Here is a 72,089-nt window from a genome sequence, read left to right as displayed (position 1 = left end):
AATTTTCTTTGTATTACTGGTGTGCTTACCCCCACATTTCACCTTCCCCATCCTTAATGCTTTTTTCGTTGTCCTCTCCAGGTTTTTAAAGACTACCTAACCTTCTGGCTTCCCACTATTCTCCACCATATTGTATACCTTTTCTTTTGCTTTTATGCTGTCCTTGACCTCCCCCATCAGCCATGGTTGCCTTGTTCTCCCTTTCGTATGTTTTTTTTTTCTTTTTTGGGATGAGTTCCTGCTCTGCTTCCTGAATTACCCCCAGAAACTCTGCTGTTTGCTGCCCCACCATCTTACCTGTTCGGCTCCCCTTCCAATCAACTCTGGCCAGCTCCTTCCTCATGCCTTTGCAGTTACCTTGACTCAACTGAAATACTTATCCATCTGATAGCAGCTTCTCCCTTTCAAACTATAGGGGGAATTCTATCATATTATGGTCCCTTATCCACAGGGATACTTTCACCTTAAACTCACTAATCAAGTTTGCCTCATTACACATCACTGAATTAAGACCTGCCTGTTCCATAGTGCCTCAACAACAAGCTGCTCCAAAAACCATCTCACAGACATTCCATGAAATTCTTTCCTTGTGATGTGCTACCCAGTCCACCTATCCACTGAAGGCTGCCATAACATTTTAGATATGGCTTTTCTGTCTCCTGATTGATTTCCTTCCCCACACCCTTGGAGATCTGGACATAACTTGCATCAGATTCTTTATTTCTTGCGGTTCCTCAACTCTACCCACCCAGATTATACACCTACTGACTCTCTATCACTTCTTGCTATTGATTGAATTTTATTTCTTACTAACAAGGCAACTCTTGCCCCTCTGCCAATCTGCCAGTCCTTTTGATAGGACATGTATCCTTGGATATTTAGCTCCCAGCCGGGATAATCTTACAGCCATGTCTCTGTGATACCCACAACATCGTATCTGCCAGTTTTAATCTGCACTACAAGCCCATTGTGTATCCTGTGTGTATTTAAGTACAACACCCTCAGTCCTGCATTGACTGCCCTCCTTCTCATCATTGTTCTCTTATCTGCTGTGCTTTACGTTCGACTCCAGATCCTTTCCAAACTCTCTGTCTTTTGACATCTTCTAGAAACTTAAATAATCTCCCCTGAGCCCTCCTCCACTTTAACTCGTTTAAATTCCTTGGAAACTCAATTTACCTGGATTTGTGGCAACACTTTGTCTATCTTACTCGGAAATGCTTCGTGCATTTCGTTACAAACTCTTTAATTTTGATCTATTATTGATTTTCCCGGCACTTTGGTTCCTTTGATTTTGAAATTTCCATCCCTACCTTTTATTTTCTGGTAACAATCAATCCCATCACTAACCAGCAATCGTACCTTCTTCTTCACCTTCGTTTTCTCATTTTCCATCAAACTGAACCAAATTACTTTCTCTTTGGGTTACCTTCAGGCATGATGGCTCAGTGGTGAGCACTGTTACCTTACAGCATCAAAGACCTGGGTTCAAGTCCTGTCCTTGGGAAACTGTCTGTGTGGTGTTTGCACATTCTCCCTGTGTCTGTGTGGGTTTCCCCCAGGTGCTCTGGTTTACTCCCACTGACCAAAGATGTGCAGGTCAGGTGAATTGGCCGTTCTAAATTGCCTATAGTGTGAGGTGAAATAGTCAGGAGTAAATGTAGGGAATGTTTCTGGGTCGGCTGCTGTTCGGAGGGTTGGTGTGGACTTGTCAGTCTGAACTGCCTGTTTCCACACTGTATGAACCGAATCAGGCCCATATTTATCATTAATCCATCATCATTAATGCTCTTTGATCTCAGTGCTTCTTCTTGGATCTTGCTGTGTAGAAACTGGCTGCCACGTTCCTGACATTGCAACAGTGACTGCTTGTCAAACAAAACTGTCTGGAAATGTCTTTGGAAGAGCCTGAAATGTTAAGGGCTGTATTGATGCCCATATCCCTCTGAACACTTCCTATTTACATATGCATGCCTTTTAAATGTTGTAATTGTACCAGCCTTCACCACCTCCTCTGGCAGCTCATTCTATACATTTAACACCCTCTGAATGAAAACGTTGCCCCTTTGGTCCCTTTTAAATCTTTCCCCTGTCACCTTCAACCTATGCCCTCCAGTTCTGGACTCCCCCACTCTGGAAAAAATATCGTCGCTATTCACCCTATCTATGCTGCTCATGATTTTATAAACCTCTATACGGTCAGCCATCAACCTGCAATGATCCAGGGAAAATAGCCTCAGCATATTCAGCCTCACCCTTTTGTGCAAACCCTCCAACCTTGGCAACATCCTTGTAAATCTTTTCTGAACCATTTTAAGATTTACAACTTTTTTCCTACAGCAGGGAGACCAGAATTGCACACAGTATTCCAAAAGTGCCCTAACCAACGTCCTGGACAGCTGCAACAGCTTCCAACTCCAATATACAATGCACTGACCAATAAAGAAAAGCATACCAAATGACTTCGTCACCTACCTACCTACCTGCAACTCCACGTTCAGGGAACTTTTCTTCGTATTTTCGAATGAACTGGGAGTCTTTCAGTTGTGAAAAATGCCATTCCATGGCAGTATTGGATGAAGTGCTGGCAGTTCCCCCTGGTGTCCCTGGTCAATATTTATCCCCCAATCAAAATCACTAAAAATCTATTTCACTGCTAATTATCACACTGTGTTTGGGATCTCACTGTGAACAGTCTCCTGGAAAGAGCCATTGGGACATCCTGAGTTGGGGACAGGTGCTACACAAATGCAAGTTTTTCTTTAAGGTTGACGTCTCGTGATCCGGGTCCTCATCCATTGACTGCGCACTCTCACCTACCAGGGGTCAAGGGGTCGTTAGGAGCAGTGACCCTGTCTGACCCCAGGACATTGAGACTCTTTGCAGTCTCCCCCTTGACCCTCAGCCCAGCAGTGTGCAGTTAGGTTTGAAATGTATTCTGGAACCTTCTAAACAGACACCCCAATGTGACTCCTTCCTGAAATGTTTGGATCCAAATCTGCTCCAATGATCTTGGATAAAGTTCTCCTGATCTGTGGGTGATCAGAGGTTTGTTAAAGAGGTATCGAGCTCCATCCCACTTTCCAGCTCTTGCTCCATATCTCTGGAGGTTTCACTGTTTCAAATGAATATCCAAGTGTTTTTTTTTTCAATATGATGAGGGTTTCTGCCTCTTCCACCCTTTCAGACAGTGAGTCCCACATCGCACCAGCCTCTGGGTGAAAACAAATACCCTCAACTCCCCTCTAATCCTGCCCCCAACTGATTTCAATCTCTCCCCATGGTCATTGCCCTCTGTGCTGGTGCAAATCAGACCTTCCTACCCACTCTGTCCAGGTCCCTCATCAGTTTACACACCACAATCAAATCTCCCCTCAGCCACCTCTGTTCCAAAGAAAACTCTCCCAGTCAAATCAATCATTCCTCAAAGTTAAAACTCCCCATTCCTGACAAACTCCTCCTCTGTCCCCGTCTCTAATGGGATCACATCCCTCCAGTAATGTGGTGACGAGAACCGTACACAGTTCCCTCACTGTGCTCTAACTGGGGTTTTATACAGTTTCAGAATAAACAAACTCCTTTCTTTCACGGTCAACCAATAATGAGATAAGGGAGGTGATGGTCTAATGGTGTTATTGCTGAACTGTTAACCCAGAAATCCAGATAATGTTCTCAGGACCAGGGTTAGAATCCAGCAGATGGTGGCATTCAAATTCAATCAAAAAGATCTGCAATTTACTGTCTAATGATGACCATGAAACCATTGTTGATTGTCACGGAAAAGCCATCTGATTCCCTAATGTCCTTTCGGTAAAGAAACTGCCATCCGTATCATGTGACCTCAAACCCACAGCAATGTGGTTGACTCTAAACTTACCACTTTACTGACCTGCATTAATCACCATGGCCACATCTTCCACCTCCACACACATTTGACTTCCAGCTTCAAACTGATGAGAGACATTTCTTCTTATCTGAGAAACAGATAGAAACATCCAAACCTACAGCAGCAGTAAGCCATTCGGCCCGTCAAGCATGTTCCACCATTCAATATGATCATGGCTGATCATCCAACACAGTCCCCTGTTCCTGCTTTCTCCCCACATTCTTTGATCCCTTTAACCCGAACAACTATATCTAATTCTTTATTGAACACATTCTGCATCTAATTCCCTGATGCTGGTAAAATAGATGAGAATTATTGAGTTGTGGTTTTTTGACCAGTATGGACACAATCGGCCTTTGGGTCTCTCTGACTCTATGACTCTATTATATTATATTATGAATAACTGAGTACCAAGGACTGACACATGTGGTACCCTAAGTTGTAATTATCTGTCATTCAGAAAAAAACTCACTCTTTCTGTCCTGTCTGCCAACCAGTTCCCAATCCATGTCAGTACATGACCCCCAATCCTCTTGTTCATTTGGTCTAGATCTGGAAGTCCCACCCTTACTCATTGTGGGAACAGATTCTGAACGATCTCTGTCTCGTCCTTCGAGGGCTCCCACTGCCTTGACACTGATTTCTGATCGTGTCGTTGGTTCCAATCCACTTTTACCAAAGCACCGCACAGTTTAGTAAAATGAAAACTTTTACACTTGCTCCATGGTTCTCCATTTTCATCCCTACTCTCAACCTCACTGAGTTCTGATCACTGTCATTGAAATTCTCCCCCATTGATATCCTTTCCAGCTGCCCACATTTATTCTATAAACAATGGTCCAAAACTGTCCCCTCTCTCTCTGCTGTTTCACCATCACCTTGTCAGGGGCAATTCTGGATGGGTCATAAGTGCTGGCCCTGCCAATCACACTCACATCCCAAGGAGCAATTTGAACAATGCCTGGTTTTTTGTTGGGTTTATTCTGTATTGACTACAAATGTTCAAAAAGATTGAATGGCCAGTGAATATTGGGAGGTTTGAATTCCCTTCCAGTGGTAGGAATTAAAATTGTTTCTTGTCTTTCAGGTGGTCAAAACTCTCAGCCCAAGCTGACCCTGCTGCCCCCCTCCCCGGAGCAGGTCAATGCCAAGGGCACTGCCACCCTGGTGTGCCTTGCCAATCACTTCTATCCCGATGAGCTGGAGGTGCAGTGGAAGAAGGATGGTGCAGTCATTTCGGACGGGGTTCAGACCAGCAACGACCTGCGAGCTTCGGACAGCACCTGCAGTGTCAGCAGCCTGCCGACCCTCTCTGAGTCTGACTGGGAGTCCAACGCTCGCTTCTCCTGTGCCCTCACCACGTGACCCTCCCCTCTCCCCTCAGCAAGAGCATCAGGAGATCAGAATGTGTGTAGAGTGTTTGAGACAGTCCACAGAGGAGACACAACTTTAAACAGAACAGGGCTGAGCTGGCAGGACAAAGGTCATTGTCAGCACTGAATTTCAACTCTCTTCCTTCTCAGGATTGCTCAGAGAAACATCTGAGGTTTGGATGTTAAAGCTTGTCATTGGGATAGTGGTGATAGAGCTTTACACTGTGTTAAACCTCGTCCTATCCTGGGAGTGTTTGATGGGGACAGGATTGCTTTTTGATGTCAGCTGCACAAAACAATGTAAACCTCAGAAGTCTCTGCTTCAGTGAACGAGATCTTCTTCCTGCTAAGCAACCAGTTGCAATTTCAGGTTTTGTTACTGTTTAAAGGGACAGGATTCTCATGTTATTGAGAAAATCTCTCCACGTGTTTTCCTCAAGCTCCATTGTGGCTGTGAATTTGAGCAGCTTCCTCTGTCTGTGCTGTTAATTCCAGTTGTTTCTTTTTGGAATGTGGAAAAGGGAATAAAGGTGAAGATTCAGTCTCTGTCTCAGTGTGCTTTGGAAATAACTGACCTCCACCCAACCCCTCAGTTGATTGGTTGCATTTCAGCAGATCATTGTCACAATTGGTTACTTGCCCTGTCAATCAATTTCAATCATCAATCATTTTCAAATTATCCCTTTGATCAGGAATTTATGTAGGTTACAAGATTCCAAAAAGAACAGAAACTAAAAGCTGTTAGGACTCAATAAGTACAATCTAATGCATTCCCTCTTCACACTTTCGGTCCAGGCCCAGCTGATGGGATCGAACTGTGCAATCTCTGCTCTATGTCAGACAGCCCCTGAAACAATCATTAGCCATTCACAGACATTGCCGGCTGTGCCTCTCTCAGTGTGTGTTCAATTTTGAAATATTAAAAAAAGTGTGTTCAACTTCATGCTGCCTGTCGGTGTCTCTCTGAATGTGGGCATGTTACTCAGAGAGACACTCACAGGCAGCGCTCAGTAACGCACCCACATTAAGAGACACCTGCAGGCAGCATGGAGTGTGAGTGTGTTACTCACCGCGGCCTGTGTCTCAGAGTGCATGTGTTACTTAGTGCTGCCTGGAGGTGTCTCTCTCAGTGCGAGTGTGTTACTCTGCGCTGTCTGCACGGTTCTCCCTGAGGTATGTGTCTCCGAGCGATGGTTTGAGAATGGGCTTTGTGCTGGGGATTGAAGATTGAAGATTAATCTTCTCAAATCATGAATGAAAAACAGTTCAGCTGATTCAGTCTGAGATGGCAGCTCATTCAGATGGCCAAAGTAAAAAGAACACACAACACAAGGTTGTAGTCAACAGGTTTATTTGGAGGTAAAAGCATTCGGAGCACTGTTCCTTCATCAGGTCGTTGGAATGGCAGGATCTTTGGACACAGAGTTTATAGTAAATTCAGATGGCAGCTGAAAAAGGTGAATACTGAGAGTATATTCTCAGTAAGGGAGGGATTTAAGAGGTAATGGGCACTGTGCTCCCAAATGTGTTGCCGAATTCCGAGAGGATTTTATGGATCCAGGGTCAGAGCAGTCGTGGTTGCCTGCCCAGCCAATGCAGGCTCCCCATAGTCATATTTCAGTGGTTAATTAACCCAAAACTAGGTACAGCAATATTAACTTCCAGGGAAGGGAGATGTCTGAGTGGGGGAGGGAGGGAGGTTGAATTCTTGCAGCCCCAAGAGAGGTTGCGGTGGATTAATGACCGGTATGACCACCATGAAGGTGCCACCTTCTCTCCCCCTGCCTCAGCTGTAATGACCCTCAAGTTAAAAGTGTGACTGCTCTGGGATGATGACCATGTTCCTGGGTGATGGAGGGAAGGCCAACCTCTCCCAAAGGCAGCACAGGCTGGATCGAATGGGCATCAAGAGTAAGCATGGGGAGATTGAGGGTGACAGAAGGAGGGAGGTTGGTTGGGAGGTTGTTATTCAGAGTCAGGTCCCAGAGTATTAGTCCTTCTGACACTCCCCTTTTTATCTGTCAGCCAGGATTCCCTGACTGGACAAAGTTAACTGTTCCTGTCAGGGAACTCATATTTTATCAAAAAGAATAAAACATTTATTGAACAAGGAGCTCAAGAGCTAAACGACACTAGACAAAATGAATGGTTTGAAAGGTTTCCTCATGGACACCGCAAATCAGATTTGGGGAAGACTGTTTTCACTCAGCGGGTGGTGGGAATCTGGAATGGACTGTCATAGAATCCCTACTGTGAGGAAACAGGCCATTTGGCCCAACAAGTCCACACTGATCCTTGGAAGAGTAACCCACGCAAGACCCAATCCCCTATCCCATTACCTCTACTTTTGCCCTGACTAATGAACCTAACCTACACATCCCTGATCACTATGGGCAACTTAGCACAGTCAATTCGCATAAGCCGCACGACTTTAGACTGTGGATGGAAACCCAGAGCACCCAGAGGAAACCTACGCAGACACTTGGAGAATGTGCAAACTCCACACAGACAGTTGCCTGAGGCTGGAATTGAACCTGGGTCAAAACTCTCGGACTGGTCTTGACTTCGCGCTAGCCTCTGCCTGCACTTCTGGCCCCACCCACTATGCAACCAAGACTCCGACTACATTTCCCAGAGTCACCCTGAGTCCAACTGCCTATCTGCCCCCAGCCAGCACACCCGCCCTCCCTCCTCACACATCCACCCCCACATTGCACCTTATCCCTCCACTTTTCCCTCTTCACCTCATCCCCATCTTCCCACTCCCCACCTCACTCCACAACCCACATCTGTCCCAGTCTCCTTTCTCTCCCACACCCATTCCCCCGTGCTACATCTCAACCAACCCTCACTCACCACATGCCATCAACCTTCCCCCTCCCCTCCTTCAGCCAACTTGCTCCCCCCCGAAAACCTCACCCCTGAGCCTTGCCCCGTATTTACTATCCTCCCTGACGTCGAACTTACTGAGGCCAAAAGGTCTATCCTCAGGAAAGGGCTCACAGTCATTCCCGCCCGACCCCACCTCAACGAAACCTGCACCTGTCACGACACGGAGCTCTTCTTCCGCTGCCTCTACCTCCGTGTCTTCTTCTTTAATAAAAACTCCCAAACTCCCTCTGAGGACCCCTACTCCCACCTCCAACCTTCATCCTCCATTTGGTCACCGCACCCCCACCCCCCACCAGCAGCTGTGCATACACCTGAGACCTCTTCATTGCTGATTGTTGATGTGCCATCAGCCGCCTCCATTTCTCCCCTCACCTACTCCAACCACACCCCCTCTGATCGAGCACTCCACTCTCTCTGCGCCAAAACCTTGTTCACCATCAAACCCACTGACAAAGGTGGGGTGCTGTTAGTCTGGAGAACAGACCTAAATGTCACAGAGGCCGAACCCCAACTCTCAGACACCACGATCTACTCCCACTTGCTCATAACCCCGCGGTGACGCATCAGGCTAAAATCACTCGCACTGTCAGTGCCCCCATTGCCTCCAGTGATCTCCCCTCCACTGTCTTCAATCTCATAGTCCCCCAGCCCTGCATTGCCCAATTCTACTTGCTCCCCAAGATTCACAAGCCCAACTATCCGACTGACCCATCATCTCAGCATGCCCCTGCCCCACCGAACTCATCTCGGGCTACCTCAACTCTCCTCCTTTGTTCAGGCACTGCCCACCTACATCCATGACACCAACCATGCCCTCCATCTCTTCAGTAACGTCCAGTTCTTCAGCTCTAAGTGCCTTATCTCCACTATGGATGTGCAGTCCTTATATATGTCCAGAGCCCACAAGGATGGCCTCCATGCCCGACACCTTTTCCTCTGCAACAGACCCATCCAGTCCCCCTCCACCAATACGTTCCTCCGCCTTGCCAAACTGGTCCAGGGGGTGGCCATGGGCACCCGGTTGAGCTATGTCCGACAGTCCCTCTTCAGCGACTATACAGTCACTGTGCCCCAACTCTTCTGCCATTCCAAACTAGTTCACTGCATCAGGTGCCTGCGATGTGGTCTTCTCTACATTGGAAAGTGCAAACATAAACTTGGGGAACGTTTCACCGAGCATCTCAGCCAGGCCTGCAGGGGCCGACCAGACCTCTCAGTCCCCGCCCATTTCAATTCCCCTTCCCATTCCCTTTCCGACATGACCATCATCAGCCTCCTCCATTGTCACAATGAACCAAACCACAAATTGGAGGAACAATATCTCATCTTCAGTCTGGGCAGCCTACAGCTCAGATGACTCAACATTAAGTTCTCCAATTTCAAATAACCACTCTTCCCTTCCCTCGACTCCTTTCCCAACCCTATCCCTCCCTTCCACTCCTCCCTGTCACCTACCAGATTCATTCTTCCCATTGACCAACCAAGTTGTACCATCTACCTGTCATCACCAATCCCCACTTCATCATCCTGTCCCCACTACCCCCTTTATCTGCAGCTTCCTCTACATCCCACCCCATTCCTGAAGAAGGGCTACACCTGAAACATCAACTTCTTCACCTCCTGATGCTGCCTGGTTTGCTGTGTTCTTCCAACCTCCTGCCTGTCACTGAATGGAACCAGTAGGAAAGGGTTAGATCATCAAGTTTCAGGGCCATCAACAAATGGGAATGGGGCATGCTCCAGACAGATGCATTGAGACAGTCAATCACAAAGAGAAGAGCAAACTGGAAATGAAACACGAATCCACAGTGGACGGAATTTAATGTCAGAAAGTGTGAGACCACGCACTTGGGTCAGAATAATCTAAAGGCCGACTACTATTTAATTTGTGAGAGATTCCAACAAAGTGCAGTACAGAGTGATCCAGGTCGTATTGTGCATGAAACACAGAAAGTTAGTGCAGGTACAGCAAGTAATTGAGAAGGCGAAATAATTTTTCATCTTTATTGTTGGGGGTTGGATTTAAAAGTAGAGAAGTCCTGTTAAAACTATAGAGGGTGTTACTGAGCCTGCATTTGGCGTATTGTGTGCAATTTTGGTCCCTGTATTTAAGAAAGGATGGACAGCAGTTGGAGGCTTCCTCCTGCTCCTATTTCCCATGTGCTTGTGTGCTCCAATTTCCTTCTCTCACATCAGAGCTGGTTGGAGCATGCCTGCAGTAGCAGCCTCCAGTCTCTGGGGGGTGCTGCCAAAAGGTCTGCCTTGATCAGGCTGTCACAGCTCTCACATTACAATAATGTCTGGACTTTGGAAGTATTCCATTGGCTGTAAAACATTTCCAAACATCCTAAGTTCAAGGAATGTATAACACATATATAATTCTCTCTCATTTTATCTTTTATCTCCATGTCTTCCCCGCTGTCACCTGACAACATCACACACTTATGAAAAATCTAGAATGAATTATGAATCTCTGGGAGAACTTAATCTAAGACAACACTGGGACTATTGACCACCTCCCCAGTGGGCTTTGAGGGTGAATGTCAATAGCAGCCTCATTGGGACTTGATCTGGGTTATCTTGATTGTGATCCAGTCAGTCAGTGTTTTTTTCTGTGTCCAGATATTACGGACCAACCGCAGACCTTGTGATCTGATTGAAGTGAAGGGTTAGCTGTGCTGGGCTTTCACACATGGTTCACACACATAGTGAAGCAGGGATTACACATTTCATGAGAGTAAATGGAACTATCAAACTGGATGGATGTGACACCCCCACCCTGCTCCCAAAAGAGAGTGGGGACAGGAACAGTAATATTCGCAGACAGAAAGGATGGTTATAATGATATCCCACAAAGAAAGAGGAGACAGGTAAAGCGACGCTCCCCAGAGACAGACGAACAGGAACTGTCTGCTCCCGACTTTCCTGTTGTGACATATGTCCTTGGGAAATACGTTTGGTTTATATATTCTCAATTGTATTTAGATTTGATGAGGTGATTTGTGAACAAGGATTCCAATTAAATTAATTAAATTAAAGTGACTCAGGTTAAATACATCTGCGTTGAATGTATAAATCGACAACAAATCCCATACAGGGTGTTTGGATTGGAGGCTAAGTTGAAATAATTGGTGGTCACATCAGGGAGGTGTTCCAGAAGGAAATTATAAGCCTCAGGACGGGGCAGTTCAATTCCATGTGTAGTAAGGGGCAGGGGCATGACAATGAGGAGGGCAGGTAAGGATTTGGAGAGCACTGTAGGACAGGAAAACCCCTCACTCTTGCTGTAGTCTTGGGTATGCTCACCAAATTGGGAAGTTGATATGCAGACATTTTGTCCCTTGTCTAAGTGACATCTTCAGTGCACTGGGCCTCCTGTGAAGTGCTGATGTGCTGTGTCTTCTGGAATGTATTTTCTTCCATTCCTGCTGTTTCCAGTTACTGGTTCCTGATGGTCTTTGCAGTGGTCGGTATATTGGGTCTCAGTCAATGTGTTTATTGATGGAGCCCATGGATGAGTGTCATGCCTCTAGAAATTCTCTGGCTGCCCTCTGTTGAGCTTGTCCTATGATCATAGTATTGGCCCAATCGAATTTGTGGTCCTTGTCTTCTGTGTGTATAGAAAATCGGGACAGCTGCTCATGGGGTTTAGTGGCTCGTTGGTGCTCATGGATGTGGATGGCTAGTTATCTGCCTGTTTGTCCGAGGTGTTTCGTGCAAACATTGCATGGAATCTTGTAAACTACATTTGTCTTTCAGACGGTGGGTTTGGAACTTTTGATCTCTTGAGTCGTTGTTGGAGCGTGGCTGTCAGTTTCTGGGCAGTTTATGAGTGGTTGGAGGAGTCTAGCTGCCAGTTCTGTGATGTTTTTATATAAGGTAGCATGGCTAGTGAGTTAGGTCGTGGCTTGTCCTCATCACGTTGTTTGTCTGTTAGGCATCTGTGGATGAAGTTGTGGGATTATCCATTCTTGGCAAAGTCTTTGTAGAAGTGTTCTTCTCTTCGCAGGTCGGGAGTGCTGCAGTGTGTTGTAGCCTTTAGGAAAAGGGGCCTAATGCAGCTTCTCCTGTGTGTGTTTGCGTGGTTGCTGTTGTAGTTCAGGATCTGGCTTTTCTGTCCACTTTTTTGTTGTGCATTCACCATTCTGTGCTCTTTCTACCATCACTTCCATAAGTGGGATTTTGTTGTTATTTCTTCCTCTTTCGTAAATTTGACCCCTGAGAACATGGTGTTGATAATCCCGTGTGTGTTATCCATCTCTGTTCTCTTTATTATCATAAAAGTGTCGTCCAAGAATCTTATCCAGAATTTGGGTTGGATTTGTGGGATGGCTGTTTCTTCTAGTCTTTGCAACAGCGCTTCACAGGAGGCTCCAAAGCCCTAAACAGGGGATGAAACGTCTGCAAATCAACTTCGCAGCTCGGCGAACACACCAACAACCATGGCAACCAGCACCTGATGTACCAACCTTGAACCCCTCTCTCTTCTCTACTTCAGTGAGGACAAGGCCAGCCTTTCCAATCTTTCCTCATCACACAGCCCACTCATTCCAGGCATCGATTGGGTAAAACTCCTCTGAAGCACCTCCAATACATTTATATTCTCCTTTCAGGAAGGAGACCATAACTGCATACAGTGTTTGAGATTTGGTCTCACCAAGGTCCAGTAATTACTCATACATCACTATGTGTGTAACTCCTCAGTCATTCTCCACTGCAATAATACACAACATTTTGATTCTTCCTGTCAAAGTGAACAACTTCACATTTTCCCAAATTATACACCATCTGCTTGATTTCTGTCTCCCCAGTGAACCGAGCTCTATTGGTCTGTCTCCTGTCATGTCATCTTAACAACATGCTTTCCTCCTTTTCTCTGAACACTCTGTAAGTATTGCCCCCATGCCATTTATTCCCTCACTGAAGCCAGTGAGAGACATTGACAGCTGTGGACCCAGTATTGAGCGCTATGGGATACACTAAGCACATGCAGGCAACCTGAAAGGGCTTCTCTCAGGATCCTGTTTCCTGCTGGGCTGCCAGTCTTTCTAAAGGATATTTCCTTCAGAGAACACTGTTTCAAAAGTTCAACAATTTGAATATTTTAAAAGTGGAGGTAGCAGACTTTTATTGCACAAAATTTCAAGAGTTAAAGATCAGCAAGGCAGCCTTTTTGTGGAGCCACAGAAAATGCTGGAGATACTAAATGAATATGTTGCATCAGTATTTACTGTGGGAAAGGATATGGAAGATACAGACTATAAGGAAATAGATGGTGACATCTTGTAAAATGTCCAGATTACAGAGGAGGGAGTGCTGGATGTCTTGAAACGGTTAAAGGTGGATAAATCCCCAGGATCTGATCAGGTGTACCCGAAAACTCTGCGGCAAGCTAGAGAAGTGTTTGCTGGACCTCTTGCTGAGATATTTGTATCATCTATTCTCACAGTTCAGGTGCCAGAAAACTGGAGGTTGGCTAATGTGGTGCCACTGTTTAAGAAGGGCCATAAAGTCAAGCCAGGGAACTGTAGACTGGTGAGCCTGATCTCAGTGGTGGGCAAGTTGTTGGACGGAATCCTGAGGGACAGGATGTCTATGTATTTGGAAAGTCAAGGACTGACTAGGGTCCTCGACTTTTTGTCATTTACATAAATGATTTGGATGCGAGCATAAGAGGTATAGTTAGTAAGTTTGCAATTGACACCAAAATTGGAGGTGTAGTGGACAGTGAAGAGGGTTACCTCAGATTACAACAGGAGCTGGACCAGATGGGCCAATGGGCTGAGATGTGGCACATGGAGTTAAATTCAGATAAATGCGAGGTGCTGCATTTTGGGAAATGAAATCTTCGTAGGCCTTATACACTTAATGGTAAGGTCCGAGGGAGTGTTACTGAACAAAGAGACGTTGGGGTGCAGGTTCATACCTCCTTGAACGTGGAGTCGCTGATAGATAAGATAGTGAAGAAGGCATTTGGGATGCTTTTCTTTATTGGTCAAAGTATCGAGTACAGGAGTTGGGAGGTCATGTTGCAGCTGTACAGGACATTGGTTAGACCACTGTCGGAATATTGCATGCAATTCTGGTCTCCTTCCCATCAGAAAGATGTTGTAAAACTTGAAAGGGTTCAGAAAAGATTTACAAGGATGTTGCCAGGGTTGGAGGATTTGAGCGAGAGGGAGAGACTGAACAGGCTGGGGCTGTTTTTCCTGGAGTTTCGGAGGCTGAGGGGTGACCTTACAGAGGTGTACAAAATTATGAGGGGCATGGATAGGATAAATAGACAAAGTTTTTTCCTTGGGGTCGGGGAGTCCATACTGAAGGGCATAGGTTTAGTGTGAGATGGTAATAATATAAAAGAGACCTAAGGGGCAACCTTTTCATGCAAAGGGTGGTATGTGTATGGAATGAGCTGCCAGAGGAAGTGGTGGAGGATGGTACAATTACAATATTTAGGAGGCATTTGGATGGGTATATGAATAGCAAGGGTTTGGAGGGATATGTACCAATTGTTGGCAGGTGGGAGTAGATTGGGTTGGGATATCTGCTCAGCGTGGACAGGTTGGACCAAAGGGTCTGTTTCCATCCTGTACATCTCTATGACTCTATGACTCTATGGATGGGAATGTGGAATTGGAGACACAAACACATCAGCCATGCTCATACTGAAAGGTAGAGAAGTCTTGAATGATGGAAATGCCTAATTCAGTCTCTAATTTGTAAGTTCAAACCAATTGAATGTTCTTTCTTTTGTACCCAATCATGCACACTGTCTGTGAGAAAAACATTCTTCAACTCTCCACCCTTCCTCCTTCATGTCTTAACCCTGAGCTCTCAATTTTGCTGGGAAGATTGAGAAGTAGATTTATTCACTTGCTCATTCATTCCCTTCTCAGTCTCTCTTTATCTCCTGAAACTCCATTCAACACCAATCTGCTGGGTGAGGAGCAAGGCTCTTAGCTCAATGGATCAAGGAACCTTTACCAGCACCAAGCTGGTGAGTGTCAGCTGGAGAAAAATTCTCCATTGCACATGCCTTCTTCAAAAACCAAGGTCTCCAGCCATTCTGTGCATCCACGTTCACTCCTGAAGGGAATCATGCAGAGAGGAAGAAGCAGTGCAGCCATTGTGCAGCATCCAGTGTCGAGTTGTCCCATTTCCAATCCCACTGCAATGTCATTGTCTGTCCTGACACCAAGCAGATGCTCCCATCACAAGAGGCTCCATGGCCCTGAGGACTGTGAGAGTGAGCCCTGTACATTCAGCTCGATCATCAAGCTCCAGCCTTCCTGATGTGGTGGCAGCCAGGAGAACCCTGCCCATGGGAGATTCCACACACACTCCCTCACTCCCTGCAGGGAAAGATGATTCCATGGCCCTGCTTTCTCTCCAAACTGATCTGAATTTGAGTGTTGCTAAAAAAAGGGACATTTTGTCAAAAATTCTGTCTTGCACACATCAGCACAATCTGCAAGAAATAGCACAGCAAAGGTAAATACCATGTAGACTGGAGATCCCAGCGGGTCAGGCAGCATCCATTGAGAGAAAGCAAGCCAAAATGAAACGTTTTCACAGGAAGGGTTTTGTCTTACTCAAATTCTGTCTTCTGAACTGACTATTTGATCCTGATTTGCTCTTTTGCTTCAGACCTGTTGAACTTCTAAAAAGTAATTTTGTCCTTTTTTGAACAATGCACTCAGTCTATAATCATTAAATTCCAATAACTGCATCAAAATATTTTTCCTGATCTCCTTTCTGTACCTGGTATATGACTGGATAATGTGTCAATTTGCCTTTCAGTTTGTCAGCGTTGCTGGTAAATCTACATTTACTGTGTTTCTTTGTTTAGGAATTTTTGAACATCAGAATTCCCACCCTCCACTGTCGTGGTCCTGTTCTGGCCTTCATAGAATCATAGAATCGAGGGTTTTCCTCAGTGTGGAAGGAGGCCATTCAGCAAATCAAGTCCACATCGACACTTTGAAGACCATTCCACCCAGACCCACACCTCCCCTACCCTATCCCTGTAACTGTGCATTTTCCATTTGCTAGCCTGCATATCCTATGGACATAATGAGTAATTTAGCACAGCCAACCACCTCACCTGCACATCTTCTCTCAGTTTTGCAAATGAAATATCAGGTTTGATGCTTACGCTTTGAGCGAGATTTAATACAGTTGGAAACATGACTCCAGGCACATTTAATCGCTCAAGTAGCCCATTTCAATATCCCCAATGCAGCTTAAAGTTCTCCCAATGAACATTAGGACAGAAGTAGTGAACTGGAATTCCCAGCCACCATCAGACGATATCAACTAGACTGATCAGTAAATTGACCCCTAAATTCCTGAATCTATCCTGATTTAATGGCAGCTCAGGGATTAAATCAGCTTGGCTTTCCCACAATGTGTCCAATCAAGGGACCTTGCTTCAGATGGTGTCCTCATGTTAAACTGCCACCTCTCCCATGACCCACACCTGCCTTTAGTTGCATTTGGTCTGGGATTCCATAATAAGCCAAGGTCTCCAGTGAGAGCCCTGTCTCCAACAAGCATTGCTCTGCTCGTTTCGAACTGGGGCCCTCCCCATGAACCAGAAGGAGCTCCCCAGCAGTTCTGTCACTGATGGGTGAGATCGTTGTTGACCCACCTTAGAGTGGACTGAACCCAAACCTTTCTGATTCCATGGAAGGAGTTCTACCAACTTAGCCAAGGCTGAAACTTTTTAAAAAGTCGTAATACCTGTCAATAATTAACACTGTCTTTGTTTCAGGTCAGAGCTTTGAATTTTAAACGTATTCTTTTGGAACACAATGAAGCGTTACCATGGAGAATGTTGCTGCTGGACAAGAACAGCCAACTCTGCCCAAAAGGTCACCCCAATAATTAATCCATCAACATCCAGTTGAATGCTTTCTAGCATTACTTTCCCTTTATTATTCCTCTTTTTCAGGTTATTAAACCCCTTTTAAAATAGTACACACATGGGAACACTTCCATCTGCAAGATTTCTCACAAACCATTCATCATCCTGACTTAGAAATAAATCCCTGTTCCTTCACTGTCACTGTGTTAAAATCAGGAATTCTCTCCCTCAGGGCACACTGGATCTACCTACAGCACATGGTTGCAGCGGGTTCAGGAAGGCAGCAGTTCACCGCGCTGCAATGTTGTCTATAATATAAACGGCCCTTCAAGCTTTCTCGTTCTCAGAGGCGTTACAACCGAGAAAACCCCTTCTATCTCTCAGCAGAGATTTCAATTATTCCCGTTTCCCTGCTCTATCCCAATAGTTTCTCCTAATGTGTGACTGTGTTTCTGGTGTATTCAACAATATCTGACACTTGCCTGCCTAATGTTCTTACACCCACTGATGCCTGTTGAGTTCCCCTGGATAAATTAGTGTTCTCTGCAGTTTGATAACCGTTTGTTCGGTCTTTGAGTGGAATTCATTTTGTACCCGATCCCAGTGTTAATCCGAAGGACACTCCACCTTTCAGTCTGACAAACCAGGTTCACCCATGTCATGGCTCTACTTCTAGCCAAGCCTCCAGTCTTTCAAAGAGATGAATTCAAGCTTCTCCCGTTTGATCATTTGAAGTGTATCTCAATTATTTTGATTTCTCCTGGGATGGACGGGCACAAAAGTGGCTGTTATTTGTTGCCCATCCGTAATTGTCCTGGAGAGGGCGGTGGTGAGCCATGTAATATCTGGGAAGGAAGGCGCTGGGATCTGAACAAAAAAAACCCCATGAAACTCAATGTCATGTTCATGAATGTAGTTTGGACAAGGGAACCCAGTCATCACCCGGTCTGTGACTCCAGTCCCACAGTGACATGATACATTCTTCAGGGCCCCATCATCTGGCTCAGAACTCAGCCCGAGCAACTAGAGTTGGGCAATAAATTTTAGGCTTGATTTAAAATAATTTATAAAATTGTTTATTTTTGAAAAATACCTAAAATAGTTAAATCTATGTTAACCTGAGTGCACGAGGCATAATTTCAAAATTTGCTGATGGTATGAAGCTTGGATGTATTATGGCTCATGAAGAAGATCGTGTCGAACTTCAAAAAGCATGTCGATAAGTTAATGGAATGAGCAGATGTTTGCAGATACAATTTAATGGAAAGAGATGTCACTGAATCATTTTGGAAGGAAAACGTGGAGAGACAAAGCAAGCTAAAGGGTACAAGTATGGGTGGGTGTAGGGGCAGTAGGACCTGGATGTTTATGAGCATCAGTCACTGAAGTTGGCAGAATAGGCAGCTGTTCTCATGAGAGAGCAGCTGATTAAAGAAGATGCCATATCAACATGAACATAGAATACAGCGTGGATGTGAAAAGAATGCTTCCTTTTCAGGGAGAATATAAAACTAAAACAAGTTCACTCATTTAAGACCAAGATAAGCAGGGTTGTTTTCTTCTTGCATAAAGTCATAGATCTTTGGAACTCTTCGTCAAACATAGAAATGAAACCACTGAATGTTTGTAGTGAAGAAGTAGATAGCCATTGCTGATCAAACATCTATCAGAGTGAGGCAAGAATGTGGAATAATCAGGTCAGTCATGGGTAACAGGCTCAAGAGGCTGAATCTCCTTCATCTGTCCCTAATTCGTTTGATTGTGTGTCCAATTCTTCCATTGTAAGATCAGCGCATTAAAAGCTTGTGATATTCAATAAAGCAGCTGAAGTGGCTGCTGGTTTGTGTGGTCGCGAATGGGAGGGGAATTTACCCACAATCCTCAGCAGCAGGGCAAGAGGATTGCCACTAGAGGGCAGCTGCTTCACTGTCCCTGATCAGTAAAAAATAAACTGGGCCTCTGCTTGGAGCGAACAGGCTCGATCTGTACAGACCCATAGAGAGAGAGCACAGCTTCAGAAGCACCACAATGAAAATGTCCCGTGTGATAAGAAATGTATTTTGGTGTGACTTTTGTTTGTTTTCACAGTGTTCATTCTGTGATTCACGTAGGCATGTCAGTACTGAGTGGGACAAAGTATATTTTCTTCTCTAACCCCTTTCCAAACACCCTCTCCATCTTGTTTTACTCCTTATTGACTGTTCTACAATTGTCCCTGTTCCCTCACTCCATCCCGGTCCCAGAGGGATTGATGGCCTGAGTTCATGACCCCACACTGTGTGAAGGTTGGTGTGAAGTGAGGCCAGTGTGTTGGAGCTTGGGCTCCTGCCTCAGGCCCAGGTGTAGGGGCCTGTTCAACAATCTGCACACTGTCCTTTTTCTCTTTCTGAATGATCTGGATCAAGTTGCAGTTACGATCTGGCAATAAGTTGTCTTGTCTGCAATGATCCCAGCATTGGGCACAGAACTAGGTTAGTCACAGGAGACAAAGGGTAGCGATGGAAGAACAGTTTTGAGAATGGAGGCCTGTGACTAGTGATGTTCCACAGGGATCAGTGGTGTTCATGATCTCCATAAATGACTTGGAGCAAAGCGTTGCTAATCCAATGAGTAAGTTTACGGTTGATACAAAGATTGGTAGGTTTGCAGATAATGAGAAGGATCGTCAGAGGATACAGCAGGATATTATATCAGTTGGATGCATGGAGAGAAAAATGGCAGATGTAGTTTAATCCAGCCAAATGTGAGGTGATGCATTTTGAAAGGTGATGGACAGGTGGGAATTTTACAGTGAATGGCAGAATCCTTTGGAGTATTGATATGCAGAGGGATCTGGGTGTGTATGTTCACAGATCACTGAAGGTGGCAGCACAGGGAGGTAAGGCAGTAAAAAAGGCTTATGGCCTGCTTGCCTTCATTGGAAGGTGCATTGAGTGTAAGGATAGACAAGTTATGCTGCAGCTTTATCGAACATTAGTTTGGCCACACTTGGAATATTGTACACAGTTCTGGTCACCACACTATCAGAAGGATATGGAGGTTTTGAAGATGGTGCAGAAAATGTTTATCAGGATATTGTCTGGTCTGGCGGATAGTAGTCCTGAAGAAAGGTTGGATAGACTGAGTTTGTTTTCACCGGAATGCGGAAAAATGAGGCGTGTCCTGGTAGAAGTTTATAAAGTTGTGAATGGGATATGTAGAGTGGAGAATATGAGGCTTTTTATCCCCAGGGTGGAGGGGACAGTTATTGGGGAACAGATGTTCAAGGGGCAGGGGACTTTAAAAGAGATGTGCCAGGCAAGTATTTCACACAAAGGGAGTTGATTACCTGGAACACACTGCCAGAGGAGGGGGTGGAAGCAGACACAATAGAGCCATTCAAGAAATACCTGCACTAATGCATGAATAGGAAGGGAATAGAGGGATATGAATCCTGTAGGTGAAGATAGTTTCAGTGAGGAAGGGCAAAATGTGTCAGCACAGACTTGGAGGGCCGAAGGGCCCGATCCTGTGGTGTATTGTTCCTTGTTCTTTAATCCCTGCTGTTGAATTGGATACTCGGGAGTCAGCTCCGTATGAAGAGCCTGTTCTCATTCTTTTGTTGGAGTTCATGGGGCAGCTGCTGCTTCCTTGCAACGTCACTGATCAAACAAACAATGCGGAAAGTCTCTTGATATATTAAAACATCTGCAGGAAAATGCTTGGCAGAGGTTTTAATATTGTTTAATAAGATAATGACGTCAATACATGGTTAAAGATGCCATCCAACGCATCTCGTCCACATTCCGCACCTCCGCCCTCAGACTCCACCCCTCCAACTGTAACAAGGACAGAACACCCCTGGTACTCACCTTCCACCCACCAACCTTCGTATAAACCAAGTCATCCACCGACATTTCCGCCACTTCCAAAAAGACCCCACCACCAGGGATATATTTCCTTCCCCAACCCTTTCCGTCTTCTGCAAAGACCGTTCCCTCCGTGACTACCTGGTCAGGTTCACGACCCCCTTCAGCTACCCTCAGTCCTGGCACCACAAAAACTGTAAAACCTGTGCCCACACCTCCTCCCTCACCTCTATCCAAGGCCCTAAAGGAGCCTTCCACATCCATCAAAGTTTTACCTGCACATCCACTAATATCATTTATTGTATCAGTTGCTCCCGATGCGGTCTCCTCTACATTGGGGAGACTGGACGCCTCCTAGCAGAGCGCTGTTGGAACATCTCCGGAACACCCGCACCAATCAACCCCACCGCCCTGTGGCCCAACATTTCAACTCCCCCTCCCACTCAGCTGAGGGCATGGAGGTCCTGGGCCTCCGTCACCGCCGCTCCCTCACCACCTGGAGGACGAACGCCTCATCTTCCACCAAGTAACACTTCAACCCCAGGTTATCAATGTGGACTTGAACAGTTTCTTCATTTGCCCTTCCCCCACCACATTCTCGTTCCAAACTTCCAGCTCAGCACTGTCCCCATGACTTGTCCTGACTTGTCCTACCTGCCTATCATATTTTCCACCTATCCACTCCACCCTCCCCTGCCCCCGACCTATCACCTTTATTCCACCCCCACTCACCCATTGTACTCTATACTACTTTCTCCCACCCCCATCCTCCTCTAGCTTATCTCTCGACGCTTCAGGTTCTCTGCCTTTATTCCTGATGAAGGGCTTTTGCCCGAACATCGATTTTATTGCTCATCGGATGCTGCCTGAGCTGCTGTGCACTTCCAGCACCACTAATCCAGAATAATGACGTCAATACACCAGTGTTGTTTACACCTCGGAACATTTCACATTATTGTCCAAGATTTAAATGGACCCTAACTCGTGATAATACAGTTTTCAATGTTTCTCTCACCTGACGTGTTATGAATAGGTTTGCAAACGCGTTTTGATGAGGAAAGTGCATCTTCAACACCGTGTGACGGAGTAGGTGGTTGTTTGAATTCTCACTTGTGATAATACAGTTTTTAATGTGTCAGTGTTACTTTCCAGGTAGGAATAGGGGTGAGGATGTTAGACAGGCTTTCAGGGAGCTAGATTGGAAGCTCAGATCTAGAACGAACAGAGTTGTTGTCTCTGGTTTGTTACCCGTGCCACGTGATAGAGAGTCGAGCAAAAGGGAGATAGAAGAGTTAAATGCGTGGCCATAGGGATTGTGCAGGAGGAAGGGATTCCGGTTTCTGGACAACTGGGGTTCTTTCTGAGGAAGGTGGGACCTCTATAAACAGGATGGTCTCCACCTGAACCTGAGGGGCACCAGTATCCGTGGGGGGAGGTTTGCTACTGCTCTTTGGGAGGGTTTAAACTGACTCTGCAGGGGCATGGGAACCTAGACTGTAGATTTAGGGTACAGGACGTTGAGTGTAGGGAGGTTAGGAACATGGCATCGATCTCGAAGGAGGGTGCCTGTAAACAGGAAGGTGGCTTGAAGTGTGTATACGTCAATGCCAGAAGTATGAGAAATAAGGTAGGTGAGCTTGCAGCATGGATTGGTCCCTGGGACTTCGATGTTGTGGCCATTACAGAGTCGTGGGTAGAACAGGGACAGGACTGGCTGTTGCAGGTTCCAGGGATTAAATATTTTAGTAGGGTCAGAGATGGGGGTAAAAGAGGGTGAGGTGTGGCATTGCTTGTCAAGGATAGTAATGCAGCAGTAGAAAGGGTGATGGACGAAGACTTGCCATCTGAGGTAGTTTGGGCGGAGGTTGGAAATAGGAAAGGTGAGGTCACACTGTTAGGAGTTTTCTACAGGCCTCCTGTTCGAGAGAAGTAGAGGAAAGTATTGTGAGGATGATTCAGGAGAAGAGTGAAAGTAGCAGGGTGGTTGTTATGGGGGATTTTAACTTCCCAGATATTGACTGGGAAAGCTATGGATCGAGTTCGTTAGATGGGTCGGTGTTTTTCCAATGTGTGCAGGAGGGTTTCCTGACACAACATGTAGACAGGCCAATAAGAGGTGAGGCCATACTGGATTTGGTTCTAGGTAATGAACCAGGCCAGGTGTTAGACTTGGATGAAGGTGAGTACTTCGGGGGCAGGGACCACAACTCGGTGACTTTTACTCTAGTGATGGAGAGGGATAAGTGTGCACTGCAGGGCAACAGTTATAGCTGGGGGCAGGGAAATTATGATGCGGTCAGGCATGACTTAGGATGCGTGGCTTGGAAAAGTAGTGTTCAAGGGAAGAACACAAATGATATGTGGAGATTGTTCAAGGAACAGCTAATGGGTGTCCTTGATAAGTATGTACCAGTCATGCAGGGAGGAAAGGGTCTTGTGAGGGAGCCGTGGTTTAATAAGGAATTGGAATCCTTTGTGAAAGGGAAGAGGGCGGCCTATGTAAAGATGAGGCGTGAAGGTTCAGTTGGGGTGATTGAGAGTTATAAGGTAGCCAGGAAGGATCTAAAGAGAGAGCTAAGAGCAGCGAGAAGGGGACATGAGAAGTCCTTAGTTGGCAGGATTAGGGAAAAACCAAAGGCTTTCTATAGGTATGCCAGGAATAAAAGGATGACGAGGGTAGGTATTGGTCCAGTCAAGGATAGTAATGGGAAGTTGTGCGTGGAGACGGAGGAGATTGGAGAGACACTAAATCAATACTATTCGTCAGTATTCACTCAGGAACAGGACACTGTTGCTGATGTGAACATTGAGTCACAAGTGTTTAGAATGGATGGCCTTGTGGTACGTAGGGAAGAGGTCTGGGGAATACTGGAAAGGATGAAAATAGATAAGTCCGCTGGGCCTGATGGCATTTATCCTAGGATCCTCTGAGAAGCTAAGGAGGAGATAGCGGAGCCATTAGCCTTGATTTGTATGTCGTCGTTGTCTACAGGAATAGTGCCAGCAGACTAGAGGATAGCGAATGTGGTCCTCTTGTTCAAGAAGGGGAGCAGGGATAGCCCGAGTAACTATAGGCCAGTGAGTCTCACTTCTATTGTGGGCAAAGTCGTAGAGAGAATTGGAAGGGATAGGATTTATGAACATCTGGATAGGAATAATGTGATCAAGGATAGTCAGCATGGTTTTGTGACGGGCAGGTCGTGCCTCTCAAACCTTATTGAGTTCTTTGAGAAGGAGACCAAGGAAGTGGATGAGGGTAAAGCAGTAGATGTGGAGTATATGGATTTTAGCAAGGCGTTCGATAAGGTACCCATGGCAGGCTAATGCAAAAACTACGGAGGTATGGCATTGAGGGTGCATTAGAGGTTTGGATTAGGAATTGGCTGGCTGGAAGGAGACAGAGGGTAGTACTTGATGGTATGGGATCATCTTGGAGTGCAGTTCCTAGTGGTGTTCCACAAGGATCTGTTTTGGGACCATTGCTGTTTGTCCTTTTTGTAAATGACCTGGAGGAGGGGCTTGAAGGCTGGGTGAGCAAGTTTGCGGATGACACGAAAGTCGGTGGAGTTGTGGACAGCGAAGAAGGATGTGGCAGGTTACAGCGGGATATCGATAAGTTGCAGAGCTGGGCAGAAAGGTGGCAAATGGAATTCAATGTAGCTAAGTGTGAAGTCATTCACTTTGGTAGGAGTAACAAGAAGATGGATTACTGGGCTAATGGTAGACTACTTGGTAGTGTGGATGAGCAGAGGGATCTTGGTGTCCATGTACACAGATCTTTGAAAGTTGCCACCCAGGTAAATAGTGCTGTGAAGAAGGCATATGGTGTATTGGGTTTTATTGGTAGAGGAATTGAGTTCCGGAGTGCTGAGGTCATGTTGCAGTTATATAAGACTCTGGTGCGGCCTCATCTGGAGTATTGTGTGCACTTTTGGTCGCCATACTATAGGAAGGATGTGGAGGCATTGGAACGGGTGCAGAGGAGGTTTACCAGGATGTTGCCTGGCATGGTTGGAAGATCGTATGAGGAAAGGCTGAGGCACTTGGGGCTTTTCTCATTGGAGAAAAGAAGGTTTAGGGGAGATTTGATAGAGGTGTACAAGATGATTAGGGGTTTAGATAGGGTTGACAGTGAGAACCTTTTTCCGCGTATGGAGTCAGCTGTTACTAGGGGACACAGCTTTAAATTAAGGGGTGGTAGGTATAGGACAGATGTTAGGGGTAGATTCTTTACTCAGCGGGTTGTGAGTTCATGGAATGCCCTGTCAGTAGCAGTGGTGGACCCTCCCACTTTATGGTCATTTAAGCGGGCATTGGACAAGCATATGGAGGTTATTGGGCTAGTGTAGGTTAGGTAGGCTTTGGTCGGCGCAACATCGAGGGCCGAAGGGCCTGTACTGCGCTGTGTTTTTCTATGTTCTATGTTCTATGTTCCCCATTCTCTGGGGGGTGTCGCTGTCACTATCCCCACCCCACCCTTCACTCTCGGGGTGATAACATTTTTGGTATCCTTTCTGTCTGAAAATGTCCCTGTTCTTGTCTCCCCCTCTCTCAGGGACGGGGTGGATGTTTCACATGCACCTGGTTGTTAGTTCCATTTACTCTCTTGTGAAATGGATAATCCCTGTTTCACTCTGGTAACAGTGAGTTAAAGCCCGGCACAGTTCACCCTTCATCTCCATCATATCTCAGGGCCTAAGGTTGGTCAGTACTGTCTGGGCCCAGAACAATCCAACCACTTCTCGCAGTTTTCCCTCTTTCCTATCTTAACTGAACACCTTGGATCCAGGAATCCCCAGTCCTGCCCAATCTCTGTTAGAGCCACAGCATCAGTTTTCCACTTGGCAATCTGTGTCTGTAACTCCCCAATACTGTATTATTTACCCATTTCAGTCTGTTTCCCATCAGTCAGGGTCCTTGATTGGCAAAGGCTGCATTTAACGAATCTCAATGATTGTGGAGACCTGGTGAGGTTGGGAAAAAATCAGAAGGATCAGTTGCAAGATTTGCATTATGTGCAGGGTCTGGGACGCAACAAGCGGTACCTGGGATGCCAGGGGGCCCGTTGTGCTCGAGTCTGGGACTGAGGAGCCTGTAATCTCTGATTCCTGTCTCTGATTTGTGGGTCCTCTCTGATGGAGACCATTGTGAAATCCATTGTCAAGATCGCCACCTCCTGGCCTGGAGAAGCAAGAACATGCAGTGCCCGGAGGAATAACCTGAATGTGATGAGAGGACAAGGTCAAAAATCATAGACAACAGATTATAGTCCGAAACATAATCTTTCAGAGCCGCGCCCTTTCTTCAGGTGCTCAGAGGAGCAAGCAAGGTGAATTTAATCAACAGAAAAAAAAAACTCTGCTGTTCATTTCCTTCTCGGTTGACTCCATTCTCCTCAATGACATGAACAAGGGACGAGGCAAGAATAAAGAATATAAGGACATCACCTGTGACCTCCTGAAATTCATAAGAAACCTCACCCAGCACTTTGATGAAAAGTAAGAGTATGTGAACAATACTTAGTGACAATATTTTCCTGCTTTTTCAGTTTTTAGCATCGATTCAAAGCAGAAAGAAACTTTCTTTCTCCTTACCCCCCCACCCCCCCGAAACTCTTCCTGAGATGATCAAACCCAGCCATAGTTCATGTGACTGGCTGAGGGATTGTCTAATGATTGCGAGAGGGGACTGGGTCAGGATTCCCGAGAATTCAGAAGGCTGGGATGAGATTTCATTGAAACATTTCAAATTCTCCAGGGCCCTGACAGGGTACATTTTGGAAGGATGAAGCCCTACCTGGGAATTCTAAAGCAGAGTCCCAGTCTGGAAATAAGGGGTTAGACATTTAGATCAGAGATGAGGAATGGTTGGCACAGTGGCTGGCGCCATTTCCTTACAACGCCAGGGACCTGGGTTTGATTCCACCTTCAGGCAACTGTCTGTGTTGAATTTGTATGTTCTCCCTGTGTCTGGATGGGTTTCCTCTGGGTGCCTCAGTTTCCTCTCTCAGTCCAGAGATGTGCAGGTTAGGTGGATTGGCCATGGAAGTAAGGGTTAGGAGAGGGGGCTGGTTCTGGGTGAGATGCTGCTTGTACTTGATGGGCTGAATGGCCTTCTTCCACACAGTAGGGATTTTATGATTCTATGTTGCTGTTGGTCTGGAGTCATATGTCAGTCAGTATGGGCAAGGACAACAATCTGATGGACATTAGTGGGCCCGACAGGGTTCTCCCCCAACAATGGTCGTCATTAGACTCTAAACTCCAGAGTCTTTTTGAATTTAAAATTCCACTCCATGCATTGCCAGGATTTAGATTAGATTCACTACAGTATGTAAACAGGCCCTTTGGCTCAACAAGTCCACACCGACCCTCCGAAGAGTAACCCACCCAGACTCATTCCCCATATTCACCTCTGACAATGGGCAATTTAGCGTGACCAATTCACCTAGCCAGTACATATTTGGATTATGGGAGGAGACCGGAGCACCCGGAGGAAACCCATGCAGACACAGGGAGAATGTGCAAACTCCATAAAAGGCAGTCACCTGGGATTCTGGTGCTGTGAGGCAGCAGTGCTAACCACTGTACCACCGTGCTGCCCCACGATGATCCCAGATGCCCCAGAACATTACTTGGCTCTTTGGATTAAGAATCTAGTAATGACACCATTAACTCATTGCCTCCCCACATGTGTATTATCTCCATCTTGCATGTATTCAAATGCCGAAGTATCGATGAGTATCCCAAAGATTCAAAACCCTCTGAGTGAAGAAATTCATCGCATCCCTACAATGTGGAAACAGGACATTCAGCTGAAACCGCCTCTCCAAAGATCATCTCACCCAGACCCACTCCCCTATAACCTTGCATTTCCCATGGCCATTCCACCTAACCTGCACTTTTGTGGACTGTGGAAGGAAACCAGATCACCTGGAGGGAACCCAGGCAGACACAGGGAGAATGTGCAAACTCCACACAGTCAGATGCCCGAGGGTGAAATTAAACCTTGCTCCCAGTGCTGTGCCAGCCCACTTGATTCTGGGCAATAAATGCTGACATAGCAAGTGATGCCCAATCCAGTAAATGAATAAGAAAAGATCAGTCAAGTTTTGGATAGGACTGTGATGGGTTACATCCCACTTGCCTGGATGGGTGCAGCTCCAAAAACAATCAAGAAGCTTGATATCATCCAGTATAAAGCAGCCTGCTTGATTGGCACCACATCGATAATCATCCACTCCCTCCTCCACTGATGCTCAGTAACAGCCGTGTGCACCATCTACAAGATGCACTGCAGGAATTCATACCAAGTCTCTTGAGACAGCACCTTCCAAATCCACAATCATTTCCATGTAGAAGGACACAGAATACTACCAAAAACAAGTTCCCCTCCAATCCACACAGAATCTTGATTTGAAAATATATTACTGTTCCTCTCGTGTCGCTGGATTAAAATCCTGAAATTTTCTCCCTTAGGGCATTGTGGGTTTATCTACAGCACATGGACTGCGGTGGTTCAAGAAGGCAGCTCACCATCACCTTGCAAAAGGCAGAATTGTGGCTCAGTGGTTAGTGCTGCTACCTCACAGCACTAGGGACCTGGGTTCAATTTCACCGTGGAACAATTGTCTGTGTGGAGGTTGCACATTTTCCCCATGTCTGTGTGGGTTTCCTCCACACAGTCCATAGATGTGTTGGTTCGGTGGATTCGCCATGCCAAATTGCAAATAGTGTCGAGGGATGTGTTGGCTGGGTGGGTTGACCATAGGAAATGCTGCAGTACAGGAATGGGGTCAGTCCAGATGGGATGTTGTTCGGTGGGTTGGTGTGGATTTGATCGGTTGAATGGCCTGCTTTTACACTGTATGATGATTCCATGAGTCACAAGGGCATCATAGAATGTGTAGTAAATACTGGCCTAGTCAGCAACACCCATGTGCTTCGAGTGAGTTTTAAACAAAAAGACCATCTGCACTGCTTACTATTCCATCAGTCTTTGTGTCAATTTGGAACTATGATTCTCATTAAGACATACAGTAAGTAGTTAAGGCCTCACCACAGAATCCTTGTGGCACACCACTCGTATCTTTCTTTCTCTGTCGTACATCACAAAACCAGCCTCATAACCAAGTCAAACATTCATTTTCAATCCCATGGGTTTTAACTTTGATCAGCAGACTGTATTGTGGGAAATTATCGAGTACTTCTGAAAGTTGATGAGACTTTTTGCCAATCGACTATTTTGGTCAATGCATTTGGTTTGTTCGTCAGATTCTACCCGTCACAAATCTATGTGAGCTATTTCCAATTCTCCACATGTTCATTCTTTCTGCTGCTAATGATAGATTCCAATGAAACCCTCAAAAGAGGTGTTAGATTGACCAGTATATAATTTGCTCGGTTCCCTCTCTCTTCTTTCTTGAACCCGTGGAGTTACAGCAAGACACTTTCCAAACTAAAGGAATGGTTGCTGCTTTGGAACCTGATGGGAAAAGCTTCTGAAATTTCTCCCCCCTCCCTCTCCCCTTTAAACCCCTGAGGTACTGGAGATCTGTCAGCCTTTAGAGCTGCTCACTCTCCAATGCTGTTTTCTGGCATGTATCAAGTTTTGTGAATTCCAATCTTCCATTCATTCCTAACCTCCCTGGAATGGAAGCTGCATTATCCCGTTCCTTGACTGTGAAGACTGACGCAACTAATTATTGTACATATCGGCCATTCCCTTAGTCTCGTTCATGGAATTCCCAGTTTGTTTTTAAAGGGCTCACATTGCACAGGCACCCCCTTGAATTTCTAATTTTCATATAAAACATTTGTGTTATTCTTGTGACCCCTTGCAGGTCTCTTTCTCCATCACTTTCTGTCGCTCTTGCTTCCTTTTTGTCTTCCTTTGCAGTTCTTCATATCTTCCTTCAGTTGCCTGAATTTTCACTGATATTCCCACATTTGAGTGTTCTCACCTTTAGTTTTCTGTTTTCTCTCACTTATTTTGTCAGTGACAATGTGTTAACAAGTGGGGACCTGTTCCGTACTGAGCGGAATTCATTTTTAACCATCTCCCCATCTCATTGAGAGTCTGATCTGACAATTTTGGCTGACACCAATCTCTGTTGCATTCTGTTTTCTGGGAGGTGGGTGTCACTGGCATAGATCAGTATTTGTTACCCAAGACTAATTGCCCTTGAACTGCTGGCCTTGCTGTGGCCTCTCGGGGAGCACCCAAGGGTTAACCAGATTGCTGTGGGGCTGGAGTCACATGAAGTCCAGACTGGGTAAGGCTGAGGCTGGACAGCAATCAGGGATCATTATCGTGGTCACCATTAATGAGGCTTGCTTTGTGATTTGAATTTAAATTACAGCACTTGTCACTGGGGGAGATAGTACAGTTCGATATATTGTGGCAGGACCCTTGTTTTGTATCTCACTGAACGACAACACCTCCCTCAGTTTTGCAGTTTCAGCCTTGACTGTGTGTTCAACATAAGAATTAGGAGCAGGAGGAGGCAATTCAGCCCTTTGAGCCCGCTCTGCCATTTAACAGGACCGTGGCTGATCTTATCCTGCTCTCAACTCCACTCTCCTGCCTGCTCTCCATCGCTCTTTGTCTCACTTTTCATCAGAAACACATCTTTCTTGAACCTGTGGATTGATTCTGCCTCTTCTGCACTCTGGGGCATTGACTCACAGATTCACAACCCTCTGGGAGATGCAGTTTCTCCTCAGCTCAGTTTTGAACCGACCTCCTCTCACTCGATATCGATGACCTCTTGTTCCAGACTGCCCCACAAGGGGGAGCATCTATTCAACATCCACCTTCTCATTCTCCTTTCACATTTTCTATCCCTCAATAAGAGCCCTCCTCATTCTTTTAAACTCGCGTGAGTACAAGCCCAAGCTCTTTAACTGCTCCTCGTGGGACAGACCTTTCATTCCTGGGATCAGTCAGGGGAACATCCGCTGAACAGCCTCCAGTGCTGAAGGACTCCATGATCAAAATAGACTCCCCAAAACTTCTGAGACAGAGGTGACAGTGCTCCCACTGACCAGGTTCCAGTTTGCACAGGGCACTGCTCTCAGCTGGATGGTTGGGAGTTGGAGCTGATTTTAAGCTGTATTTTGGAGAGGAGTAAGCAGCCTTTTTGATCAAAGCCTCCAGAAATGTGAAGGTGACATTTATGAGTAATTCAGAGCAATGATCTCCTCGGTTATTTTGACTCCTGGGGCCTGCTGAGTACGAAAACTCAGCATTTAGTGATTGCTGAGAAATATCTTCATTGACTTGGACATTAATTGTACTTTTCAGGTTCCACAGTTTAATGAAGAGTCCAGAAGATTATAGCTTTAGGTTATTTCCTGATCTCATTGTTGCTGTCTACAAGGTTATGAAGGACACAGAGTGGAAGAAGTACTTTCCTAAAGAATAGAGACTGCTCCTGTCTTCAAAGGGTTACCATCTCTTGAGTGGCTATGAGACAGAACCACATGCTTCAGGGCAAGAATGGAAAGAAGGAACTTGCATTTGTAACACAGAATCCCTATAGTGTGGCGGTGGGCCATTCAGCCCATTGACTCCATACCGCCCCTCCGAAGGTCATTCTATCTCGACCCCTATCCTATCTCTGTTTGTTCCAATGGCTACTCCGAGCCTGCGCATCCCTGCACACTCTGGGCAATTTAACATGGCCAATTTGTCGAGCCTGCAGATCTTTAGCCTGTGGGAGGAAGCCAGGGCACCTGGGGACAGCCCACGCAGACACAGAGAGAATGTGCATACTCCACACAGACCCACCTGAGGCGGTTCCCTGACATGGTGAGGCAGCAGTGCTAACCACTGAGCCATCGTGCTGCCTATTATTGCTTACTGTAATGTCTGTTTCATGACTTGCGATTTATTTTATTGTTTTAAATAAACGAACTCATAGAGTTAATGGATTGATTATGGGACCATTATCTTTAACCTCACAGTGAAAGGCTGGAGAAAACACTGTGCAGATGAGGCCTATTGCACAAGCAGCTTAATCTGCAGGTAGAAAATACGAGTGGCAGTCTTTGCTTGTGCGAAGGTGTGTGAGGCAACATATGGGTAAGGAACAAAAGTAGGCCACTCGGCCCTTTGAACCTCCTCCCCCATTCAATACGATTGTGGTTGATCTGATTTTAACATCAACTCTACATTCTCTGATAATGTTCCATCCCTTCAGTCATCAAGAATCTATCTACCTCTTCCTAGGGTATTTATAGGGTCGGGAAATGGGTCTGGATTAGTTACTCTTCGGAGGGTTTGTGTGGCCTTGTTGGGCTGAAGGGTCTGTTTCCACACTGGATGGATTCTAAATTCTGCATCCACTGCCTTTTAAGGAGGGGAATTCCAAAGACTGACAATCTCTGAGAGAAAAACATGTTTCTGAATCTCTGTTTTGAATGGATTCTCCCTTAATTTTAAACAGTGATCCCTGGTTCTGGATTCTCCCACAAGAGGAAACATCCTTTCCACATCCACCTGGTCAAGGACCCTCAGGATCTTGCTTGTTTCAATGAAGTCTTGCATTCAGTTTCCCCTCACACTACACCATAATATTCAATGTGCTTTCCTGATGACTTGCTGTACCTACATACTAACCTTCTGAGATTAATGCAGAGAGACCCAGATAAGGGTCTGGGGACACAGGCTCAAATCCCACCGTGGCAGATGGGGGAATTTAAATTCAATTAAAAAGTCTGCAATTAAGAGTCTAACAATGACCATTAATCTATGTGGATTGTCAGGAAAACCCATCTGGTTTATAAACGTCCTTTAGGGAAGGGAACTGCTATCCTTACCTGGTCTGGCCTACATGGAAATCCAATCCCACAGCAATGTGGATGACTGTAAACTGCCCTCTGGGGCAATTAGGGGTGGGTAGTAAATGCTGTCCTAGGCAGTGACACCCTCATCCTGTCAATGAATGAAAAAGAAAAATTTGAATATAAATAATCAACAAGGATAATAGTCGTTTGTAATGAATGAGCAGCCTTTGTTACAGGCCCTAATTATCTCCTGATTTATTCTCTTTCCCACCATAAAGCTACTGTTAGGAAGCATGGAGACTATTCCTATAAGCTCTTGGATCTCTCCCCTATTTGTGCTGCTTTCCAGAACACAAGTGTCTTCCTGCTCCAGCCTCCACTCCTCACCCTCACACTGTTCTCCCTCTCTCCACTCCTGACCTCTCACACTGAAATGCAGACTCCGCTCCTCACCCAGACCTATTTAAGACCAGAGGTTATAAGAGTAAGGTGGAAGTATTTTTTGACCCTGTGTGTGGTAGATATATGGAATATGCTGCCTGAGAGGGTGGTGCAGGCTGAAAATTACACAACCTTTAAAAACATTTGAATGAGCACTTATAATACCAGGGCATGGTAGGCTCCAGACGACTGCAGGTAAATGGGATTAGTGTAGTTGAGTGTGTGTTGGTCAGCATTGACATGGTGGGCCGAAGGGCCTATCTCTATGCTGTGTGACTCTCGAACCTGGGTCCCTAACTCTGTGAGACAGCAGTGGTGTGTCACCGATATTGAGGGAGGCACACAAAAAGTCAGCACAAAAGTTGATAAGAATTCAGCTCTTCCTGTTTTTGAAAACCCCACCATCACATCACTCAGTTAGCAAATTAAAACAAACGATGGGTTATTAGCACAGCTTCCTGCCGAGGTGGTGAAGGGGAGGTGTGGTCACTGGTTAGATAACAAAGACATAGGAAGAGAGGGAGTGGACCCAATTAAAATGGAAGGGGAGTGGTGTGGGTGGAATCTGTGAATGGATACTTACCCATCTGACAGAGTGCCCTCCACCTGGCAATCTTTTTTACATGATGTGGAAACATAGAAGATAGGAGCAGGAGAAGGTCATTTGGCCCCTCCAGCCTGCTATGCCATTCGATATGATTGAAGCTGGTCATGGAGCACAATACTATAGACCATCCCTACCCCATATCCCTTGATTCTTTAACCACAAGACCTTTCTTGATAACATAATGTTTTGGCCTCAACCACTTTCTGTGAAAACCATTCTCTGGGTGAAAACATTTTTCCTCATCTCTGTCCTATAGAATTTACCCCTTAATTTTAAACCATGTGCCCTGGTTCTGGACTTCCCCACCATTGGGAACAGCCTTTCTCCATCTAACTTGTCTCGTCCTGTTCCAATTTTATAGCTTTCTCCAAGATTCCCTTCCTTCATTCTTCTAAACTCCAGTGAACACAATCCTCACAAACTCAACCTCTCCTTATCCATCAGTCCTGTCATCACAGAAATCAAATACCATTCAGTAATTAATATTAATCAGCCCAATGTAGAACACAGACTTTGTAGGTCAGGGTTAGAAGACAATCATTGCCGGTTCTAAAATTCAGGCTTCGGGTGCAGTTATCTCAATGGAATCATTGGATACAATCGTACAACAGCAGAAAGATGGGAGGTGTAGATGGAGGGTGCAGACAGCGGTGTAGATGGAGGGTGCAGACAGAGGGACTAGACAGTGGCTGTGGATGCTGGGTTCAGACAGTGGGTACAGACGGTGGTGCAGACGGTGGTGTAAATAGTAGTGTAGACACAAGCAAGACCTTGCGTGGTGATCACATGGGTGGCTATGTGGAATCACACAGAGAGCAGCCAGTGAGCCTGACACAGTCAGGGACACCCCCTGGTGCTGAAGGTCATGCTGCTGCTGACAAAGATTACATTTTAACTGAAACTGCACGACCTCCCTACACGATCCCCTCTTGTCCCCACATGTCTCACTGCAACACAATGAGATGCCAGCCAGCACCCTGTGCCCTCGTTCAGTCTCCATTGACATTGTCTCCATTAGCCTTGACCCTCCTCCCAAGCACTTACTTGGGCCTTCACTGAAGCTTGAGCAATTTCCTCTGACACTTGATCATGTGTTTGCCATCTTAGAACTGCCTCACCTAGTCACCATTAACCTGCACTGCCCTCTCAACATGGAGCACAGATTGATACAGAGCAGAAAAGGTCCTTTATCCCATTGAGTCTGTACCAACATAACTACCACTAAAGGCACTCTCATCCCAATTTCCTGCGCTTATCCCAGATCCTTGAATGTTATGATATTTAAAGGTTGTAAGGTTTCCACCCTGCACTACCTTCCCTGACAGAGGATTGCATGTTTATAGTTTATATCACGTCAGGCTCACGGAGCTTAACAAAAGCTCAACTCTTTGGGCATTTTTTTAAATTTGTGGCATGGTGGCTCAGTGGTTAGCATGGCTAACTCACAGCACCAGTGACCCAGGTTCGATTCCAGCCCCAGGTCTTTGTGGAATTTGCACGCTCCCCCTGTGTCTGTGTGGATTTCCTCCTTGTGCTCCAAGTTTCCTCCCACAATCCAAATATGTGCAGGTTAGGTGCATTGGCGATGTTACAATTGTCACAGTGTTCAGGAATGTGTCGGTCAGGGGAAATGTCGAGTGATAGGGCAGGTGAATGAGTCTTAGGGAGTTTCTCTTCAGTGGGTCGGTGTGGACTTGTTGGGCCAAATTGGTGATGTCTGTAATGAAATCTTTCAAACCACTCATTTTGTCTAGTGTCGTTTAGTTCTTGCACTCCTTGTTTGATAAATGTTTCATTTTTTCCTGATAATATGAGTTCCCTGATGAGCTGTTAACCGTGTCCAATCAGGGAGTCCTGGCTGACAGATAAAAAGGGAAGTGTCAGAAGGACTGATACTCTAGTGCCTGACTCTGAATAACACCCTGCCAACCAACCCCCTCCTTCTGTCACCCTCAATCTCCCCAATCTTACTCTTGTGGCCCCGTCGATTCAGCGTGTGCTGCCTTTGGGAGAGGTTGACGTTCCCTCCATTCCTGATAAAGAGCTTATGCCCAAAATATTGATTATCCTGCTCCTCGATGCTGCCTCACCTGTTGTGTTTTCCCAGCAACACACTCTCAACTCTGATCTCCAGCATCTTCAGTCCTCACTTTCCCCTTCCCCCCACTCGCTTATTACAAACAGAAATGACTGGTGGTGAGTTTAACCCTGAGGGTCATCACAGCTGAGGCAGAGGGAGAGAAGGTCACACCTTCATGGTGGTAGCACCCTTAATTAATCCACTGCAATCACTCTCAGGGCTGCAATAATTCAACCTCCCTCACTCAGACAGCTCCCTCCCTGGAAGGTAATATTGCTGCACCTGGTTTAGGGCTAATTGAGCTTGAAATACGACTATGGCAAGCCAGCACTGGCTAAGCTGACAACCACAACTGCAATGAACCCGGCTCCTTGTAATTGGGGAACACATTAGGGAGCACAGTGTGCACTGCCTCTGAAATCCCTCCCTTACTGAGAACTCACTCTCAGTATTCACCTTTTTCAGCTGCCATGTCAATTTCATGACAAATTCTCTCTCCTATGATCCTGCCCCACTCGCCACCTGATGAAAGAGCAGCACTCCGAAAGCTTGTACTTCCAAAGAAACCTGTTGGACTCTAATCTGGTGTTGTGTGATTTTTAACTTTGTCCACCTCAATGAGCTGTCATCTCAGGCTAAATTGTTCTTCATCTGAAATTTGAGAAGATTAAGGCCTAATCTTCATTGCCCATCACAAAGCCTATTCTCTATCCATCACTCAGACACACCTGCAGGCAACACTGAGTTAACACACACACAAACATACACACAGAATCAGGCAGCACTGAGTAACATGCACACAACCCTAGCTGCCTGTAGGTGTCTCTTTGAATAACACACCCACACTCAGAGTGAAACCTACAGGCAGCATTACGTAGTACACTCACTCAGAGAGACACCCAGCCTGCAGTGTCAGTGATTGGCCTCAGATCATTTCAGGTACAACACAGCATGCAGCAGAGAGTGCACAGTGCGATCCCATCACCTGGTTCACTCACTGGTTTAGACCAGTGAGTGAACACGGAATGCCTCAGATTGTAATTATTGAATCCCAACAGCTTTCAGTTTCTATTCTGTTTGGAATCTTGTAACCTCCACAGATTCCAGACCAACTGGATTATTTGAAACTGATTGCTGATTTGCTGTCAGTATCATCTACCATGGATTGACAGACCATGTAGCCAATTGTGACAATGTCATGCTGACTTGCAGCTAATCCGCTGAATGGAGTGGTCCATTTCCAAAGCACACAGAGACAGAGACTGAATCTTCATCAACTTTATTCCCTTTTCCAGACTGACATTGACAGAAAACAGACTGCAATTAACAGCGCAGACAGAGGAAGCTGCACAAATTCACAGCTACAATGGCTTTTGAGGAAAACACTTGTGGAGATTTTCTCAATAACATGAGAATCCTGCCCTTCAAATAGTGACAAAAACCTTAAAATGGAACTGGCTGCTGAGCAGGAAGGAGATCTGATTTATTGAAGCAGACATTTCGAAGGTTCACATTGTGTTGTACAGCTGACAGCCTTCAGCAACTGCAAGAGATTTTACTTGGTATCACAAATCAACCCTGTCCCAATCAAACAGTCCCAGAACAGGGAGAGCATGGGGTTTGACACAGCGTAAAGCTCGATCTACACTGTCCCAATGAACGACCTTTACTCCTGAACCTCAGAAGTGTCTCTGAGCCAGTCCTGAGAAGGAAGAGAGTTGAAATTCAGTGCTGAAAATGATCTTTGTCCTGCCAGCTCAGCCCTGTTCTGTTTAAAGTTGTGTCTCCTCTGTGGACTGTCTCCAACACTCTACACACATTCTGATCTCCTGATGCTCTTGCTGAGGGGAGAGGGGAGGGTCACGTGGGTGAGGGCACAGGAGAAGTGAGCGTTGGACTCCCAGTCTGACCCCGAGAGGGTCAGCAGGCTGCTGACACTGTAGGTGCTGTCCGAAGCTCGCAGGTAGTTGCTGGTCTGAACCCCGTCCGAAATGACTGCACCATCCTTCTTCCACTGCACCTCTAGCTCATCGGGATAGAAGTGATTGGCAAGGCACACCAGGGTGGCAGTGCCCTTGGCATCTACCTGCTCCGGGGAGGGGGGCAGCAGGGTCAGCTTGGGCTGAGAGTTGTCACGGCCTGAAAAACAATTTTAAGAGAGAAACAATTTTAATCCCTGCTATTCAAAGGGATTTTAATTCTCAGAATATTCACTGATAAAATGTTTGAATATTTGTCTCCAATACCTAATAAACCAGACAAAAGAATTTACATTTTTTTAATTGATTCTTGGGATATGAGTGTCACTGGCAGGAGCAGAATTTATTGCTCATCCCTAATTGCCCCTGAGAAGGTGGTGGTGAAAGAGAAGGGACAGTTTTGGACCATCGTTTGGGGAATGAATGTGGGCAGCTGGGAGAACTAAAAAATGGCGATCATTTCAGTAACAGTGATCAGAACTCAGTGAGATTGAAATTAGGGATGGAAATGGAGAACCATGGAGCAAGTGTGAAAGGTTTTATTTTACTGAATGTTTCGGTAATTTAGTAAAAGTGGACTGGAACCAGTGACTTGATGGGAAATCAGTGTCAGGGCAGTGGGAGCCCTCAAGTTACAAGACAGAGATCATTCAGAATCTGTTCCCACAAAGAGTAAGGGTGAGAAACCCAAATCTAAACTCTTAGCCTGGGATGTCAAAAGGCAACCAGTGTAGGGAAGACCAAACAGGGAAGGTAATATTGGTTATCTGGAGATCAAACCTGCAGAAAGCTGAGAGGAGGATAGAAAATGCAGGATTAAAATTGAACAGGACCTGAGGAAGGCAAAGAGCTGTAAGGATGAAATATGTCCAAGTGAATCAGGGAAATCCTACCGAACAAGAGGATTGGGGTAGTTACCAGTTGGGGTACCACAGGGGCCAGTTCTTGGTACCAAGTTATTCATAATATAATCGAGTCATAGAGTCAGAGAGACCCAAAAGGCCCATCAGCCCATTGTGTTCACATTTGTCAAAAAACAACAACCCAATAATTCTCATCCATTTTTCCAGCATGAGGGAATTAGATGCAGTATGTGTTCAAGAAGGAGTTAGATATATTTCAACGATCAAAGAATGTGGGGAGAAAGCAGGAACGGAGACTATGTTGGATGATTGGCCATGATCATATTGAATGGTGGAGCAGGCTTGAGGGGCTGAATGGCCTCCTATGTTGATGTTTCTATCTATTTCTCAGATATCGAAGGAATGTCTCTGTCAATTTGAACCTGGAAGTCACATGTGAGTGGAGGTGGAAGATGTGGCCATGGTGATTAATGAATGCGGGTCAGTAAGGTGGTTAAGAAGACACATGGGAGAAACTGTTTTTCTTTTTCCCTTGATGGAATGAGGGCATTGCTGGATCGGCAGCATTTATTGCCCATCGCTAATCACCCAGAGGGCAGTTTAGAGTCAACCACATTGCTGTGGGTCTGGGGTCACATGGTAACGATGACCGTTTCGTTCCCTAAAGGTCATTAGTAAATCAGATGGCTTTTTCCTGACAATCAACGATGGTCATCATTGGACTCCTAATTCCAGATTTTTTTATTGAATTCACATTCCACCATCAGCTGTGGCAGGATTCTAAGCCTGGTTCACAGAACATTATCTAGATCTCTGGATTAAGAGTTCAGTAATTATATGATTAGACCATTTCCCCCCTTATCTCATTATTGGTTGACAGTGAAAGCAAGGAGTTTGTTTATTCTGGAACTGTATAAAACCCCAGTTAGAGCACAGTGAGAGAACAGTGTACGGTTCTGGTCACCACATTACAGGAAGGATGTGATCCCACTTGTGATGGGGACAGAGGAGGATTTTGTCAAAAATGGGGAGTTTTAGCTTTGAGGAATGATTGGTTTGGCTGGGATTGTATTCTTTGGAACAAGGAGGCTGATGGGAGATTTGATCGAGGTGTAGAAAATGATGAGGGGCCTGGATAGAGTGGGTAGGAAGGACTGATTTCCATCAGCACAAAGGATGATAACCATGGGGAGAGATTGAAATTAATTGGACACAGAGTTCGAGAGGAATTGTGGAGTTATTGTTTTCAGCCAGAGGCTCGTGTGATCTGGGACCCACTGTCTGAAAGGGTTGGAGAGGCAGAAACCCTCATCATATTGAAAAAAAACACTTGGATATTCATTTGAAACAGTGAAGCCGCAGGCTTATGGAGCAAGAGCTGGAAAGTGGGATGGAGCTCGATATCTCTTTAACAAACCTCCAATTAAGCTAGTCCCATTTTCCAGCATTTTGTGCATATCCCTCTAAACCCTCCCTATTCATGTACCCATCCTCTTAAATGTTGTAATCATACCCTCCTCCACCTCTTCCTCTGGCAGCTCATTCTATACACACGCCACCCACCACGTGAAAACGTTGCCCCTTCAGCCCCTTTCAAATCTTTCCCCCGTCGCCTTCAACCTATGCCTCCAGAACTGGACTCCCCAACTCTGAAAATAATACCTTCTCTACTCACCCTTTCAATGCCCCTCATGATACTATAAACCACAAAATGGTCTCCGCTCAGCCTCCAACAATCCAGGGAAATTAGATCCTATTCAACCTCTCCCAGTAACTGAAAACCTCCAACCTTGGCAAAATTCTTGTAAATCTTTTCTGAAGCATTTTAAGGTTCACAACATTTTTACTACAGCAGGGCAACCAGAACTACACACAGTTTTCCAAAAGTGGCCGAACCAATGTCCTATACAGCCGCAACAGCTCCCAGCCAGTCAGACAAAGGAGAGTCTGAAGATGTAATCTATTTGGATTTCCAGAAGGCCTTTGACATAAGGTACGAGCCCATAGAGTTAGGGGCAAGGTACTGGCATGGACTGAGGACTGGAAGGATGATATAAAGCAGAGGGTGAGGAAAAATGGCAGCTGATGACTAATAGAGTTCTGCAGGTGTTAACGTTGGAAACATAACTATTCATGTCATGCGTTAACAATCTGAATGAAGGAAGTGAAGGCATTGTTGCAAAGTTTGCAGACGACATGAGATAGGTGGAGGGACAGGTAGTGATGAGGAAGTGGGAAGGCTATAAAATGTCCTGGATAGGCTCAGAGAGTGGGCAAAGAAGTGGCAGATAGAATACAGTGTGTTACAGTGTGAGGTTATGCACGTTGGTAGGAAGAAGAGATGCAAAGGCTGTTTTATAAATGAGGAAAGCCTTTGGAAATCTAAAGCACAAACCTCATTCACGTTTCTCTGAAGGTGAACAGGCAGGTCCAGTTTGTGCTTGGGAAGGTAAATGAAATGATAGCATTCATTTCAGTAGGGCCGGAATACAAGGACAGAGATGTACTGCTGAGGCTGTGTAAGGTTCTGGTCAGACTGAATTTGGAATATCGTGAACAGATTTGGGACCCATATTCTAAGAAACAATGTGCTGGCATTGGAGGGATTTACAAGAATGATCCTGGGGATGAAGGGCTTGTCATATGAGGCGTGGTTGAGGACTCTGGGTCTGTACTCAATGGAGTTTAGAAGGATGAGGATGGACCTTATTGAAATTTACGGAATAATGATCAGCCTGGTAAGAGTGTATGCGGAGATGTTTCCGAAAACAGGAGAGACTAGGTAACCAAGGCACAGCCTCAGAATGAAGGGCCGACCCTTTAGAGCTGAGATGAGGAGGAATTTCTTCAGCCAGAGGGTGGTGAATATGTGGAACTTATTGCTACAGAGGACAGTGGAGGACAAGTCACTGAGTGTTTTTAATACAGAGATAGACAGGTTTGTGATTATTAAGGGGATTGAACGTTCCTGTGGAGTAGGAAGGAGAATGGGGGTAAGAGGCATATCTGCCAAGATCAAATGGCAGAGCAGATTCAATGGGCTGAATGGCTGATTTCTGCTCCTATTTCTTAAAGTCTTCTGGAGAGTTTCCCCAAAACCCTGGAACACTGAACCCACTGGACTGTGAGTCCAGCTGGACCTGTTTATCATCAGAACTTTGCCAAGAGATGACCAAAGAGTGGAGAGAATTTGCACCTATGTGGGAATTTTAGGATACTTCCCAGCTCCTGGAATACCATGAGTGTAGGAAGTGTGGTCAGTGACAGCAGTTGGAGCTCCGGGTTTCGGAGTTTGAGCAGCTGCTGGTGTCAGTGTGGAGAGTCCGTAAGGCTGTGAGCTCCGTGGAGAGCACGTTTCTAGATGTGGTCACTCTGCAGCTTCAGAGTATGCAGGGAGAGAGGGAATGGGGGAGTAACAGACAGTCCAAAAGGACCAGGCAGCTAGTACACAAATCCCCGAGTGCATCCCACGTGACAACCAGGATTCAGTTCAGAATCCTGATGAGAATGATGGTTCATCTGGGGAGGGCAGCCAGATCCAAGTCCATGGCATCATGGGGTGGGCTCAGCTGTACAGGGGGGCACAAGGAAGACCGGAAGAGCGATCGTGAGAGGAGATTCGAGAGTGAGTGCAATCGATATGTGTTTCTGCAGCTGCAGATGGGAATCCAGGATGGTGTGTTGTCTCCCTGGTGCCAGGGTCAAGGATGTCACTGAGCGGCTGCAGAGCACCCTGAGGGGAGACGGGCAACAGGCAGCAGTCGGGGTCCACATCGGTCCCAGTGACAGAGGGAGAAAAGGGATGTGGTCCTGCAGTCAGAATTTAGTGACTTCGGGAGGGAGTTCAGATCAGGAGCTGAAAAGTAGGCATGTGCACATTACTCCCAGTGTCCTAAATAAGTGAGAATAAAAACAGGAAGATAAGACGGATGAATAAGAGGCTGGAAAGAGAGTCTAGCAGGGAGGGCTTTAGATTCTTAGGGCATTGGGACTGGCTGTGGGCGAGATGTTACCTGTACAGACTGAATGGGATGCTCCTGAACAGAGCTGGGACTGAGTTCCTTATGGGGTGATTTGTTGCAGCTGTTGGAGAGAGTTTAAACTGACTTGGTAGGGCTGTGGGAGCCAGGGGGGAATATCAGAGAGAAACACCAAGGTTCACAGAATCCTCAGTGTAGTCCAAAGATCACCATCAAGTGGAAAGTAGAAGAACAAATCTGCAAGGAATTTACAGGGTCTGTCAAATCACGACAGAGAGTTGTTATAAATGGGGTGGCTGGGGAGGGGGGAGCGGTTGGGAGGTGGGGAGGGGAAGAGCTTTAATTATCCTCACAAACTGGGATAGCAGCATTGTGAAGGGCAGAGAGTGGCCAGTGTTGTGAGAGGGTGCTCAGGTGACCTTTCTCCAGCCATGTGTTTCCAGTCCAATGAGGAAGGAGGCTCTGTTACACCTGGATCTTGGGAATGAGGAGGCGCAAGTAAACCAAGTGTCAGTGAGAGGACATTAAGGGAAGAGTGATCATTGTATCATAAGGTTGAGGGTGACCATGGAAAAGGAATCCAGTTTCGAAATGATTCACTTGGGAAAACACAGACTTCGTTTGGGTAAGAATACATCAGAGTGAATGAACTGGGGTTAAAGGTTGCAGCAAAGTCCTGAAGTAATAATGAACTCGAAGTTCAGGGTCAGTCGAGGTATATTCGTAAAATGGCACTCAATTCCTGGCTGTTTTGAGACAGAGGGGGTCAAAATATTGTAAATAAGAAAAGGGCAAAAGTGTAACTAGGGAGTGAATAGGTCCCCTTAAAGATGGCTAATTCACTTAGCCTGCACATTCCTGTACACTTTGGGCAATTTAGCATGACCAATCCATCTAACTTAGACATCTTTGGACTGCGGGAGGAAACTGGAGTACATAAAGGGATAGTCAATGTGGTTTTGTGGATTGGAAATCATTTCTCACTAACTTGATTGAGTTTTTTTGAAGAGGAAACAAAGAAGATTGATGAAGGCAGAGCAATTGACATTGTCCACCTGGATTTGAACAAAGCATTTGACAAGGTTAGCCATGGTAGACTGAGTAGGAAGGTTAGATCACATGAGTTCCAGGGTGAGCTCGTCATTTGGATAAAAAAATGACTTGTGGTAGGAGACAAAGGGTGGTGGTAGACGGCTGCCTTTTGGACTGGAAGTCTGTGACCAGCAATGTGTCATAAATATCAGTCTACTATTTTCATGATTTAAATAAATGATCTTGATATGAATATAGTAGGTAAGTTTAGTAAGTTTGCAGATTACATCAAAATTGGTGGTGAAGTGGATAATGAAGAAGATTATCTCACAGTACAGCAGGACCTTGATCAGTTCGGCCAATGGCTGAGGAGTGACAGATGGTGTTCAATTTAGATAAGTGCAAGATGTTGCATTTTGGAAAGGCAGGACTTACACAGTTAATGGTAGTGCCTGGGGATTAATGGTAGGACTCTGGGGATTAATGGTAGGGCCCTGGGAATTAATGGTAGGACCCTGGGGATTAATAATAGGACCCTGGGGAGTGTTGCCGAACAGAGTCCTAGCAGTTCGGATGCACAGGAAGGATGTTATTAAACAGTAAAAGGTGCAGAAAATATTTACAAGGATTTTGCCAGGAGTGGAGGGTTTGAGCAAGAGGGAGAGACTGAATAGTCTGGGGCTCAGAGGTGACCTTACAGAGATTTAAAAAACCATGAGGGGCACAGATTTGGTCAACAGCTAAGGTCTTTTCCTTAAGACGGGCGAGTCCAAATCTGGAGGCATAGGTTTAAGAGGAGAGCGGAAGATTCAAAAGGGGTTCGAGGAGTAACATTTTCATGCAGAGGGCGGTGCATATATAGAACAAGCTGCCAGAGGAAGTGAATGTGGCGCATACAATTACAGCATTTAAAAGACATTTGGATGTACACATGAATAGGAAGCATTTTGAGGGATATGGGCCAAATACTGGCAAAGGGGACTCAATCAGTTTAGGATATCTGGTCGGCGCAGAGGAATTGGACCGAAGGGTCTATTTCAGTGCCATACAACTCAATGACTATGAGAGGCTGGACCCTGAAGTGCAGGAAGCTGAGGGGTGACCAGATAGAGGTTTGTGAAATCCTGATGGGGTGAGATAATGTAAATAATTCAGGAGGATGTCAATGTTTTGAAGAGAGGGTAGAAAACACTCCCAAAGATTGTTCCAGGAATGAGAAACCTCAGTTATGTGATAGACTGGAGAAGAGATGGCTGAGAGGGGATTTGTTCGAGGAATTCAAAATCCGGACGGGTTTGATCAGAGCAAACGGGGAAAAAAATGTTCCAACTTTTGTAAGGATTTAGAGCTAGAGGCCACAGATTGGAAGTGATTGGTAAAAGAAGCAAAAGTCAAATAAGGAAAAAACATGTTCAGCCAGTGAGTGGTTATAGTATGGAATGCACTGCCTGAGAGTGTGGTGGAGGCAGCTTCAATTGAAACATTCCGAAGGGAATGAGACTGTTATTTGAAAAGGAACAATGTGCAGGGTGACAGGGAGCAGGCAGGAGAAAGACATTCAGTGAATTGCTCATTCAGAGAGCCAGTATAGACAGGATGGACAGAATGGCCTCCGTGTGCGCTGTAACAACTCTGTGATTGTGTGATTGAGCAGAGTTAAAGCTGGGGGAGGTGGGAGCTCGGTGTCTCACTGTGCTGCTGCTGCTGCTGCCGCTGCTGCTGCTGAGGTCAGTGAGATCAGAGACTGGGACAGGGAGCCAGAGCTCACATCAAACTCTGCCCGTGTGCATCACACTGAGACTGAAAGGAGGATACTCACTGAATTCACTCCATGCTGCAGGAATGGGACCACAGGCTGCAAATGGACAGAGGTCCTCCACACGGTGAGTAAAACTTACTGACTTATATCTTGCTGTTTAAAGGGGGCAATGGAAGGAAAGAAATACAGCTGGACACCCTGTTAGACACAGTGCTCCTCAATCAACCATTTCATTCACAGCAGCTCCCCACTAACACCTTCAACAATTCAGCAACTATATTTTAGAAAGTGTATTTCAGTATTGACAGGGTTAATAATGGAGTATTGAGGTTTACTTACTCAGTCTGAGCTTGGTTCCTGGACCGAACGTAAGCCACAGTGAGAGTTCCCAGTGCAGAGGCTGTACAAAAACCTCTGCTCTCTGCTTCCCTCTTATCACTGTCAACCTCTCTCTGTCACTGGCTGTCTCTCACTCACTCTCACCGTCTCTCTACCCCTCTCTGTCTCTCCATCATTCATGTGTCTTTCTCTCTCTGTCTCTCTGGGTTGTTTCCAGCTGGGCTCGGGAGGTTTGTGAAATTTATTTTTCGATGTTAAATCTTGCAGCTGCACTTCACATGTGGCCATGGAGTGTAAGAGGGAAACTTGAGGCTTTCAGTTAGCGTTGAGACACCACAGGGACTGGAGTGTGTCGTGGACAGTAACAATCTTAGCATGGGGTAATTTGTTCAGTTTCATTTAGATCTAACTGTGGGTTATGTCAGTCCAGGCGGTGGGACTGTGTGTCCATTATTATGCATTTTATATAACCATGGATGTGTCAGTACAGGAGGTAGTGCTTTATGTATTGAGGTTTATGTACAGGTCTGTGTCACTGTGTCGAGGGTTGCTGCTACGCTGCTGACAGTAATAGTCAGCGACATCCTCATTCTGAACGTTGCTGATTGTCAGGGTGAAAGTGGTCCCTGATCCACTGCCGGTGAATCGATCGGAGACCCCTGTGAATCGAGTTGTTGCACCATAGATCAGGAGAGAGGGTTTCTGACCTTCTCGCTGCTGGAACCAAGCAAGGTAGCTGCGAATGCTTTGACTGGCCTTACAGGTGAGTGTTGCGGTCTGGCCCAGTCCCACTGACAGCACTGGGGGAGACTGGGTCATGATGATGTCCCCATTGATACCTGAGGGGTCAGAGAGAAACACAGTGAACTCAGAACTGTCACAGAAAGAGCCTGTCAAATGAGAGATTGTTGGAGACACTGAGCATTCCTCTGGTTTCAGCATTTTCCCTTCAATTACAAGTCAGTGGAATTGGAGTGAAATGGAGAGCAGCTGAAGATTCAAGGTGGAAGGAGAGAGATTTGTACCTGCGACACAGAATGCCAGGGGCCATATCAGCTGGATGTGTGAAATCATGGTGTGTGCTCCTGTCTCTGTGCCTGGTTCCTGATAAACTCTCCCTTCACAGGGCTCTGCTTTATAAAGCTGCAGCCTGTGAGAGTCTGACTGGGTGTTCCTCAGTATGTAAATGGCATCAGGCAGAGAGAGACATGTCAGCCCCTCACACTTCCTCTTCTCTCTCTCTCTCTCTGTCTGAGAGAATCATTGATGTGAACAGCACTGAATGAGTCCATTTGGCCAATTGTGTCTGTGCTGGTAAACAGCGATCTGATGACACTAATCCCATCCTCCAGCTCTTGGCCCATTACCCTGGAGGCTGCAGCAACACAAGGGAATATCGAAACACTGCTCCAATGTCATGAGAGTTTGTGACTCAACCAGCCTTTCAGGCAGTGAGTTCCAGACTCCCAACACCCTCTGCGTGAAAACATTTCTCCTCAACTCTCCTCTCCCTCTCTAACTCTCCAACTCACCTGGCCATGCACTCACTCGTGTTCAGAAGGATGAGAGGGGATCTGACTGGAACATATAAAATTGTAACAGGATGGGGCAGGGAGGAGGTTTCCCCTGGTTGGGGATTCTGGAACCAGGGGTCACAATCTCAGGGGGATTGCGGGTAGACCATTTCGGACTGAGATGAGGAAACAATTCTTCACTGAGAGGGTGGTCAACCTGTGGAAGTCTCTACCACTGAAGACTGTGGAGGAAAGGAACTGAATATATTCAAGAAAAAGCCAGAGATAATTGTTTTGCATTTTAACAGCTTGAAGAGAATGGGGAGAAGGCAGGAATATGGCTTTGAGAGAGAGGATCAGCCATAGATCATAGAATGCCTACAGTGTGGAAACAGGCCATTTGGCCCGACAAGCCCACACCGACCCTCGAAGAAATGATGACATTCAAAAATTGATACAGCCATGAACATACTGAATGACAGAGCAGACTCAAAGGGCCGAATGGCCTACTGTTGCTACAAATTTCTATGTGTCCATGTCTGTGTTACCTTCAATCTCTGTCCCAGGTTATTAAGTCCTTTACTCATATAAAAAGTGCCATCCTACCCACCTGAATAATCTTATCCCTCTCTATCAGGTCCCTTTTAAGCCTTCACTGCTCCAAGGAAAACAACCCTAACCTTTCCAATCTTTTCTCAAAGCTCACAATCTGGCAGCATCCTGGGAAATCTCTGCCCCCTTTCAAGTACAATCACATTCTTCCCAGAAAGTGGTGACCAGGACTTGTCCCTCTCTCTCTCTGACCCACATCTGCCACTTCTTTCTCACTACCTCTTTCTGTCTCTCCCACTGTTGATCTCTTTCATGTTCTCTCCTTCTCTCTCTCTCTCTCACACTTTGTCTCATCGTCACTCTCTCCAAATCACTGATGCTTTCTCTCTCCGTCTCATCATCTGTTTCTCCATCTCTCACTGTCTCTGTTACTCGCTCCCTCTCTCACTCCAATTAAAAGCCTCCAATTGTTATTTGTCACTCTCTATTCCTCCCTCTTTCTCTCTCCTTCCCTCTCTCCCTCCCAAGTTACAGTCTCTCTCCCTCTCTCTCTGTCATTCTAAATCTACCCATTCTCATGTCTCTCTCTCTCTCTCTTTCTCTCTCACTCAACCCTACCCTCCCTCTCAACTCTCTTCATGCTTGGTCTCACACCCATCCTGTCTCTTTCTGTCTCCCTCTCCTTGTCTCTTTGTCTGTCTCCATCCCTCTCAGTCACACTGTCTTGCATCTTATTTATCTCTCTATCCCTCAACCTCACCATTTCTACCTCCCTCTACCTCTCTCTTGGTCCTCTCACATGCCTTACACCGTATCAGATGCTCGTCCCTCTATCTCTCTCTCTCTCTCACTTTCTTTCTCTCTCTCTCACACACACACATACAAACTCTTTCTCCCTCCATCTCTCTCTCTGTCTCGCTTCTCTCTCTTTCTGACAGTGTCCTAGGTGGTGACAGTTGAATGCAGGATAAATCTCACCCTGCTCTGCCCCACTAATGGATGTTAAACTTTGACCCCTGTCTTCTCCTGGAGGAAGGCCCTATTTCCACGTTAACCAGGGTTTGGCCTCTCTCAAGAAGATGGACAGATTCTTATCAAATGAAGGACAGTTCTGTGCTGTTCTGTGCTGTTGGCCCATTCTCACTGAGGACTTGTTTGGACACAAACCTCATTCCATGAAGGCGCAGCAGAGAGAGGATTTCCTCAGGCCATCAGTGTGAGCTGGAGGGACAGGACAGGTTCTGTCCCATTGACCTATCCTGTCCATTCACAACATGTTCCAATCCTTTCCCCTCTCCTTCCCTGTGCATGGTCAGTCTTTTCTGAAATGGAGTGGTCCCTCCCCTGTCTCACACCAAGGAGGAGATGGGACAGATTTTTAATGAGTAATGGGTTAAAGGATAATGGAGAGTGAGCAGGAAAATGGATTTGAGTCTGAGATGGGATCAACCATGATTATATTAAATGGTGGAGCAGACTCGAGGGGCTGAATTCTGGATTAGTGGTGTTGGAAGAGCACAGCAGTTCAGGCAGCATCCAAGTAGCTTCATAATCGACGTTTTGGGCAAAAGCCCTTCATCAGGAATAAAGGCAGTGAGCCTGAAGCATGGAGAGTGGGGGTGGGGAGAAAGTAGCATAGAGTACAATGGGTGAGTGGGGGAGGGGATGAAGGTGATAGGTCAGGGAGGAGAGGGTGGAGTGGATCGGTGGAAAAGGAAATAAGCAGGTAGGACCAGTCCGGAAAAGTCATGGGAGCCTTGCACATCCATCAAAGTTTTACTTGGACATCCACTAATATAATTTATTGTATCCGTTGCTCCCGATGTGGTCTCCTCTCCATTGGAGAGACTGGGCGCCTCCGAGCAGAGCGCTTTAGGAAACAGCTCCGGGACACCTACACCAATCAACCACACCGCCCCGTGGCCCAACATTTCAACTCCCCCTCCCACTCTGCCGAGGACATGGAGGTCCTGGGCCTCCTTCACCACCGCTCCCTCACCACCAGACGCCTGTAGGAAGAACGCCTCCTCTTCCGCCTCGGAACACTTCAACCCCAGGGCAACAATGTGGACTTCAACTGTTTCCTCATTTCCCCTTCCCCCACCTCACCCTAGTTCTAAACTTCCAGCTCAGCACTGTCCCCATGACTTGTCCTACCTGCCTATCTTCTTTTCCACCTATCCACTCCACCCACTCCTCCTTCACCTATCACCTTCATCCCCTCCCCACTCACCCATTGTACCCTATTCTACTTTTTCCCCACCCCCACCCTCCTCGAGCTTATCTCTCCACGCTTCAGGCTCAATGCCTTTATTCCTGATAAAGGGCTTTTGCCTGAAATGTCTATTTCGAAGCTCCTTGGATGCTGCCTGAACTGCTGTGCTCTTCCAGCACCACTAATCCAGAATCTGGTTTCCAGCATCTGCAGTCATTGTTTTTACCTCGAGGGGCTGAAGTGCCTGCTCCTGCTCCTGCTCCTAGTTCTTATGTTCCCCCACCCCCTCCCCCATCCCTCTTACTGTAACTTTATGAACATTCTTGGAATGCTTTGCGCATTGAAGGCGCTATGTGAATTCAAGATTTGTGTGGATTTATTGTGGAGATAGAATTGCGCACGGGCTGTGATAGCTCCTGTGGTCGAATATCCTGCTGACAGGCTTCAGCCTTCCATATACAGAATGGGGAAGTGGAGGGGGGGGGGGGGGTCGGAATGTACTGCCAGGGTACATGGCACTGTCCCCTAGCAATGTGGTTGACTCTGTATTGCCCTCTGAAATGGACGAGCAAGGCTCTCAGTTGTATCACTTATGACAATGTTTCAACAAAGAAATGAGACCGGACAGACCACAGGCATCGATCTAGACACGGAAAAGACAATGACAGCTACAGTCCTGTCTATCCTGCTCCATCCACCTTACTGACATCTGGGAGCTAGTGCCAAATTCAGGAGAGCTGTCTCACAGACTAGTCACGCAACAGCCTGACACAGTGATACTCACAGAACCAAACATTACAGACAATGCAGGACCCTGCATGTGGCCTGTCCCAACAGAAAGGCAGACCCAGCAGAGCTGATGACACAGTGGTCTACAGCCAGGAGGGAGTTACCCTGGGAAGCCTCAAAGTTGGCTCTGGACACCATGAAGACTCATGACACCAGCTTAAACATGGACGAGGAAACCTTTCTGGTGATTACAAGATATCTTGCTCCCTCGGCTGATGAATCAGTCTCTCCTGGATGTTGAACAACATTTGGAGAAAGGACTGAGGGTGATGACAGCAGAGAGTGCACTCTGGGTGGTGGGTTTCAATGTCCACCACTAAGAGTGGCTCGGAAGCACCATTACTGATCGAGCTGGTTGGTTCCCAATGGACGTAGCTGAGGGACTGGCTCTGCAGGTGGAACCAAAAAGATGGGAAAAGGTACTTGACCCCATCCTACCAATCTTGTCGCTGTAGATGCATCTGTCCTTGACAGTATTGGTAAGAGTGACCATAATACAGTCCTTGTAGAAACAAAGTCTGATCTTCACATTGAGAATCCCCTTCATTGTACTGTCACCGTGCTCAATAGGACAGATATTGCAACTCAAGGCAAACTCGTAAATGGGGATGATTGCCAAAGATTGCACAATGCTCAGCACTATTCTCAACTCCTCAGATACTGAAGCAGTCCACGTGCAAATGCAACAGTATCTGGACAATATCCATGTTTTGTCTGAGAAGTGACATTTCCCATTGGTGCCATGCAAATGCCAGCCAATCACCATCACCAATAAGAGACAATCTAAACATCGCCCCTTGACAATCAATGCTATTACCATCACTGAATCCCCACTATCAACATTCTTGAGGTGCCATTGACCAGAAACACAACTGGATTTACAAAAGAAACACAGTGGTTACAAGAGCAAGTTAGAGGCTAGGAATACTGTATCGAGTAACTCAACTCCTGATCCCCCCAAAACCTGTCATCCAGGTCAGGAGTGTGATCGAATACTCCCCACTTGCTTGGACACGTGCAGCTCCAACAACATTCATAGATTGATAGCGTCACAGGGTCATACAGCACAGAAACAAAACCTTAAGCCAAACTTCTACATGCTGACCAAGGTTTTCTGAAGTGAACTCATCTTTTTTGCCTGCATTTCACAGATATCCCTTGAAACATTTCCTATCTTTGTCTATTGTATCCTATGTCTTTCTTATCCACTCAAAAAGCTTGATACCATCCAGAGCAAAGCAGACAACTTGATTGTCATCGCATTCTCAAAGCATCCAACTCACCGTCACTGACGCTCCATAGCAGCAGTGAGTATTATCAATAAGTTGCACTGCAGAAATTCATCACAGATCGTCAGATAGCACCTTCCAAACCCATGGACAAAACTAGAAATTGCAGGAAAAGATCTGCAGGTCTGGCAGCATCTTGCAGAAAAATCAGAGTTAACATTTCGGGTTGAGCATGAAATATTAACTCATATATCGCTTCACAGATGCTGCCAGACCTGCACAGCTTGTCCAGCACTTTCTATTTTTGTCTCGGATTTACAGCATCTGCAGTTACTTTGGTTTCCTTCCAAACCCATGTTCACTTCCATTGAGAACAAGAGCAACAGATAGATGGGAACACTGTGAGCTGCAAGTTCCCCTCGAAAAAGCTTAGCATCCTGACTTGGAAACATGTCGCTGATCCCTCAGCTTGCTGGGCTAAAATGCTGGCATTCCCTCCCCAAAAGCATTGTGGGTCAACTTACAGCTTGTGGACAATAACAATTCAAGATGGCAGCTTCCCACCACCTACTCCAGGGCAACTAGGGACAGGGTAAAAAATGATGGCCCAGCCTTTGAAGCCCACTTCCCACAAGTGAGTATGCAAAACCAAATGAAGTATCCCTCAGGAGGGGAGAGGGAATGTTCAGGACCCTGAGCGCCATTTCCCAGCCCAGACAGTTTGTCGCCCAATGAATGAATAAGATGTCAATTTGAAACCCAGGTTCAGGGCAGTCTCACTCTGTGGACATGAGGTCTATAAGAGGGAATTGGAGATTGAGCTGTAAAGGAATGATTTGCTGGGTTATGGGGAGACAGAAGGGAGCAGTGGGACTAACTGGGTCATTCAAAGGAATGATGGGCTGAATGGCCTCCTCCTGTCCTGTCAGATTCCAGGGAGTGCAAACAGTTCACAGTCTTCTCCCGTCTCAGTAACAAATGTCCAGCTGCTCTGAGCTCCTTCTTTCACTTCCTCTGTTGGTGAAGTTTCAACCTTGCGATCTGACAGTCTTTGCACTTATTTTTTACACTGGGGCTTTCTGCTGTGGTCAGAATCTCTAATAATAAGTGTCCAATCAGTGACAATCACAGCAACTAAGAGCAGTCAGGACTGAGGAGCCAGGCTCAATGTGAAACACATTGGGAAGATCAAAGCCATCCTCTTCAACTCCCGGTGCAAACTCCATCCCTCTCCCGACCACTGTAAGCTGTTCAACCAGACTCTTTGCAACTTTGGCCTCTTCTTTGGGGCTGATTTGAGGCCCAAATCCTCCACATCACAATTATTAGCCACTGAAACTCTCAACCATGTCTTTGTGACTCCACATGAGACCATTCCAATGTTTTCCAGGAGTTCTCCGGCTGTTTCCTACTGTCCATTCTCTCCCCTGGCTACCTGCCTTCCTCACACACTCCCAATTTTTATTTTTCTCCCATTTCTGGGCCTGATGGGAATAGGATTTCTGGATTAATCTCCCATCAGTTGATTTCTCCGCCTCCTGATGCTGCTTGGCTTGTTGTGCTCTTCCAGCCTCCTGTTTGTCTACTTTGGATTCCAGCATCTGCAGGGTTTTGGTTTTAACAGAGTCTATAATCATTAGCCATTCTAGCTGCTCGTCTTACTGTCATTTCCCTTTGGTATTCTACATGAATTCTGATTCTAGAAGGGAAGGAAGTTTTAAATTCTTCTCAAAGGATAACTTCTTTGAGAGCATTGTAACTATTCTCAGCTGTTAATGCTCTTTTCCATCTGTCAACATTATTTTGTTGGACTCTCTTAAACTCAGTAGAGGTTTGTCCAGTCTGTTTCTGTAAGTTCTGAAACATCTGTCTGTTTTAATTCCGGGACCAACTCATGTGTGCTTAGAATAGCCATTTTCACCTTCTCGTAATCCTGAGAACATTCTTCTGACAGTGATGCAGAAACCTCTTGTGCTTCCCAAGTTCATTTTTTCATGGGCAAGGTCCAACCTCACTTGTGTTGCTATCCTCTGAAGCAACATGAAAAATGCATCCACATCCATCTCTTCATAGTTATAGAGTCATACAGCAAACAAACGGGCCCTTCTGTTTGTCGACATGTCGATGCCAATCAGGAATCACCAAACTCCATTTACCTGCACTTGGTCCATAGCCTTCCATGCCTGGCATTTTATGTGCTCATCTGGATGTTTCTTAAATGTTATGAGAGTAGCTGCCTACACCACCTTCTTAAGCAGCACATTCCATATTTCTACCACCCTCTGCCAAAAAAAAGACCTCAAATCCCCTCCATTTCACACTTTTTCACACGGTAAGCTTATTCCCTCTGATCATAGTCATGTCTAACATGGGGAAAAGATTCTCACAATTGACTTTGTCTATGGCTTTCATATTTTTGGATACCTCAATCAGATTCCCCCAAGAGAAAACAAACCCAGTATATCCAGTCTCTCCTCATAACTAACACTGTCCATCCCAGGGAACATCTCCAGTTCAATCACATTCTTCCAACAGTGTCACGATCAGAACTGTGCACAATATTCCAGACACGACCTAACCAGTGCTGTGTCAGGTAACAACAATACTTCCTTGCTGCTATATTCTACACCCTGGCTAATGATGGCAAGCATCCCATATGCCTTCTTCACCACCCTGTCTAGCTGTGCTGATACCTTCCGGGATTGATGGAGTTGTACACCAAGGTCCCTTCCGTTCCTCACTACTCCCAAGGAACATAAGAACATAAGAACTAGGAGCAGGAGTAGGCCATCTGGCCCTTCAACCCTGCTCTGCCATTCAATAAGATCATGGCTGATCTTTTTATGGACTGAGCTCCACATAAGACCTAAAGACATAGGAGTAGAAGTAAGGCCATTTGGCCCATCGAGTCCACTCCGCCATTCAAGCATGGGTGATGGGCATTTAACGACAGTTACCCACATCTCCCTGTCGCCCATAATTCATTGCAAGATTAAGAATTAATCAATCTCTGCCTTGAAGACATTTAATATCTCAGCCGCCACTGTGCTCTGTGGTAATGGATTCCAAAGGCTCATCACTCTCGAGCTGAAGAAATGTCTCCTCAGTTCTGTTTTAAACTGATCCCCTCTAACTCTAAGGTTGTGCCCACGGGTCCTAGTATCCCCACCTAATGTAAACAATTTTCCAGCATCCACCTTTCTAAGACATGCATTATCTTGTAAGTTTCTATTAGATCTCCCCTTCTAAACTCGAATGAATACAATCCCAGGATCCTCAGCCGTTCATCATATATTAGGCTTACCATTCTCGGGCTCATCCGTGTGAATGTCCACTGGACACGGTCCAGTGTCAATATATCCTTCCTGAGGTGTGGGGCCCAAAACTGGACTAAATGGGACCTAACCAGAGCTTTATAAAGTCTCAGGAGCACATCTCAATTTACATTCCAACCCTCTTGATATAAATTAGGAGAAAGTGAGGACTGCAGATGCTGGAGATCAGCTGAAAACTCTGTAGCTGGAAATGCGCAGCAGGTCAGGCAGCATCCATGGAGCAGGAGAATCGACGTTTTGGGCATAAGCCCTTCTTCATTCCTGAAGAAGGGCTTATGCCCGAAACATCGATTCTCCTGCTCCTTGGATGCTGCCTGACTTGCTGCACTTTTCTAGCAACACATTTTACTGCTCTTGAGATAAATGACAACATGACATTTGCTTACTTAACCACAGATTCGACCTGCAAGTTAACCTTTAGAGAATCTGTGACTCGCATTCCCAGATCATTTTGTACTTTGGTTTTATGACTTTTCTCACCGTTTAGAAAATAGACCATGCCTGTAGTCTTTTTTCTAAAGTGCAAGACCAGGCATTTGCTCTCACTATATCTCTTAATTCCTTTATTGTTAAAAAAAATCTGTCTTACTGTAGTAGCATCAATTTCTTCATTGAGCAAGGAATTTCTTCGATTTATGACCCTCTGGGTGAAGAGGTTCCTTCTCAATTCAGTCCTAAATCTGCTCCCCTTAATTTTGAGGCTATTCCCTCTTATTTTAATTTCACCTGCCAGTGGGAACATCCTCTCTTCTTCTGTCTTATCTACTCTCTTTATAATTTTATTTGTTTCTATAATATTCCCCTCATTCTCCTAAGTTCCAATGAGTATATCCCAGTTTACGTAGTCTCCCTTCATAAGGCCACCCCCTCCACCCCAGAATCAGCCCAGTGAACTTACTCTGCACCCCTTCGAGTGCCAGTATAGGCTTTTTCAAGTAAGGAGACCATTACTGCACACAATACTCCAGGTATGGTCTCGCCAGCACCCTGTACAGCTGCAACATAACCTTCCTGCTTTTTAAACTCAATCCCTTTAGCAATGAAGGACAAAATTGCATTTTCCTTTCTAATTGCTTGTTGTACCTGTAGACCAACCCTCTGTGATTCATGTATAAGGACACTCAAGGCACATGCCTTTCATTGTGTATATCTTTCCCTTATTAGACCTCCCAAGTTGGATCACCTCAGAGGTATAAGGATTAAATTCCATATGTCATTGCTCTGCCCAATTACCAGCTGACCAATATCAGGCTGTAGCCTGAGACCCAGTAATCCAAGATGGCAGCAGAGTAGGACACTTCAGACCGAGTTCATCTGCTCCGTCTGTTTCCTTTTCTTCTTTCTATTCCACTTCTCTTTTCCTTTTCTCTTGTGTTTTTCTTTTGTCCTTCTCCCTTATTCCTTCTCCCAGGCACGGACTTCCAGCCTCAGTCGCCAGGCCCCTGACCCAGTGCAGACCTAATGATGTGGCCTCTTGGCTTGGTGTGGCATTGCCCTGGCCTGGCAGGGAGACCTTCCAGCCCGACGAGACAGACACTTGGTCCAACATGGTGGCCTCTCAGTTCGATGTGGTTCCCTGTCAGCCCAGCATGATGGTCACTCGGCCTAGTGTGGCGATCTCTGAGTGGCCCAGCGTGGTTATCTCTCAGCCCACATAGTGGTCCTTTCTGTATATGGTGGTCTCTCCACCCGGGAAGGCCTCAGCGCGGACTTCTGGTCTCGAGACGATTACTTAAAGTATGATCCCATGGTAGGTAAGTTCTTAAGAAAGGCTTTAATGCTTGAACTTTCAGCTTTATTTCTTCATTTTCTACTTAAAACTAAAAAGATCTGCAACGTGTAACTTTGAACTTTATTCTTTCTTTCTACCTTGTTCTTACGTTTCTGTATTGAGGTCCTTGTACCTAAGATGGCACCTTGTGAGGTGACGTTCCATACTTTTCACTGTACTCCAATGCTTTTTTACTCGAGTACATGTGACAATAAACTAAAATAAAAGTTAAGTCAATATCAATAACACCACCAATTTATGTGGCCTCTGAAAGCTTTCTAATTATACAATCACAGTCAATTTGTTAATGTACATTACAAACAGCAAGGGTCCCAGCCCCAATCCCTGTCTTACACCACTGGTCACAGGCTTCCAATCACAAAGACAACCCTCCACCATCACTTTTTGCTTCATATTTGGATCCAATTTGCCAAAATGCCTTGGATCCCATGGGCTCTTACCATAACTCCAGGAAAGGCAAGAGAGGTAGGCAAGTACTGTAGGAGTCTTCTGCAGCTATCCCCATATCAAACAAGTATGCTGTTTTGGAAAATGTTGGGGATGATGGAAACTCAGGGGTACTTCGCATGAGCAGCCAAGTTTCTGGTATTGACACTGGCTCTATTGTAATGAGAGGTACGTCGGGTTCCAAACGATCGACTGTGTTAGGGGACTCTCTAGCCCGAGGTGCAGACAGACGTTTCTGTGGCCAGCAGTGAAAAATCAGAATGGTGTGTTGCTTCCCTGGTGCCAGAATCAGGGATGTCTCAGAGAGGGTGCAGGATGTTCTTAAGGTGGAGAGGAACCAGCAGGAGGTCATTGCATACTTTGGAACCAACGATATAGGAAGGGAAAATGTTGAGATTCTAAAGGGAGTTTGCTGAGACTTAGGCAGGAATTTAAAAAGGAGATCCTCGAGAGTAGTAATATCTGAATTACTCCCGGTGCTATGATCTAGTGAGGGCAGAAATAAGAGGCGAGAGCAGATGAATGCATGGCTGAGGAGCTGGTGTTCAGGAGAAGGATTCACATTTTTGGACATTTGGAAGCTGTTTTGAGGTAGAAGTGACCTATACAAGAAGGACGGACTACACCTAAATTGGAAGGGGACTAATATACTGGCAGGAAAATTTGCAAGAGCGACTCGGAAGGATTTAAACTAGTAAGATGGATGGGTGGGACCGAGGGAGATAGTGAGGAAAGATTTCATTCTGAGATTGGTACAATTGAGAACAAAGGCAAGTCAAACAGTCAGGGCAGGCAGGGACAAAGCAGAGAACGAGGTAGGACTGATAAATTAAACTGCATTTATTTCAATGCAAGAGGCCTAACAGGGAAGGAAGATGAACTTAGGGCGTGGTTAGGAACATGGGACTGGGACATCATAACAATTACGGAAACATGGCTCAGGGATGGGCAGGACTGGCCATTTAATGATCTAGGATACAAATGCTACAGGAAGGACAGAAAGGGAGGCACAGGAGGAGGGAGAGTGGCATTTTTGACAAGGGATAGCATTACAGCTGGACTTAGGGAGGATATTCCCCGAAATACATACAGGGAAGTTATTTGGGTGGAACTGAGAAAAAAGAAGGGGATGATCACCTTGTTAGGATTATATTGTAGCCCCGCTCCAGGAGTTAGCGGGAAATTGAGAAACAAATTTGTAAGGAGATTTCAGTTATCAGTCAGAATAATGGGGTGGTTATAATCGGGGATTTTAACTTTCCAAACATAGACTGGGACAGCCATAGTGTTAACGGTTTAGATGGAGAGGAATTTGTTAAGTGTGTACAAGACAATTTTCTGATTCAGTATGTGGATGCACCAACTAGATAAGGTGCAAAACTAGACCTACTCTTGGGGAATAAGGCAGGGCAGGTGGCTGAGGTATCAGTGGAGGAGCACTTTTGGTCAGCGACCATAATTCTGTTCATTTTAAAATAGTGAAGGAAAAGGATAGACCAGATCCAGAATTTGAAGTTCTAAATTGGAGGAAGGTTAATTTTGCCAGTATCAGGCACGGTGGCACAGTGGTTAGCACTATTGCCTCACAGTGCCAGAGGCCCGGGTTCAATTCCCACTCAGGCAATTGTCTGTGTGGAATTTGCACATTCTCCCTGTGTCTGCGTGGGTTTTCTCCGGGAGCTCCGGTTTCCTCTCACAGTCCAAAAATGTGCAGGTTAGGTGAATTGGCCATGCTAAATTGCCCATAGTGTTAGGTGAAGGGGTAAACGTAGAGGAATGGGTCTGGGTGGGTTGCTCTTCGGATGGTCGATGTGGACTTGTTGGGCTGGAGGGCCTGTTTACACAGTTAGTAATCTAATCTAAAACTCTGAAAAGCTGATTGGGGGCAGTTGCTCGCAGGTAAAGGGACAGCTGGAAAATGAGAAGCCTTCAGAAATGAGATAACTTGAGTCCAGAGAAAGTATATTTTAGTTAGGGTGAAAGGAAAGGCTGGTAGATGAAGGGAATATTGGATGACAAGGGTTTGGTTCAGAAAAAGAATGAAGCATATGTCAGGTATGTACAGGATAGATCGAGTGAATCCTTCGAGGTATACAAAGGCAGTAGGAGTGTACTTAAGAGGGAAATCAGGAGGGCAACAACATGAGATAACTTTGGCAAATAGGGTTCAGGAGAATCCAGAGGGGTTTTATGAATATATTAAGGACAAGAGGGTAACTAAGGAGAGAATAGGGCCCCTCAAAGATCAGCAAGGTGACCTTTGAGTGGAGCCACAGCAGATGGGGCAGATACCAAACGAGTATTTTGCTTCAGTTTCACGGTGGAGAAGGATATTGAAGATATGGAATGTTGGGAAATAGATGGTGACATCTTGAAAAATGTTCATATTACAGACGAGGAGGTGCTAGGTGTCTTGAAATGCGTAAAAGTGGATAAATCCCCAGGACCTAATTAGATGTACCTGAGGACTCTGTGGGAAGCTAGGGAAGCGATTGCTGGGCCTCTTACTGTGATATTTGTATCCTCAATAGTCACAGATGATGTGCCAGAAGACTGGAGGTTCACTAATTGGTGCCACTATTTAAGAAAGGTAGTAAAGGAACTGTAGACCAGTGAGGCAGACGTCGGTTGTGAGGAGGTTGTTGGAAGGAATCCTGAGGGATAGATTGTCCATATATTTGGAAAGGCAAAGACTGATTAGGGATAGTCAGCATGGTTTTGTGCATGGGAAATCATGTCTCACAAACTTGATTGAGTTTGTTGAAGAAGTAACAGAAAGAATTGATGAAGGCAGAGCGTTAGACAGGATGTGTATGGACTTCAGTAAGGTATTTGACAAGGTTCCCCATGGGAGACAGGTTAGCAAGGTTAGATCTCATGGAATACAGGAGAACTAGCCATTTGGATACAGAACTGGCTCAAAGGTAGAAGACAGAGGGTGGTGGTGGAGGGATGTTTTTCAGACTGGAGGCCTATAACCAGTGGAGTGTCATAAGGATTGGTGCTGGGTCAACTACTTTTTGTCATTTACATAAATGATTTGGATATGAACATTGGAGGTAGAGTTAGTAAGTTTGAAAATGACACCAAAATTGGAGACGTAGTGGACAGCGAAGAAGGTTACCTCAGATTACAACAGGATCTTGATCCAATTGGCCATTGGGCTGAGGAATGGCAGATGGAGTTTAATTTAGATAAATGCAAGGTGCTGCATTTGGGAAAGCAAATCTTAGCAGGACTTATACACTTAATGGTAAGGTCTTCGGGAGTGTTGCTGAACAAAGAGACCTTGGAGTGCAGGTTCATAGCTCCTTGAAAGTAGAGTCATAGGTAGATAGGATAATGAAGAAGACATTTGGTATGCTTTCCTTTATTGGTCAGAGTATTGAGTATAGGAGTTGGGAGGTCACCTAGGCCACTTTTGGAGTATTGCGTTCAATTCTGGTCTCCTTCCTATCAGAAAGATGTTGTGAAACTTGAAAGGGTTCAGGAAAGATTTACAAGGATGTTACCAGGGTTGGAGGATTTAAGCTATAGGGAGAGGTTAAATAGGCTGGGGATGTTTTCCCTGGAGTGTCGGAGGCTGAGGGGTGACCTTACAGAGGTTTATAAAATCATGAGGGGCATGGATAGGGCAAAGAGACCAAATCTTTTCCCTGGGGTGGTGGAGCCCAGTACTAGAGGGCATAGGTTTACGGTAAGAGGGGAAAGATATAAAAGAGAGTTGAGGAGCAACATTTTCAAGCACAGGGTGGTGCAAGTGTGGAATGGGCTGCCACAGGAAGTGGTGGAGGCTGGTACAATTGCAACATTTTAAAGGTTTCAGGATGGGTATATGAATAGGAAGGGTTTGGAGGGATCTGGGCCAGGAGTTGGCAGGCGGGACTAGATTGTGTTGGGATGTCTGGTCGGCATGGACCGGAGGGTCTGTTTCCATGCTGTACATCTCTATGACTCTAGGAGGAGACTGTTCAGCCCCTCGTGTCAGTGTTTACTAACCTCACTCACAATAACGTCTCCGTTGAATGTCTATTGTTGGGAAGTAATTGAATCTGGTTTTAGAGACAGAATGTCTGACAAATATGAACTGATCAGAGTAAGTCAGGATGAATTTAAAAAGGGTCAGACATCTTTAACTAACCTGGTTACATGTTTTAACGAGGTCACTGATGTGTGAGCTAAGGGAATGTGTTGTTTATATGGATGTCCAGATGACATTCAAGGACATTCCACACAAGTGTTATAATGTTATAGTTGGAACAAAGAGATGACAGATAAACATATTCTGGATCTTTCTGCACAAATGAATTCTCAAATAAATCTCAGACATTTTGGTGAACTTGGAGTCTTTCAGAGGAAGGAACTGAAGGAAATCAGTTGTTGGAGGAAACTGGTTCTGGGAAAATTAAAATGTGTTAAATCAGCAGGGCCAAATAATCTATTTTCAGGAGTGCTTCAGGAAGTGGTTGTAAAATATTAGAAACGTTGATGGTTATGTGTTTGTCGATTGTGGAATAGGTCCTACAGAGTGAAGGGAGCTAATTTAACATGTCTACTGAAAGAGAGAGAGAGAGAGAGAGAGAGAAAATAAGAAATTTTAGACCAATGAGCCGGAAATCAGCAGTGGAGAAAATGCTCAAGTCCATTGTAAAATCTTTTATAGTTTAGCACTTTGAAAACAGTAACAGAACTGGACAGAGTCAGCATGGATTGTCGAAAGGGAAATCATGCTTAACAAATTGACTGGAATTGTTTGAGGATGTAGTGAGTTGAGTTGTTAAGGGAGGCCCCTGGATATGATTTATTTGGACTTTGTAAGGGGAGTAGATAGGTGGTTCTGTGGTTAAAAGCGAGACTCACGAATAGAATGTTGCCTCCCAGTTGCACGGGTCAGGGATGTCACAGATCGGCTGCAGGACATTCTGAAGGGGTGGGTGAACAGCTAGCTGTGATGGTTCAAGTAGGCACCAATGATATCGGTAATAAATGGGATGAGGTCCGAAAAGCAGAATTTGGGGAGTTAGGAACCATATTAAAATGTAGCATCTCACAGGTAGTAATCTCAGGATTGCTACTAGTGCCATGTGCTGGTCAGAGTCGAAATGAAAGTATAGGCAGGATGAATGCGTGGCTTGAGAGATGGTGCAGGAGGGAGGGGTTCAGAATTTTGGGACATTAAGACTGGTTCCTGGAGAGGTGGGACAATTACAAATCGAGCAGTCTATACCTGGGCAGGACTGGAACCAATGTCCTATGGGATATGTTTGATCACGCTCTTGGGGAGGGTTCAAAATAGTGTAGCAGAGGGATGGGAACCAACTGAGGAGGTTAGTGGACAAAAAGGAGGGAGTAACTAAATCCTATAAGGAACTAGATATTGAAGTAAGCATGGCTAAGGTTAAGAGTAGGTAGGGAGCAGATGATGAACGCAAAGGGACAGATGGTCTGAGGTGCATTTGTTTTAATGTGAGAAGTGTAGTAGGTAAGGCAGAGGAGGAATTTAGGGCTTGGATTAGTATCTGGGAGTACGATGTTATTACTATTACTGAGACTTGGTTGAGGGAAGGGCAATATTGGCAACTAAATATCCCAGGATATAGATGCATCAGGCAGATAAAGAGAGGGAGGTAAAAGGGATGGAGGAGTTGCATTCCTGGTCAGAGAGGATATCACAGGTGTGCTGAAGGAGGGCACGATGGAGGACTCGAGCAGTGGGGCAATATGGACAGAGCTCAGAAACAGGAAAGATAGATGTTGGTGCTATCCTACAAGCCTCCTAACAGTGAACGTTGGATAGAGGTACAAATATGTAGACAGATTATGGAAAGAGAGAAGAGTAACAAGGTGGTGGTAATGGAGATTTTAATTTTCCCAACATTGACTGGGATTCACTTAATGTTCGAAGTTAAGATGGAACAGAATTTGTAAGGAGCATCCAGGAGGATTTTACAGAGTAATGTGGAAATAGTCTAACTCAGGAAGGGGTCATACTGGACCTGGTGTTGGGGAATGAGCCCGGCCAGGTGTTTGGAATTTCAGTAGGGGATTATTTTGGTAACAGTGACGACAATTCCATAAGTTTTAGAATGCTCATGGACAAAGACGAGAGTGGTCCCAAAGGAAGACGGCTAAACTGGGGGAAGGCCAACTATAGCAAAATTTGGCAGGAGGTGGGGAATGTAGATTGGGAGCAGCTGTTTAAAGGGAAATCCACATTTGATATGTGGGAGGCTTTTAAAGAGATGTTGACTCGAGTGCAGGACAGACATGTCCCTGTGAAAATAATTGATTGAAATGGCAGGATTAGGGAACGCTGGATGACAGATGAAATTGAGACTAGCTAAGAGGAAAAAGGATGCATACATAAGGTCTAGGTGGCTGAAAACAGACAAAGCTTTCAAAGAATATCAGGAAAGTAGGACCAATCTGAAATGAGGAATTAAAAGGGCTAAAAGGGGTCACGAAATATCATTAACAAACAGGGTTAAGGAAAATCCCAAAGCCTTTTATTCAGATATAATGAGCAAGTGGATGACTAGTGAAAGGGTTGGCCCACTCAAGGACAAAGGAGGAAAGTTCTGTGTGGACTCAGAGAAAATGGATGAGATTCTTGATGAGTGCTTTACATCGGTATTCACCAAGGAGAGGGAAGGGACAGATGGTGAAATTGGGGGATAGATGTTTGATTACTCAGGGTCAAGTCAGATTAAGGAGGGAGGAAGTGTTGTGTATCTTTAAAGGCATCAAGGTGGACAAGTCCCCAGGTCGGGATGGGATCGATCCAAGCTTACTGAGGGAAACAAGAGAGGAAATAGCTGGGTCCTGAACAGGTATCTTTGTCGCAACCTTGAACATGGATGAGGTCCCAGAGGACTGGAGAATTGCTAATGTTAAAGAAGGGTAGCCAGGATAATCCAGGTAACTATCAACCAGTGAGCCTGATGTCAATGGTGCAAGTGAAGATACTGAGGGATAGAATCTATTTACATTTGGAAGAAAATTGACTTATCAGTTTTTGGCAGCATGAATTTGTGCAGGGAATGTCGTGTCTTACCAACTTTATAGAAGTTTATGAAGAAGTGATGAAGTTGATACACATGAATTTCAGGAATGCGTTTGATAAAGTTCCCCATGGTACCCTGATAAAGAAATTAAACTCGCATGAGGTGCAGGGTGTACTCACTAGATGGATAGAGAACGGAGTGGGCAACAGAAGACAGACAGTATTATTGGAAGGGAGTTTCTCAAAATGGAGAACAGGAATCTGTGCTGGTACCGCTCTTGTTTTTGATATACATAAATGATCTGGAGGAAGGTATAGGTGGTCTGATGAGCAAGTTTGCAGATGACACTCAGATTGGTGGAGTAGTAGATAGTGAAGGGGACTGTCAGAGAATACAGCAGAATATAGATAGATTGAAGAGTTGGGCAGAGAATGGGACAGATGGAGTTCAATCCATGCAAATGCAAACTGATGAATTTTGGAAGATCCAAATCTGGAGTAAACTGTACGGTGAATGGAACGCCCTGGGAATATTCATGGCAAGAGAGGCCTGGGTGTTCAGGTCCATTGTACTCTGGAGGTGGCAACACAAATCGATAGAATGGTCAAGAAGACTTATAGTGTACTTTCCTTCATCAGACGTGGTATTCATTACAAGAGTTGGCAGGTCATGTTAGAATTATATCGGACTTTGGCTTGGTCACATTTGGAATACTGCGTACAGTTCTGGACACCACATTACCAGAAGGATGTGGATGCTTTGGAGAGGGTGCAGAGGAGGTTAACCAGGATTGTCTGGTATGGAGGGCACTAGCGATGAAGAGAGGTTGAGTATATTAGGATTATTTTCATTAGAAAGTCGAACATTGAGGTGGGACCTGATTGACGTCTACAAAATCATGAGAGGTGTAGACAGGGTGAATAGAAAGAACATTTTTTACCAGAGCTGGGGAATCCATTACTCGGGGTCATGAGTTCAAAGTGAGAGTAGAAACATTTAAGGGAGATATGTGTGGAAAGTTGTTCACACAGAGAGTGATTGGTCCTGGAACACGTTGCCAGTGGAGGTGGTAGAGGCGGGCGCAATAGCATCATTTAAGGTATATCTAGATAGATACATGGATGGGCAAGGAGCAAAGGGAGACAGACCCTTGGAAAATTGATGACAGTTTTAGATGGAGGATATGGACCAGCGCAGGCTTGTAGGGCCGAAGGGCCAGTTCTTGTGCTGTAATTTTCTTTGCTCTTTGTTCTTTGAACTGAGGAAGCTCAAAGGAACAGAGTGATCTTGGGGTGCTTGGACACTGAACCCTGAATGTGACAAGACAGGCTAACAGAGCAGTCTGAAGGCATATGGGACACTTGCCTTTGTTATGTCAGATATTGGTTATAAAAGCAGAAGGATATGTTGCAGTTAAGCAGAACATTGGTTCGGCCACAGCTGGAGTACTGTGTGCAGTTCAGGTCACCACACTGTAGGAAGGATGTGATCGCACTGGATGGGGTGCAGAGGGGAATCACCAGGATGTTGTGTGGGATGGAACCTCTCAGTGATGAAGAGAAATTGGATCAGCTCGGGTTGTTTACTTCAGAGCAGAGAAGGTGGAGCGCGGACCTGATCGAGGTGTATAAGGTTATGAGGGGAATGGACAGGGTGGATAGAAAGCAGCTGTTCTCCTTCATGGGAGGGTCACTAACAAGTTGGCTCACATTCAATGTGAAAGATAGGAGGTTTCAAGATGTTTTGAGGAAAATGTTTTTCATCCAGACGATGGTGTGGGTCTGGAAAACACAGCCTTGGGAGGGTAGTTGAGGTGGGAAACCTCACAGACTTTAAAATGTACTTGGGTGAGCAGTTGAAATGTCATAACATTCAAGCTGTGGGTCTCATGTTGGAAAATGGGACTGATATAGGTTTAGTGTAGTTTTGCTGGTATACAGTTAATGGGCTGAAGGGCCTCCTCTGTACTGTGTCATTTTATGATTCTGCTGTGTGTAGTTTCGGGCTCCTTATCTGAGGAAGCATGTTCTGGCTGAGGAGGAAGGGAAAGAAAGGTTTACCAGACTGATTCCTGGGATGACAGCACTAATGTCTGATGAGAAACTGGATCAGTTAGGATTTTATTCATTGGTGCTTGGAAGATTGAGAGGAATCACATTGAAACCTTGAAAATCCGAACAGGACAAGACCAGAACAACACAGGGAGGATGTTCCTGATGACTGGGGAATCCAGAACTACGAGTTATGGTTTAAAGAAAAGGGAAAGTTCATTTCAGACTGAGATGATGAGACATTTCTTTCGCCAGAGACTGGGAAGCTGGTGGAATATTTTGTCACAGAAAGCAGTTGAGCCCAAAACATTCAATATTTTCAAGAGAGGATAAGTATAGTTCTTAGGACTAAAGAGATTAATGTTTATGGAGAAAAAATGGGAGCACAGGACTAAGTTGGATGATCAGCCATGGTCATATTGAATGGCAAAGCCAACTCGAAGGGCTGAAGTGCTTTCTCCTGCTCCTCGATCCTTTGTTTCTATGTTTGAGAGACTGTCCACAAACATGGAAACATATGGATGTTTAGGATCATAGAGTCATCGAGTCCTACAGCACAGAGACAGGCCTTTTGGCCCAAACTGGACCGTGCTGACCAAAATGTCCATCCATGCTCACCCATTTCCCAGCTCTTGTCCCATATCCTTCAAATGCTTTCCTTTCTATGTATTTGTCCAAATGTCTTTTAAATGTTTTTAGTGTGTTCATCTCATCACTTCAGCTGGCAGCTCATTCCACATGCGTGCCACCCTTTGTGTAAAAATGTTGCCCCTCAAGTTCCCTTTTATTCTTTCCACTCTAACACTAAACTGATGCCCTCTCATCCTCGATTCCCCAACCCTATCCATGTCTCTCATGATCTTGTATACTTCTAAAAGTTCCCCCACCAGTCTCCTATGTTCTAAGAAAAAAGTCCTAACTTGCCTAACCTTTCCCTATAACTCAGATTGTTGAGTCCAGGCAACATCCTTGTAAATTTCTTCTGTACTTTCTGGTTTAGTAATATCCTTCCTTTAACAAGTTAACCAAACTGAATACAATATTCCAAGTGCGACCTCACTGACATCCTGTACAAGATTTGACATTACATTCCCTACAGGGTGGAAACAGGTCTTCAGCCCAACCAGTCCACACCGACCCTCTGAAGAGTCACCAACCTAGACTCATTTCGCTTTTGCTAATGTACCTAACACTATGGCCAGTTTAACATGGCCAATTCACCTGACCTGCACATCAAACTTACTAATCATGCCTTACAGATTCTCATCCAAAGCATTAATATTGATAACAAACAGTAATGGGGCCAGCACTGAGCCCTGAAGCACTCCACTCAACATAGGCCTCCAGTGTGACAAGCATCCTTCCAATATTACTCTCTGCTTCCTACCATCAAGCCAGTTATAGAAAAGGAGGTAGGAGACAGAGAGGAGGGACAATGTGTGCGCTCTCCAGTGAACAAGATGTGAATAGTGGTGTCTCCAGGGATTTGTGCAGGGACCTCAGTACTTCACGATATTTCTCAATGACTTGGATGAATGAATAGATAGCCAATTATCCAAGATTGCTGACCACACGAAGTGAGGCAGCTTGGAGGAGGTTACAGAGATAGGGAGGGTGGAGGGCAGAGAGGGATTTGAGAACAAGGATGAGAATTTCAAAATCGAGGTGTTGCTAGACCAGGAGCCAATATAGGCATGGGGTGCAGGTGGTTGGGGGACCGGGACTTGGTGCAAGTTCGGATAGGAGCAGCAGAAGTTTGGATGAGCTGAAGGATACGGAGGGCAGTGGTCGCGATGTGTGTCAGCCACAACATTGGAATGGTCATGGTTAGAGTCCCATAAACATAGCTGAGATTTTCAGTGTCTGATTAGATTACTTACAGTGTGGAAACAGGTCCTACGGCCCAACAAGTCCACATCGAACTGCCGAAGCACAACCCACCCAAACCCATTCCCGTACATTCACACAACACTACAGGCGATTTAGCATGGCCAATTCACATAACCTACACATTATTGGAGTGTGGGAGGAAACTGAAGTACCCAGAGGAAACCTATGCTGACACAGAGAGAATGTACAAACTCCACACAGTAAGTCGCCTGAGGTGGGAATTGAACCCAGATCTCTGGCGGTGTAAAGCAGCAGTGCTAACCACTGTACCACCGTGATCTTTGTGATATAAAGGATATCGGGCTCAGAATATTCTCAAAGATAAGACTCCGTTTGTAAAGAGCCTGTTTTAGCAGCAGACAGTGCTTAGGGAGAGGGATGGAGTTTGGACCAAGATCTGAAGAGGATGGCTTTGATCTTCCCAATATTTTTCACGTTGAGCCTGGCTCCACAGTCCTGACTGCTCTTAGCTGCTGTGATTGTCACTGATTAGACACTTATTATTAGAGATTCTGACCACAGCCGAAAGCCCCAGTGTAAAACATAATTGCAAAGACTCTCAGATCGCAAGGTTGAAACTTCACCAATAGAGGAAGTGAAAGAAGGAGCTCGGAGCAGCTGGACGTTTGTTACTGAGATGGTTTGTTACTGTGAACCATCTGCACTCCTTGGAATCTGACAGCGCAGGAGGCTGATTCTGTGATTTTTTTTTGCATTAACAGTCCGGTTTTGGAAAAAGTGTCAGTCACTCTCTCACAAACACACACGCCTGCACTTGGAGATCAGAAACAGAATCCAGCAGCAGCTCTAACTCCAAGCTGTGGAACCTGCACAGATTTGTTCCCTCATTCAGTTTTTAACTGGCAGGATAGACCAAACAGGGGAGACAACACAGTGGTGTGTACAGTCGGAAGGGAGTTGCCCTGGGAGTCCTCACGATTAACTATGGAACCCATGAAGCCTCATGACAGCAGGTCAAACATGGGGAAGGAAACCTCCTGCTGATTACCACATAGCACCGCCCACCCCTTCAACCTCAACTGTGCAGTCAGTCCTCTTTGTTGAACAACACTTGGAGGGAGCACTGAGGGTGGGAATGGATGCAGCAGTAAGGGACTTCAAAGTCCACCATCAAGAGCTGCTCAGAAGCATCACTACTGAGCAAGGTGGTCAGACTCCACGTGTTTCAGCTGCTAGACTGGACCTGGGGCAGGTGGTGAGGGAACCAACTAGAGGGAAAAACATACTCACGATCACCCTCACCAATCTGCCTACTGCTGGTGTATCTGTCCATGACAGTATCAGTAGGAGTGACCACCGCACAGTCCGTGTGGAGACAAAATCCCATCTTCACATTGAGATTATCTTACATTTTGTTGGGCAAGAGATACGGAATGTCAGGAAGAAATTTGTTTTTACCAGCAATTGGTAATGACGTGGAAATTAGTGCCCATTCAGGTGAGGCAGGTGAAGACACTCAGTGAGTACAATGACAGATTGGATGGGCTCTTGATGGAAATAAACCTGCAAGGCCCTGGGGGTCGAGTAGGGGAGGGGGTGGGACTGACTGGATTGCTCCATGAAATGACAGCATTTCCCTGACAGGCTGAATGTTCTCCCCCTGTGCTGGAAATAGGTCTCACTCAATGAGGGGTTCACAATTAGAGAGTTTAGATGCAGTAAATACAGGACAAATTGTTTCTCCAGGCAGGAGGGACATAACCAGAGGGAACGCATTTCAGAAAGGGTCTGAAGGACAAGAGAGAAGACAGGAACATTTTTATCCAGCGAGTTCATGGTGACTGTCTGCAAGGTGAGTGGAAGTGGATTCAACAGCAACTTTCAAATGGGCATTTGGAGAAATAGCTGAAAAGGAAACAATTGCAGGGTTATACAGGAAGTCTGGGTAAATGGGACTCATTGGACTCATTTGACTAACAGTCACTATAGGCCCAGTGACCTCTGTCTGTGCTGTGAAAGAGCTTATACACACTTAGTCTCAACTTTACACAAAGACTGGGAGAAACAGACAACCCAGTTTACAGAAGAGTGTTTTCTCAAGGAAAACGCTCTTGAACCAACTCAGGGAACAGGCCAGACTAGATCTACTGGACTACATCAGCAAATCAATGGCAATGGAACAGTGAATCAAAAGTAATGGCACTCACCAGTATATTCAATAGCGCAACAATTGAGAGGGGGAGGAATGACGGTCAGGGGTTCAGAGACCTCTAGGGGTCTGAATGCTCTGCTGTCAATGGTGGGATGGAGGAAGCAGCAATGGGCAGGAGACCAGCGAGAGAAGATGGAAGGGGGAGGGAGGGAATGTGAGTCTGCAGCAGGGCACAGAGTGAGGGAGGAGAAAATCCATGGAGGCAATTGGCTGGCAGTGAGGTCAGGGGTCATTCTGGAACAACACATGGAAAGACAGGGAAGAGACCACGCCATATCAGACAAGCTGGCGTTTATGGAATTTGGCTTCAGGAAGCTGGGAGAGGACATTGGAATCATATAGTTAGAAGGCGGGACAAACAGTAATTAGGGTTTCTGTGGTCAAGGGGCTGAGGTAGTGCAGAGACCGACAATGTCATTAGGACTGAAATAAGAGACCTACGTGATGGAGAGGATGTGGGGTTTGCAGCTCAGGTACTGGACAGTCCAGTGGGAAGGAGGCCCATGTTTTCTGGTCTCTTATGAAGCATCCAGTGGGAAGTAGGTCCATGTTTATTGGTGCCTATTGGAGGTTCCAGTGGGAAGGAGGTCCATGTTTACTGGTCCTAAGGGAAGATGGACCATGTAGACATCATCATAGAGTTATGGAGGTTTACAGCATGGCATCAGGCCCTTCAGCACTACTCATCCATATCGACCAAGTTTCCAAACCTGAACCAATCCCGTTTGCCTGTGTTTGGCCCAAATCTCTCCGAATCCTTCCTATCCATGTTCCTGTAAAAATGTCCTGGAAATGTAGTAATTGTACTCACCTCGACCACTTCCTCTGGCAGCTCATTGCACATACATGCCATCCTCTGTGTGAAAAGTTTGCCTCTCAAGTCCCTTCTAATTCTTTCCCCTCTCAACTTAAATCTATTCCTTCTAGTACTGGACTCTCCTACCCTGGGGAAAAGACTTTGACCATTCATCTTATCAATGACCCTCATGATTCTATAAACCTCTATCTGGTCACCCCTCAATCTTCTGCATTCCCTTGAAGAACATCTCAGCCTATCCATCCTCGCCTGAAAATTCAAACCCTCCAATCTTGGTAATATCCCTGTTAATCTTTATTTTATCCAAACCGGTGTAATAACTTCCTTCCTATAGCAGGGTGAGCAGAAATGTGCACAGTGTCCAAATGTGGCCTTCCCAATGCCTTGTACAGCTGTAACATAATGTCCCAGCTCCTGTACTCCCTGCTTTAACCAGTGAAGGTGAACGTGCCAAATACCTTCTTCACCACCTGTGATATCACTTCCAAGGAACTATGTACCTGTACTCCTCAGTCTCTCTGTTCAACAACACTCCCCATGGCTCTAC

General features: G+C 45.6%; 1 protein-coding gene across 1 annotated transcript; it reads right to left on the bottom strand.

The window, feature by feature from the left end:
- Positions 1 to 37,109: 37,109 nt before the first annotated feature.
- Positions 37,110 to 46,828, bottom strand: LOC140479521 (immunoglobulin kappa light chain-like). The gene is made up of 4 exons (XM_072573338.1): positions 46,760 to 46,828; positions 46,258 to 46,573; positions 45,735 to 45,826; positions 37,110 to 37,921 (listed from the first exon to the last, which is right to left on the bottom strand). The coding sequence occupies exons 1-4, from the start codon at positions 46,806 to 46,808 to the stop codon at positions 37,593 to 37,595; spliced, it is 786 nt and encodes a 261-aa protein (XP_072429439.1). The 5' UTR covers positions 46,809 to 46,828; the 3' UTR covers positions 37,110 to 37,592.
- Between the last annotated feature and the right edge of the window lie 25,261 nt (positions 46,829 to 72,089).

Source organism: Chiloscyllium punctatum, chromosome 7, assembly GCF_047496795.1.
Source record: "Chiloscyllium punctatum isolate Juve2018m chromosome 7, sChiPun1.3, whole genome shotgun sequence".
In the NCBI taxonomy this organism is placed as follows: Eukaryota; Metazoa; Chordata; class Chondrichthyes; order Orectolobiformes; family Hemiscylliidae; genus Chiloscyllium; species Chiloscyllium punctatum.
This window is presented reverse-complemented; position numbering and strand designations above follow the sequence as displayed.

What these genes read in the sequence shown, in the direction of transcription:
- LOC140479521 (XM_072573338.1), bottom strand. Translation starts at nt 46,808, where the DNA reads ATGATTTCACACATCCAGCTGATATGGCCCCTGGCATTCTGTGTCGCA. An exon ending in CGACACAGTGACACAGACCT is followed by an intron (nt 45,827 to 46,257) that starts GTACATAAACCT and finishes GACAGTGATAAG; the next exon opens with AGGGAAGCAGAGAGCAGAGG. An exon ending in AGGAACCAAGCTCAGACTGA is followed by an intron (nt 37,922 to 45,734) that starts GTAAGTAAACCT and finishes ATTGTTTTTCAG; the next exon opens with GCCGTGACAACTCTCAGCCC.